This window comes from Stegostoma tigrinum, chromosome 9 (genome assembly GCF_030684315.1).
Source record: "Stegostoma tigrinum isolate sSteTig4 chromosome 9, sSteTig4.hap1, whole genome shotgun sequence".
In the NCBI taxonomy this organism is placed as follows: domain Eukaryota; kingdom Metazoa; phylum Chordata; class Chondrichthyes; order Orectolobiformes; family Stegostomatidae; genus Stegostoma; species Stegostoma tigrinum.
Window position 1 is genome coordinate 53,707,581 of NC_081362.1, and position 72,089 is coordinate 53,779,669.

Consider the following 72,089-nt stretch of genomic DNA (forward strand, 5'->3'; position numbering starts at 1 on the left):
GAGCAGTCAGTTAAATGTTGCAGCTGTTGCAGTACCAGTAACATTGACGATACTAGTTGAATATTTGATTTTGACATTCTTGGCTTTGTAGAAACTCTTATTCTCTTCAGCAGTGGCTGACTGCCAGCACTTAGAGTAGGAGAAAGTCCTTCATAATACATAGCAGATAGGAATAGGAGGAGGATATTCAGTCCTTCGAGCCTGCTCTGCTATTCTTCACAATCATGGCTGATCGTCCAACTCAATAGCCTAATCCTGCTTCCTCCCCATAGCATTTGATCCCATTCATACCAAGTGCTATATCTTGTTGCCTCTTGAATACATTCAGTACTCCTCCTTTGCTTCACCCGTCATGCTGACATTAAGGTCTAGCTTCAACATTTAGGAAGAGCCTTATCTCGGCAACTACATTAATTTGGGATAACACCAACATCAATTACCAGGTTAAATGTGTTGTGAGTAAATATTTGAGTAAGCCTGTTTAGTACTGGCCTTGTGTTGATCAGGTGTTGCATTAGTGAGTATCATGTTTGCTGTGTTCTACCTTTGTTGTGTAAGCTCTCAGAGCTGGAAATTTTGACTTTGGCTTTTTTTTAATGTTAAAGTTATTGCAATAAGTGTAGGTAAGTACTGTTGTTGCATGTAAAATGACAAGCCCATTCACAGTAGCTAAATATGCTGGCCTATTTTGATTCTGAACAAATGAGTGGCCACTAAAAATAATGTATTATCTGTATTTATTATTGTAAAATTTAAAAGCAAATTGATGCCAGTATTGTTTGATGGTATCAAATTAATTTAGCATAATTCAATTAATCAAATGAAACTCTGCAAACAATTCATCTTAATTTGTGGTCTTTTTAACATCAACCTTCCCTTAAGCTGTTATCTCTCCCTATATTTCCCAGGTTTTCAAATGGTTTTTAGCTAATAGTAAAATCTATTTCATTGTTAACTGGCATCCCAGATAAAGCAAGCACATCATCAAATGTAACCCTGAATGCATTGCTAATTGGAACCATGCTGAAATTATATGGGACTTCAAACTTGACATTAAGGTCTAGCAGCAAGTGAAAAATTGTCAATTTTTGCAAACGAGCTGGTATCCAAATGAGAGTAAAGCATTACCTAATCTGTGCTTTTTACTGGTGGAAAAACAAACCAACGGGTCCAATAACTTTATAGCATTGAAATTAACCTTGGTACCATTGGTTGGCATTATATTTATCCAAATAAAGAGAAAGTAGTTCGAAATAACAAGAAGAGACAAATGGACAATCATCTCAGACAAACCTAGACATTTTTGAGCCGAGAACAGACTAACAGGAAATAATGGTTGTAGAGCACATAACACCACTAGAGAGCATTCAGCTATACTTATTGCAGGATAACAAATCAAATTTCTAATCAGTTCAAATTTAGATATTAGTTAAAAAAAAACTGAAGATTTTTCCTCAACAGAACTAGAAATCAAGAAACGGGATACCAATTGATACAGCATGAATGGAAGGTCTTGGTTGATTAGGCCATCACTGGCATGAACTTAGAGCTGGAACAACTAATCCTCAACGTTAGTTCTGAAATCAGGCAGGAAAACACTAACTGGTCATACTATTGTCATCGGAATGTAGCTGAGATTTTCAAACCCATGACCTCTTTTATCAATGAAAACAGTAGAATGTACATATAAATTATTTTTATAATGATTTTTATAATATATTTTTTATAATGTAATTAGAAGCTTCTAGCATATGCTGTGAACTCAACTGATGATCTTAAATTAGTTTTCAGTGTAATTTTTAGCATGGTGTGAAATATTTCATAAAACATTCTATAGCAAAATCACATCTAATAGTGACACCTGCACTGAAAATCATATATAACAACACTCGTTATGTTCTGGGCAGAACATTTTTTTTGCTTAATGATAGCATTCTGTTAATGAAGAAAGAAACTCATAAGTTTATGGCAAATCAGCAGTTTGAAACAGCCAGCATCACAAATTGTTCAAGTATTTGACAAACTTTCCTCTTCCACAGTTATCTGAAGTCGACTGGCAAGATTTCAGGGCCAAAAGTGCTGAACATAGGCCTTTCGTGACATTTTGCTGTAAACAGTAGTGATGATTTGATACATCAGAAAGGAGAAGGCATCGAATAGGAGTTAAGAACAGTCTTAGCGAGCAGTTGTGAATGAATAGTAGTGTCTCATAGATTCAGTTCTGAGGTCAGTTCTGTTCCCTGTATTCATCAGTTCTTCAAATATATACACTGATGGAATTATGTTAAAGTTTTATGAAATAGTGATAACAACATTCGAGTCACAGATAATTCAGTGGAAGGTGAAAGGAAGTTGCAGAAGGATATTGATTGAATTGAGAATAGGCTAAAAGGCAGATAGAGTTCAGTATCAATGCACATGAAGTGATTTATTTTGCTGAAATAAAACAGCAGCAATTGTGTTCGGAGATAATGGGAACTGCAGATGCTGAAGAATCCGAGATAACAAAGTGTGAAACTGGATGAACACAGCAGGCCAAACAGCAGCTGAGGAGTGGAAGTGGATGCTGTAGGACAAAGGAAGGTTTTGGGTACAGTTCCAGACACCATTATGAATAGTGAGCAGAATTTAGTTGAGATGATGGAGGTCCCAAAATGAGAACTAGTGGGAGCCCAGTGTCACCTTTGCATAGAAGGCCCAGTGGTATGTCCGTGCAACCAGAAATTAACATGGACAGCATTATGTCTCCTGTTGATTTAATGCTCACTTTTTAGCCTGTTCATATGCCTTAACATCAATGTCATCAAAAGAGTTGGAGGCTATCAACAACCTCTTAGAGAAAGACTTGTCCAAAAGCAAACAACTTTCCAAACATTGGGAAAAATCATTATGGTCTGCAATCAAGGATCAACCAGTAGAAGACTTCACTGGGCTTCTGAGATATATTAGCAGAAACAAAACAGAAGGAATAATCCAGTAACATCACTTTTTTGTTCATTCATTGTGAGATGTAGAATCATAGAGTCTCAACAGTGTAGCAGCAGGCCATTCAGTCCATTGAGTCCACACCAACCCTCCAAAGAGTATCCCACTCAGACCCACTTCACTGCCCTATCCCTGTAATTCTGCACTTCCCATGGCTAATCCACCTAACCTGCACATCCCTGGATAGTGGGAGGAAACCGGAGTACCCAGCCAAAACCCATGCAGTGGAAACCCACGCAAACTCCACACAGACACATCGCCCAAGGCTGGAATTAAACCCCGGTCCCTGGTGTTGAGAGGCAGCAGTGCTAACTGTTGTTCTACTGAATTTAAGTTGGCTATAGATGGGTATTTTGCATTGTCAATGTACAGATTGTGTAGGATTGGTAGAACTCCTCTGTCTCTTAAAACTAAACATTCAATGCCACTGACTGACAGAGCCTGAATGAGCAACAAACTTTCATTACTATGACAGAGTCTAAAAAATGTTCTTCACCAGTCAAACAAACCTCAATTGAATGACTGACACATCCAACCTGATCGACATCTCAAGGGAGATAAACAGCATATGACTCCATGGGAAACTGATCAATGCCACAAGATCCAAAACATAGTCAAAAAGAAGAAACTTCATGATTCAAAGGAGCCCAGTATCCTGCAAGAAAGATGCTATTTCTTCCAGTTAGAAAATATTTGCAAAATTTCAGGATACTACAAAGAAGAAAGCTTTAATTCAAGAGAATAGCTACAGAATCAAAGTCAACAGTCCTCAAACAAGAGAATTAGCATTTTCCCAAGTCCGAAGAGAGGGCATTTTAAGAAAAGTATAAAGCATCCAGACCACCAGCATTTGTGAAGCCAGAGATTTGGCAGAGGTTTGAGGTGAGATACTGGTAAATTTAATGGGGAAGCACACATGGTTGTATAATAGGTTACATATGGTGAAAAATATTGGAAAGAGATGTTGCATCAAATAATGATTCTGAGCGGGTTTATTTTCATGTTGCATTGGCTCTACCCATTCTAAAATTGCCCCCTCATTGGCGCAGGTATTAGAGACGATGAGCTAAAAGGAAGGGAATGTTGCTCGAAAGCACTTGTGAAACATCCAGGGGTGCTGTGGGGCGACGGGAACAATACTTTATTGTTTGTTAATATAAGTATGATGATGAACTCTTACTGACTACAATGAAACCAATGATTGCTGTGGGTTTGAGGAGGTTTGGAGCAAACCCTCCTTTTTGATATGATATATTGTTCACTCAGCCATTATGGCACCTTCACCAGGATGGTGGATGTGCTGAAACCCCAGGCCATGGTGAGGCAGATGACAGAGGTACTGATGATGTGGTACCACTGCCTGGGCCAGAAACAGGGCTCCAGTATAGTCTGGACAGAATATGCTGCATCATCCTGGAGTGCTGTGCCCTGAACATTTGCGTAAAGCAATGAAGCAGTGAGATTGGGGCTGAGGAACCTGGGGAATGAAAGCATTTGTCTGAGGAAGAGGAAACTGTCCTTGTGGATAACAGAGCTCGGTTTCATTAGGCACTACAGACTACAGACAGGACCTGAGTGACAGCTGATTCTGGTAGGAGAGAGTTCATTGCAGCAGGGGAAAAATGGATTGTGAACTAGTTGTTGGTCATGATGCCAGCAGTTGGTTTTTATTGTGGGAGTGAACTGCAACCTCACATCATTTTGTTTGGAATGACATTTGTTGAGTGAATTAAAGCTCATGTTTGGAATTGACCAATTGGCTTGCCTATGCGTGATGATCTCCACATGTGCAATGACAGGCTGGAGGTCTCCAATGGGCACTGGGGCAGAGTGCCAGTGAATTAGAGATAATGTCTAGATGCGGTGTAACTAAGGGTAGGTAAACAGTATGGTCTAGCATTTAAACAAGGGCTAGGGTGACAGGATAGGATTGTATGTGTGATGGGGTGTCAGCCATATTGGCTCTGTGCCATGATCTGCTATGCCAATATGTTGTCACCGAGGGGTGATGCTGATTATCAACACTTGTCCGGGTTTTTGGTGACCTCTGAAAGATTATTCCGTGACATGCTTTATGATTCTGACATTTAGATCACTCTTCTCCTTATAATATCCTTGTTCATTTTAATATGATCTGCCTCTCAATACATGGGCCAAGGATTTTCAACATCCCTTTCCTCCTGATGTGCTTTGGATATGAGGTTAGCAAGCATAAATATTAGCACCAATGGTGGGCATGACTGTTTGCCAGCAACATCTGCTCCCTGTCCATTGAGGATCAGTGGGGATCAACACTTCCAACCACTTACAAGCAGCAGGTAGTATGAGGAATTATCCTAGGCTAAGGGCATAGCCATCAATGATCAAAAGATTGCTATTCTCACAAAAGACTGGAGACAGAGAAAATTACATCAAATGATTAGCGGAGGAAAAAGTTCAACTTGAGCAAAGATGTTTCATTTCTGCTGCACAAAGTTCAATTTGCTCTATGTTGGTTTAACAGATGTTTAACATTGATGAATTAAGAACACTAAATGAGAGGAGCCACTTCTAATTTACTTAAGTAGCATAATTTTCATCAGAACATCATTATAAATGCCAGAATGCTACATGATATTTTTATCCCTGGCAACGAATATAATGCTGTGAGAAGTGTTACATGATAAAGTCTGGCGTGAAGAAGAAAGAAAATGGCTTGATTCCAGGAAAGGACTGTTTTGGGTCTTCTAGGGCTTATATGAAATACCAAACCTTATTGATTAAGTAGGGTATACAAATGTTCAGACTTATGTGGCCAATGAGAACTTTCACCAACGAATGGTATTACGATAATGCAAATTAGATGAAATGACATTCACACTTAAATACTAAGTGATGCAGTACAATTATAGAACTGATGCACTACAATTATAGAACTGTATAAAGCTCTTTACCTCCAAAACATCCAAGAATTTCTTCTGACCTGATGAACATCATTGTCTCATATCTGCACGGATTAGCTTAGGTCTACACTTAAACTAAGTTGTGCGGCACAGTTTTCCACAATAAAGAGACATATCAACTTGGGTCAAAGATCAAAGGGTCAGCTTGATAAAGAGCTTTGAAAATTCTTCTGCCATTGACTCACTCTTAGTTTTCAGTCCTAGAAAAGCACCCATACTGTAACAATGTGTCTAAGTGACTTGCCAGACTATTTTGGGTCTGTCCTTCTGCAATATTGTAACTTAACACTTTCCCTCACTCCTCATATTATGGTATGTTTAAATGGAATTGCTGAATAACTGCCAGCGGTGATTAATTGAAGTGAAATGAAGCGTGCCAAACCTTTCTTTTTAAATTCAGAAATATTAACAGCCTTTGAGAAAGAAGCATGCTGTGACAGTCCCTACGGACTGGATTAGTATCCAGATGTAAGAGGTGAAAGAACAGAGTTCCAATCCATTAACTCCTGAATTCTGAAAGAAATTCATGATTAGTTTGATGTTAACATCCCTGGCAATAATCCTCCAAATTTCAGATCATTTAAATCTATTTAATGCACTTAAGAAATATATTATTTTGGGATGAATAAAGAAGTGTTAAGTAATTTATAATGAATGGAATTATTCTGACTAGCGCAAATTTTCAACTGCATTTTTGCAACATCTAAAGTCTATTGTGGCCTACCCAATACAATTTACTTGTTCTTCCTGCATATTTTAATATCTTTGAATACATTCTAGCTGTTTCATTCAGCATCTATTACGAGAAAAAGCCCTTTGCTGCCAATGGTCAGGGTATGATATCATAGCACACAGAATTTCACCATGTTAGTACAGCACACAAGGAGACTATTCAACCCATCATGTCACACTGGCTTTCTGAATGAACATTTCAGTTAATGCTAACTGATTTTCCCCAAAAAAACTGTGCGGTGGCCCTTCTTAAATAAAGGGCCAACTTTCTTTCAGTGCATTGATTGAATATGCGAGTACCAGACTCAGCAGTAATTCTAACAACAATCCTGTCTCATATGAATTCTGATATTAAAGCTTCACAGGCTCAGGTTTCTACAGAGATCATTAATGGCATTATTGGATTCCCTGGATGCTGAATTCTTGAATGTTAAATCTTGCTTTTTCAAGGAAATCAATTGCTCTCTGATTAAAATAATTGTCAAAATCATGTCAAATTTTAAAAAAAGCTTCTGTGCCTCCCTTAATACCTTGATGAGTTATAATCATCAGCTGTAGATGCTAATGAACATGATAGTGTACTTACTTGTTCAATGAGTGATTTTGTGTCAAGGTTAGAATATCTCGCAATTCTGTATCTTAATATGACCTCAAGAATTCTAATCCTAGATTTTATGTTTCTTCTTCTGGTACAGTCTGCTTATTGATGTTTTTAAGTTACCCATTCATTGCTTTAGTTCTGATACGTGATGTCCCTAGCTCTATGGCCTCAGTTTAAATTACTTCTATGCACTTGATTTGTTAACTATGGCCATGCAATGTGATGTCTACTCACACTGGAGACAACAATGTAAGTACTTCTGTTTTTAATGTCTAATCTTCTCAGCCCACTCTGTTCCAATAACCCCAAGTTCTCCATCTGCCCAACGGGGATTTTTGACTTTACTGATAGAATTCCAATGCCTGTTCCCTTTCTAACTGAACACCTAATCAAGATTGTTCCTACAAATTCTTGCTTCTTGTTGGAAGTAACTATCAGGTGTGACTAGCTTCTAGAACAAACTTGCATCAGTGCTTTACATGTGCTTTAAGCAAATTTACCACTAAGTACTGCTTCTCCCTTATTAATATTTCCATGCATTTGTTTGCAGGCTGTTCAACTATTCAGCTGCTATAGACGCTGACTCCTGAGATGAGTATTTTTTAAAGTTGCAAAGTCTTTAAAGCTGGAACTGTCTAGCACTGCATCTGGGTCCCCTGCATTTCCCTGCACTTGGGTCCCAATGTTGGACCAGGCTCGAGAAGCTGAGTGGCCTACTTATATTCCCAATTTCTAAGTCTGTATGCACTGACATACTCACATAACATACTCACTGTTATTACTTGTGATATTTAGCGCTGATGTGAACACCTCACCACATTAGGGACTTATATGGCAAGCTATCATACTGAAGGGCATGCAGGCTCCACCAGTCACTCTTCTTGAAAGAATATTCAGAAGGTACCCATTTGAAAATGACAAAGTAAGCAATATAGATCCTTGCCAACTATATATGATTAATAGTGTCAACAACTTTACATTATGGGACCTGGTCAGAATGCAATGAACTTACATGACTGTAAATTCCCATCTAATCAAACTGTGCCAGTCATGTCCCTTGTATAACTTGATGCTGCACTCCAGCTTGGTGATACATTGGTCATTGTCACACTACATCTGCCAGCAGTGAACCTGAATTCCCTCCACTGCAGTTGCATGCTACCTTGGCCGACAGCCTCCCCCGTCATTTGACAGGTTGCCCATGCTGAAAAATTGTCAGAAGTACTACACCTACTTTGCACAGCATTGCAGCTCTGTCAGCTCCCTCTAGTGCTTTCACATTTTTTTCACGTGAAGAAATTAACATACTATTTTAAATAAACAAGTCTTGAGTGAATTTACATGTATGACAACAGCAACTAACGTATAGTTGCTTTGAAGTAATAAATTCCCAAGCATTTTCATAGAAAATTTATCAAATATCCTTTCAGGCTTTGTAAGAGCCAATGGCATTATTTTGAAGAGAAATAGAGGTGTAATCTCCAGTGTTTTAACAAATATTAATGCCTCAATCAATATCACTTATTATCATATTGCTACATTGTTGGATCTTGCTATATGAGAGTTAATTAACGTGTTTCTCACATTACAATGGTAAGTATGCTTCAAAAGTACTTCACTGGCTTTAAAACACTTAAGGCTGTCCTAAAAGATACACAGCTATATAAACGAATGTGTTTATTTTAGAATTTGACACCAAAGCACATTAGGACAGATGACAAAACATTTGTCATTGGGAGGTTTTATGGAACATTGTAAAGGAGAAAAAGAGCTAGAGAAGTGGAAATATTTTAGGGGATGTAATTATGGCTGAAAGTAAGTGGCTGAAAGCATGACCACCAATAAAATCAGAAATGGGCAGGGGGCCAAAATTAAATAAGCACAGATTTCTTGGAGAGTTGAGGTTGTAGGGGCTAGTGGTGAAGGCATGGTCAGACTTGAGATCAGGCCAGTGAAGACCCAATAGGATGGGTGAATGTGACTTGATGCAGAAATAGTAGGGTTTAATTTATAAAGTGTGAAAAACGGCAAGCTCATCGGGAAAGCATTGGAATTACCATGTGTAGAGGGATCTATAGTATTCGTGGCTAGAAGAATTCAGCTATCAATCCTTTCTCTTTTGATTGGTTCCAAATCCATAATTTTGTTTACAGTCCACAAGAATGGAAATCACTTCCTCCTCCCCCTTATAGTGGCAGATTTCGTTTCTGTTGACCAAATTAAAAATTTTCCGACATCAACACAGGTTAAAAAAGAAAGTAAAGTTGCCATTGTCTGACTTGCCATGAGACTGGTCTCTCATTAGACAGAGATAACTCATGGTGGTTTAACCTGAGGGTCACCACACCTCAGGCAAAGGTAGAGGTTAAGAAGGAATTCTCTTATTGATAACCTCAGATGATGTGAGAACTGAAGCCACATTGGTTTGAATTGCTAACTAGTTTTCCAGTCAACCCCCCAACATAGGTACTGCCAATAGATTATTTCATTTTTGGGTTACATTCTGAGCCTTGGAAGATCACTGAATTCTTCTACCGGATCCGTTTGTTTAATTAGTCAACCACAGTTTGTTTCTGGACTGGTTGTTCTCTGACTGGATTCTCTTTGGATCAACTTGGCAAAACTTGGCTTCTCCTAACCTGTTCTTGGAATTGTTGAGCACCTTCTACTATATTAAAAATGATGAGCTCAAGCATGTGCCCGCTCACAAATGAGAACTGTTGACTCTGTAGCATGTATATATACTCAAATCCTCTATGCTGTCTGTATTGCTGAGTGATTTTTGGCATACCTTTGAGATTTACACCACTTGCTCTTTGTATTTTCACCTCTACGGATGGTGACTTCTGGGCTTTTTTTCAGCTATGGCACTTAATCTGATTAGACAGTGACACTCACTTCTGTATCCAATTTAAAATTAATAAAATGTCCATTGACATAAAGGCTTTCTCAAGCCTCAGTCAGCTGGATCTTCAACTGCTGCTTACATTGGGTGTATTTTCTATTGCTGGTGGTCTATTACATTAATATCCTTGTATGAGCAGACTTTTGAGCTTTTGTTACTCTGAAACTGTGTTCTACTTCTGCACAACATATTAATAATTTAATTATTTAAGTAGTCCCCTGGATACTGAAATCCTCCATTAATTCTTATTCTTACAAGAACACTATTTATTCTTAGTTTAAAGTTATTATCAAAATCTTATAGATCTTCTTCAAAAATGCTTGTGATTCCTTTTCTGGTTTGGCAATCTACAGCATCATTTGCTTAGGTTCTATTAGATATGATAATGTATTTACTTATTCAACTCTTTAAAGTTTGACAAAATTGGCATCTTAAGAACTGTTTTCTCCAAGATATCCATTCTTTGTGACTCACCTCTGAAATTATATCTATCAGGCACTGCTACTTCTCCTGCATTATTTTTCTAAATTATTAGATAATATCTTATACAGGCATCCCCCAATAACATTGCTCCTGCAAGAGCTCATCTGAAGTTGAAACTCTCATTCATGATATTGTTCCTGTTGCATAAAATAATGGTTCAGAAATAATTAATATTCTGAAGGCTGCATTAAGCTCCAGCCACTCTGATTGCCAAATACAGATTTCGGTAAGCATCAACTGAGGGTTGTTGCTAATACCCCAAGGAGTAACAGTGAAAAAATCTATTGGACCAAGGAGAAGAAATTTCCAGAAGATCAACTTTGTTTACAGCGTTAAGATCTTTTCCACTTGAAGATCTACTCATAGAGTCAGTCAGCAATTGCAAGTATTTCAACAAACAAGTAATCAATGGGAACTCATAAAAAGGCAACAAGGGAGAAATGACACTCTAGTCTAATATCTTTAATGAAGGGAAATTCAGAATAAGAAACATGTTAACGACTAGTTCCACCTGATGGTAACACATGCCATCAGAACATGAAGAGTTGTAGGACCATGCCTGGCCAGGTATTTGACTGGAAAGAAAAGGTATCAGAGTTCTGTGAATAATGCTACAAATTTCTGTCAGCCCAGAAGAGAATATTAAAAAGAATGGCATGGAAATCAGGCTGAGAAGACTGTAAAGATCATAAGTGAATTGGCAAATTAGTTTAAAGTAATAATATGCAGTCAGAGTGAGATTGACTTCACCTGAGTAAAGCAGAGGCCAATTGAATATAAGATAACAAAGTGTGAAGCTGGATTCCAGAACCCTCTCCCCATCCCCCTCTCTGATGAAGGGTCTAGGCCCGAAACGTCAGCTTTTGTGCTCCTGAGATGCTGCTTGGCCTGCTGTGTTCATCCAGCCCCACACTTTGTCATCTTGGATTCTCCAGCATCTGCAGTTCCCATTATCTCTGATCCAATTGAATATACCTGGAAATTTGGGCTGAAGGGGGAATTTGGTGCAGTTAAACAATAAGTAAAGGTTACTACAAGAAGCAGAGAGTGGTGAGTGGGAAATTTGATGAAGGGTGGGGAGGAGGAAAAGAGTGCCCTTTTCTTCCACTTCTTTCAGTAGGTTCATTGATTAGCTTGAAACTACTATTCAGGATTCACTTTAAATTGCTGTAAATCAGAAAAATGTATTAATTTTAAAGAAGTAGAAATATTTGGATTTAACTGAGAAATGCCACTAATTAGGGAAATTCAGATCCAGTAAATGAAGCAATATAAATAACCCAAAGCAGAATAAAGTTAATGGAAGGGAAATACAGTTAACTCATAGCAGAACAGCTCAGTTGAGTGGAATGTATAGTCTACGATATATGGGAATTCATGGACCTGAATGATGTTCCAGAAGACCACATGTGCAACAAGTGCTACCAGCTGCAGAAGCTTGATCTCTGGGTATTGAAACTCAAGCAGCAGCTGGATTCACTGTGGCATATCCTCGAGGCTTAGAGTTGGATGGATAATCAGTTCAGCGAGATCATCACACAGCAGGTTAAGGACCTGGAGATAGAAAACAAATGAATAGCAACCAGGAGAAACAACCAAGGGAAACAGGCAGATAGTGCAGGAGCCTCCTGCTGTGGTGAGGATGTTGGTTCCCAAAGGCAGAGTAGTCAGAACCTTCTTTGTGAAACAGTGAGGTAATTAGCTAGCAGTATTATCAGTGGACTGTTAATCCAGAGACTGAGGTGATATTCTGGGTTTGACTCCCGCCACAGCAGATGGTCGATTTCCAATAAAATTCTAGAATTAAGAGTCTAATGATGACTATGAATCCACCATTCATTGCTGAAAAACCCATCTAGTTCAATAATGCCCTTTAAGGAAAGGAACTGCCACCCTTACCTGGCAAGGATACCTACGAGATGTGATTCCAGACCCACAAATGCCAGTATTAAGGATGTCAGAGATTCTTCTGATGGAGGGTGAACAACAAACACTCATGGTCTATGTTGTTACAAATGATTTGAGAGATTAATTAAAAGATTAATGTAAGAAAAGAAAGCAGTGAAAGAAAAAAAAGTCAAAGTGAATGGAGCAGATGAGCACCAGGTAGGAGCTTTCACACTGCGGTGCTACTCTGCTGACATCTTGGTCTTTTAGGGCAGAGGTACATAGATTCTTGATAAGCAGATGGATGAAGGGTTATTGGAATGTGGCTGGGACTGCTCAGTAATCAGGTCAGCTCTGATCTTATCGAATGGTGCAGCAGGCTTGAGGGGCTGAATGGCCTGCTTACCTTCCTAATTCATATGTTTGCATATTTGTATTTGTTATAGAATGTCAGCTCTCCTGTTGATGCAATCCACAGTGCAATAACGTTCCTTGAGACTTCTTCACTGTGTTGGATTGTTGCTCGAAAGGATTCATAAACTCACTTAAAGGCTACCTTGAGAAAAATGTCTTGATTATTGTAGCAGCATTTCTTCCTCAGGATTACTCATTTGTTTAGGATTACTCCCAAAGCTCCTCATACAGTAACAGGTGCAATGGGCAAATAATATGTAAATTGATCTTACAACTAGTTCACATAATGCTATTTTTCTATTTTAGCACCATTGGTAAACATTGTTTAAAATAATGTATTTATAACTTATTAGAGGTATGACTTCTACACCTTAGCACTTAGCATTCCTGTGCTTTTTGTGGTTATTGACTCATTTGATAATGGCAAGAAAAGTCTGGACAACTGGGTAAGTGACTAATCATTAATATATTGTCAACAGTATACCTCCCATCTCACCATCAACTACAGCAATAAATTATTGCCTCCCTATAAGATGTGTTGCAATCTCCTCTAATGACATGGGGTGTTTTATGCTTGGGGTGTTCTTCATGGTTCACTGCATTGTGCACCAATTACACCTGCAACAACATAGTTTTATGAAGAGAAGACTGGCATTCGACTGTGTGTCAAGTGACTTGGGAAAGCTGAAGCAGGAGAGTTTAGGGTATTCAGAGATAATGGGAACTGCAGATGCTGGAGAATCCAAGATAACAAAGTGTGAAGCTGGATGAACACAGCAGGCCAAGAAGCATCTCAGGAGCACAAAAGCTGACGTTTCAGGCCTAGACCCTTCATCAGAGGGTCTAGACCCGAAACGTCAGCTTTTGTGCTCCTGGGATGCTGCGTGGCCTGCCGTGTTCATCCAGCTTCACATTTTGTCATCTTGACTTTACGGTATTAGCTTGTTAAAGGGTAGGAAGCAGTTTTGTTCATAAATAATTGCTGTGAAGAAAGCTGTGTAGCTCCATCACAAAATGTCATTTAGTTAGTAGACCCTGGCCAGACCCCACTGTGATGTATTATTTATAAAAGACCTGCTTCTTAAGATTGCTGTACCTATAGCAGGCTCAGAAATAAAGGGAAAGCGTGTGTTGTGATAATATATTTGGCCTTGGGAAGGCTATTAAATTGACTGCAGAATTGAACTATAAGCCTGGCATTGAGAGAAACAGATTTCACTCATTGAGTGCCACATCTCCATGGGAGACAATGCCCATTTGATTTCATTTCTTCAACAGAGATTTGGAATCATGGAATATTGGAGATGTACAGCACAGAAAAGGATCTTTCAGTCCATCTTGTCCGTGCCAACCAGATGTTCTAAATTAATCAGTCCTATTAGATTATTTATTAAATTACATTAGTCCCATTTGCCAGCATTTGGCCCATATCCCTCTAAACCCTTCCTATTCATATGCCCGTCCAGATGCCTTTTAAATGTTCTCATTATACCAGCCTCCACCACTTCCTCTGGCAGCTGGTTCCGTACATATCCCACCCTCTGTGTGAAAGCATTGCCTCTTAGGTCTCTTCTAAATCTTTCCCCTCTCATCCACCCTCAGGAAAGACCTTGACTATTGACCCTATCCATGCCCCTCATTCTTTTATGAACCTCTATAAGGTCATCTCTCAACCTCAGACGCTCCAGGGAAATAGCCCCAGCCTATTCAGCCTCTAAACCCTCCAACTCTGGCAAGACCCTTGTAAATCTTTTCTGAACCCTTTCAGGTTTCACAACATCCTTCATGTAGTGGGGAGACCAGAAATGTGATCTGTGTTAGAACATTTCTGCACCCTACTGTAGCTGGATACCATACCCTGCCTTGTTCCTTAACTGCCTGGATAAAATGTCATGATGTTCTTGAAAAGTAGCATCAAAGATTGATCAACAATACAGTGAATTTGTTCGCAAATTGAATGAATAATACAGGCATTGCTCTTTCATTATCTGGTTATCCCTCTGTTGAACTGACTGCTTAAAAGCTGCTCTCCAGTTTCCCCGGCAGCTCACACCTGTTTCACACAGAATTTCTGTCAATCACCGCTATAACAAACATTACAACTGAGTTGGCTCGAGACATCCTTGTGTAAGTACCTCTCATGACCACTGGTGGGTGCCAATTTTTATTCATGCGTTTAATAGTATAAAAGTAGCTCAACATCTCATGGAATTTTTCCTCTTCTCATGAACCATTCAGCCAAACGGCATATTAATATCACTCTGATGATGCATGCCAAAAGTTCATTTTAATCCAGACTGCTGAATGAGAATGACATGTGTAAAGGGTTAATATTTCCTCTGAGAGAGATTTTTTACTATAATGTTAACTCACCAGTTCCTGGATACAGTTCAGGTGTCTGCGCAAAGGAATTGGGGGGTAAATTGAAAGACCTAAAGTAACACAACATCATAGTTGACCTCATTGCATTTCAACACCAAGTGTTAGATACACATCCTATTCTGGGCAATCCAATGAAACCTAATTTACAATGTGTAGTAGTGACTTGTATAATGGGAGTGAACGTCTGACCATCAAATTTGCAGATCACGGAAAAATAGATCGGAAGGCAATTGATAAGGATGACACATTAAGTCTAAAGATGCACACAGACTGGTTTAATGAATGGGTAAAAATGTGGCAAATTAGACATAATGTGGGGAAATGTGAGATTACCCACTTTGGCAGGAAGTATAGAAGAGCTGAATGTCACATAAATGAAGGAAGACTGTAGAAAGCTACTGCACTAAGGGATTTGGAGATATAAGGGTAAAGTCACCAGAGACTTGGCAGATTATAGGACTCTCTTCTTATGACAGAGAGACAACTGCAAGTGGTTTAACCTGAGTGAGAAGGTTGAGAAGTGGAATCCTTCATGGTAAGCTCAGCCAGTGCTGGAATTAAAGATAACAAGGCATTATCATTCTGAAGAAGGGTCTAGGCCTGAAACGTTAGCTTTCCTGCTCCTCTGATGCTGTTTGGCCTGCTGTGTTCATCCACCTCTATACCTTGTTATCTCAGATTCTCCAGCATCTCTACTATTTCTGGAAGTAAACTCATACTGTTGATAGCAATCAGCATCAGTAAACCATGCATCCAGCAACTGAGGTAAACCAACTCACTGACCTTACCTTTGGTGAACATACACATGAAGCACAAAAGTCTAAAGTATAGGTTAAGTGGGTAACAGGGAAGAGAGATGAACTGGTGTCTTTTACTTAAATGGATATGAAGTATGAAAATGAGGAGGCCTTGTTAAAAGTATGCAAGGCATTAGTCAGACCACACCTGAATAGTTTTGCTCCCCCTATCTAAGGAAATATATATTCATAATGGAGGCTGTCTGAAGAAGATTCACTAGGTTGATTCCAGTGAGCAAGTTGGACTTGTATTCATTGGAGCTGAGAAGAATAGGAGAAGACCTCATTGAATTACGTAATATTCTTAGAGGACTTAAGACATTAGATACAGAGGTGTTGTTTCCACTTGTTGGAGAGATTAGGACCAAGGGCATAATCTGATAAAAGCAGTCACTTATTTAAGAGAAAAGGAGCAATTTTTTTGCACTCAGAGGGTAACCACCTGTAAGATTCTTTACCGCAGAGGGCGATCAAGTTTAGGTTGTTAAGTATATTTAAGGCTGAAATAGACAATTTTTAAATAGAGAATCAAGTGTTTTGGGGAAAAGGCAGTAAAGTGGGCTTGAAGATTATCAGATCAGCCATGAACTCATTGAATAGCAGACCAGACTCGCTGGGCTGAATGGCCTGCTTCAGCTCCTACATCTGAGATTCTTATGGGCTATTAGAATTTATGTCAATAAGTGCCTTAAATAATATAAATGGGGTTGTCATTTTTCAGCTTCCTATTTGCAATTTTGTAGCGTTCAGCCTATACCATATCTTTGTGTACTTACTTTGAGAGGAATGCTTGCTTCTTTGTCTTAGATAGAGCAAATTGTTTTGGAGGAAGTGTAGCAGCAGCCATAATACCAACTACCACAAGCTCATGGACATCTGGGAAAGCAAGTGAGGGAGACACAGGCAGGAGTCCATACCCAACATATAAATTAGTGCAGGCCCCTTCTGAGGAGACATGCGGAAAGAAGCAGGACTTGTTGATGCAGACTGTCAGAGAAGTTTGTAAATGTACACAACAGGACAGGGTACCACTTGGACTAGTCAGAATGTTATGCCTACTGGCTGTCAGAATTTTAGGCTATGGCATATTTCAGCCTGTAAGTAGAGCATCAGTTAGATCGCCCAATCTGCAGTTTGTGGAAGTATGAAGTAAGTTCTCAACATTTTCTTTGCCACTGGACTCTTCTCATTTTATATCAAACGATGTGGTAATTTTAGCTTTCTCTTCTACCTGCACCCTCCAAGCCCTACGCTCTTCAAACCCTGTCCATTCACCATTGCTAAGCTGCTGGTAGGTCTGCAACACTGTCAAGAACCAGCTCTGTCTCTGTTTTCCTTCTCTTTCTCAATGATAGTGCCTTCCTTTGTACTCATACAGGGAGCCATATGTTACCACATGGAACATTTCAGACAAAGCCCATTGTTCTGGCTTTGGCTCATTCAGTGGGTTTTCCATTCCCAATATAGGCGTTCACTTTATAAGCAAGCTTTATCCCCCCAAGAAAATGTGCCTTTGTAATGAGACAATCTGGGATAATGGTCTGTAGGAGTGAAAGTTGTTACTGATAAGATTTCAAAAAGAAGAATTGAAACATAAAATGTGAATAATTCTTTCAGAGAGCTGGCACTGATGGGAAAGTGGTCTCTTTCTGTCGACTTCTTTGTTACTAACAAAGGAGATGGTCACCAGGAGCTCTCACCTTATTTATAAGATTCTCTTTTTGATCCAGGCTGGAACTAAAGAACAATAGTGAAAATATCTTCACAATTAATCAAAACTCTCAATGTAAAAATAAAATTTAAAGGCACAAAACATAAACTTCACAAGTGGACAATAGAATGTCTGAACTTTTAAAAAAGCCTTCATGCCAGGGTGACTTTTAAACTTCCAACATTTGAGTAGCAATACAAATAATTTGGTCTAAAACTACCTGTGTTTATTTCAAGCAGGATACTTAAAGGAAAGAACGTTAACCCTTTAGTCTCTCTATTGGCACAGATCTGTTAGTTGAGTAAATTTGAAAGTAATGACTATCTGTTGTAATCAGTTCTTTTCTCATACTTTTCCCCCAATGGAGGGCACTGTCCACTTCTTTGCCACAGGGTTATGGCATTTTGAAACACGCTTTGTTTTAACAACCCGGCTTAAAATGACCTTTGGGTCACAGAATAAGAATGTTACAATCACAGGTTTTGGCTGAACACTTAATTAATAAGGGAATCAGAAAGAGAGTGGGAGAAACATTTCACAATTTATTGATGAAAGTGGGTTTGTGATGAAAATTATCTGGTTGAATCAAATTCAGTAAGGATATCAGTCAAGTGTAGCCATCTTTTTAAGAGTGCAGAAAGTACAAAAGGCTAAGTTTGTTTGGTTGAATTGTGTTTCTCACGGTTAGAAACTTCTGTTGTAAATGAAAAGATGAAGGTGATTTTTGTAATTTGAATGAAGTTGTTACAACATACTTTACAAATTCAAACACGTGGAATAAGTTCACTAATTACGAGCCTTAAAAACATTTCAAAGAGTAATTCAAGAACAACATATTTGTCAACTGACCCCCTCTTTGAAGCTTGAGCACACTTATCTTGGTTATGCATACAAAGAACTGCAGATGCTGGAAATCTGTAACAAAAATGGAAAGTGCTGGAGAAACACAGCAAGTCTGGCAGCACCTGTTCAGACAAAAGGCGCTAGACTCAAAGCTTAACTCTGATTTGTCTCTACAGATACTGCTAGACCTGCTGTGTTTCTCCGCGATCTGTGATTTTGATCCACTTGTCCTGTTGTCCTTTTTGCCTTTGAGCTCTAAACAAACAAATCTAATCAAATCTAATCTAATCAAATAATGGTCAAATGAATCTGATTGGCTGTGCGATTCTGAGTGGCCGTGTTGGTTCAGTGCTTCATAGACAAACATCATTATCCCAGAATATTCTGGTTTTGGATAAGAAACTAGAATGAAAAACTGCCTTACTAAGGGAGACTGTCATCCTTAGTATTGTTGCAACAAATTTCCAGCCAATGATCAGTTGATTGGATTTTGAAAACCCAGCTTATTTTTGCTTGGGCTAGCCATTTAAAGATTATCAAGACGGCCTTCCAGTGCCTAAAATGAAACAAAATCTTTAGCTTTATTCATTTTTTAACTCCTTGCAAGTCCTTTTCCTTCCCTTTCCTCATTTTCTCCTACAATCCCACAACCACCATACCTGACTCCAACTCTATCTGTCTTCCATTTAGCTGCTTATGCTCTCTTCTCCAAATTCAGATACTAAAATTCTCATCTCTGTCCTCTTACCCTTTTAACCTAAAACCTCCTTTAAGTCTGTCGGAAGGTTCACCACATTGAGCAGCTTTTGCCCCCTTCTTCTAATTGCTTGACTTGGTTTCTTCATGCATCCTTAAAGAACTTCAGGATGTTTCTCTTTGCAAAATACTATATAAGTAGAAGTCATAGTTGATGTTGTTTTAGCTCCTCTTGCAGAACCATTGCTAAATTCATTGGCATTACACAAGCCTGAAATGTTTGCCCAACCATTTCATACTTGATGAGGGACCAACAAGGTAAACAAGTGGCAGATTGGCACTGCCCCACGCCCTATGCAGTTCAACTTCAAGCACTTTAACTGGTGTATCCTTGACATTTCTCAGAGTGTGGCAATAATATTAGCAAAACCTAAATTGTTATACAGAGAAAGAGATTTAGAACTTTATAATCTGAAGTACCATGAAGTCTCAATGTGTCCATCAAAGCTACATTCTACTTATTGTATCACAGTATATTAAAGCAACAGTGTATGTCACTGTCAGCTTGCTCTCTTATCATTTTACCATTAACTCAGTAATACAATTTTCTTTTATTAAAAAATCTATAATCCTTATAATTCACTCTCTAAGTATTCAAGAAAAAATACACTGGAATGTTAGGTGCATATAGAAACAACACTAATTAATAAGGAGAAAGCATAACTTATATTAGGTGCATAGGTTAGTAGAGAAACATACAGAAAGGTGATAGCAAAATGCGAAAACAAGCTGATGTGGCATCAACCGGGTTCACGCAGAGAATGCAGCATGAGAAACATGACAATAAATATTTGCTGTTTTCATTTTGACTTCAGAGCAACACATGGAAGGAAATGTAATGTGTTTTCTAAAGGAAATGTGCTTTTCTCCACTTGATCCATTTTAAACCTCAGTGCTTCCACTGTGCTGAAGCAGAAAATGTCGAGAGATAAATTAAACGTTCCTTAACTTTTCCTTGTGAATGCTGCCTTGGAGCACCACTAAGTATTCAGTCAGGTCAGAAAGGAAAACCATTTACAGTACTTGGCAACATCCATCTTATAAGGGTTCAGATGGAGCTACAATGCATTCTCATGGTCCGCTATGCTAGTTACATTCCTCAATATTTGCTCATTCGTCTTCCCTCCCTATGGAGCTACTGCCTGAGTTTCCCAAAGCTGGTATTAATATCGCAGACCATTGTGATACAGTTATTTTCATGGAACCCTTTACGGAAGTCATGTGGCCTTAATTGGTCCCTTGTGCCCTGAAGGTCTCCGTTTAGCTCGTTGTTTTTACTCACATAATCATCAATGAACTGGAAAGCTGAGGAAGTGGTGGTCATTGTCTGCATTCAATTGGTAACAAGGCTGTTTTGTTAACAGATCTATCCCCAATCCTTTTAGAGGCTGCATATGTGTGAATGTGCAGAGACACAGCTAATTCCTCAGACAGTGCTTCAGCAAGCTATCCCCAAGCCAACCTTTCTACTAATATCTAAAATCTGTTTTAAATGAATTCCATCCGATTCATTAAAAGACTGAAGGATTGCATTTTTAACTTTCTTCTTGCCTTTTGCTAAGATTACAACAAAGTAACAGGTGAACAGCTTTTTTGCTTTATCCAGGCTGCAGAGATCCATTAACCACATATTTGAATGCAGGATGGACGCAGGCTCCCCCATGAGTGAACTGAGAAGGGACACGATCGACAACTGGCCATCAGGGACTGTAAATCAACAGCCTAAAAGGGGGTGAATGTATTAACTGGACTCATGAGCTCAGCCTAAACTCGAAGCCTCTGTCAGTCAGGGCCTTTACTAATGTCAAAGCCATCTGTAGCTAGAAAGCAGCAGCTGAGGAAATGATTGAGTTATATCTGTCAATTACCAACAGTCCACTAGAGGCCATTGTACTGTCATTCAATTCAACTCTGGAGCAGCACCACTTAAAATACAGCCTCTACTAATATACAAATCCATTTAAACAGGATCCGTTTCCTATTAGAATTCTGGAATGACATTTAACATTTCTGTTTGTAATATTCGTATCATATTAATAGAGATTAGTTATGGTATATGTAAAGGAGATCTTGTGATAAAAGTGACATTCTCTGTTACGCTTTATTTGGAAAAGAAAATTAATATCAATGTTAACAAGTATCATGCATTAGATATGGAAGTTAAACGCTTTAGATTGAACATAGAACATAGAACATTACAGCACAGTACAGGCCCTTCGGCCCTCGATGTTGTGCCGACCTGTCATACCGATCTCAAGCCCATCTAACCTACACTATTCCATGTACGTCCATATGCTTATCCAATGATGACTTAAATGTACTTAAAGTTGGCAAATCTACTACTGTTGTAGCCAAAGCGTTCCATTCCCTTACTACTCTCTGAGTAAAGAAATTACCTCTGACATCTGTCCTATATCTTTCACCCCTCAATTTAAAGCTATGCCCCCTCGTGCTCGCCGTCACCATCCTAGGAAAAAGGCTCTCCCTATCCACCCTATCTAACCCTCTGATTATTTTATATGTTTCAATTAAGTCACCTCTCAACCTTCTTCTCTCTAATGAAAACAGCCTCAAGGCCCTCAGCCTTTCCTCACAAGACCTTCCCTCCATACCAGGCCAGTAAATCTCTTCTGCACCCTTTCCAAAGCTTCCACATCCTTCTGATAATGCGGTGACCAGAACTGTATGCAATACTCCAAGTGCGGCCGCACCAGAGTTTTGTACAGCTTCACCATAACCTCTTGGTTCCGGAACTCGATCCCGCTATTAATAAAAGCTAAAAAAATGTATGCCTTCTTAACAGCCCTGTCAACCTGGGTGGCAACTTTCAAGGATCTGTGTACATGGACACCGAGATCTCTCTGCTCATCTATACTGCTAAGAATCTTACCATTAGCCCTGTACTTTGCCTTCCGCTTACTCCTACCAAAGTGCATTACCTCACAATTGTCTGCATTAAACTCCATTTGCCACCTCTCAACCCAGCTCTGCAGCTTATCTATGTCTCTCTGCAACCTACAGCATCCTTTGTCACTATCCACAACTCCACCGACCTTAGTGTCGTCTGCAAATTTACTAACCCATCCTTCTACGCACTCATCCAGGTCATTTATAAAAATGACAAACAGCAGTGGACCCAACACCGACCCTTGCGGTACACCACTAGTAACTGGTCTCCAGGATGAACATTTCCCATCAACTACCACCCTCTGTCTTCTTTCAGCAAGCCAATTTCCGATCCAAACTGCTATATCTCCCACAATTCCATTCCTCCACATTTTGTACAATAGCCTATTGTGGGGAACCTTACCGAATGCCTTGCTGAAATCCATATACACCACATCAACTGGTTTACTCTCATCTACCTGTTTGGTCACCTTCTCAAAGAACTCAATAAGGTTTGTGAGGCACGACCTTCCCTTCACAAAACCGCGCTGACTATCCCTAATCAATTTATTCTTTTCTAGATGATCATAAATCGTATCCCTTATAACCTTTTCCAACACTTTACCAATAACTGAGATAAGGCTCACTGGTCTATAATTACCAGGGTTGTCTCTACTCCCCTTCTTGAACAGGGGAACCACATTTGTTATCCTCCAGTCATCTGGCACTATTCCTGTAGGCAATGACGAGTTAAAGATCAATGCCAAAGTCTCGGCAATCTCCTCCCTGGCTTCCCAGAGGATCCGAGGATAAATCCCATCCGGCCCAGGCGGCTTATCTATCTTCACCTTCTGAAGGATTCCTAATACCTCTTCCATGTGAACCTCAATCCCACCTAGTCTAGTAGCCTGTATCTCAGTATTCTCCTCGACAACATTGTCGTTTTCTAGAGTGAATACTGTTGAAAAATATTCATTTAGCGCTTCCCCTGTCTCATCTGACTCCACACACAACTTACCACTACTATCCTTGATTGGGCATAATCTTACTTCCGTCATTCTTTTATTCCTTAAATACCTATAGCAAGCCTTAGGGCTTACCCTGATCCTATCCACCAACAACTTCTCATGTCTCCTCCTGGCTCTTCTGAGCTCTCTCTTTAGGTCTTTCCTGGCTACCTCGTAGCCCTCAAGTGCCCTAACTGCGTCATCCTAACATAAGCCTTCTTCTTCCTCTTGACCAGAGATTCCACCTCCTTTGTAAACCACGGCTCCCGCGCTCTACAGCTTCCTCCCTGCCTGACAGGTACATATTTATCTAGGACACACAGGAGCTTTTCCTTGAATAAACTCCACATTTCTAATGTGCCGATCCCCTGCAGTTTCCTTCCCCAATCTATGCTCCCTAAATCTTGCCTAATCTCATCGTAATTGCCTTTCCCCCAGCTATAACTCTTGCCCAGTGGTATACACCTATCCCTTTCCATCACTAAAGTAAACACAACAGAATTGTGATCACTATCACCAAAGTGCTCACCTACTTCCAAATCTAACACCTGGCTGGGCTCATTACCCAGTACCAAATCTAATGTGGCTTCACCCCTTGTTGGCCTATCTACATACTATGTCAGGAAGCCCTCCTGCACACTCTGGACAAAAACTGACCCATCTATAGTACTCGAACTATAGTGTTCCCAGTCAATATCTGGAAAGTTGAAGGCCCCCATGACTACTACCCTGTCTCTCTCACTCCTATTGAGAATCATCTTTGCTATCCTTTCTTCTACATCTCTGGAACTATTCGGAGCCCTGTAGAAAACCCCCAACAGTGTGACCTCTCCTTTCCTGTTTCTAACCTCAGTCCACACAACCTCAGTTGACGAGTCCCCAAACATCCTTTCTGCAACTGTAATACTGTCCTTGACCAACAATGCCACACCTCCGCCCCTTTTACCATCTTCTCTGTTCTTACTGAAACATCTAAATCCCGGAATCTGCAACAACCATTCCTATCCTTGCTCTATCCATGTCTCCGAAATGGCCACAACATCGAAGTCCCAGGTACTAACCCATGCTGCAAGTTCACCCACCTTATTCCGGATGCTCCTGGCATTGAAGTAGACACACTTCAAACCAACTTCTTGCTTGCCAGTGCCATCTTGCTTCCCTGAAACTTTATTTCGGACCACCCTACTCTCAACCTTTTCTATAGTCGAACTACAATTTTGGTGTCCATCCCCCTGCTGAATTAGTTTAAACCCATCCGAACAGCCTTAGCAAATTTCCCCCCCAGGATATCGGTACCCCTCTGGTTCAGCTGAAGACCATCTTGCTTGTAGAGGTCCCACCTACCCCAGAAAGAGCCCCAATTATCCAAGAATCCAAAACCCTCCCTCCTGCACCATCCCTGTAGCCACGTGTTCAACTCCTCTCTCTCCCTATTCCTCGCCTCACTAGCACGTGGCACGAGCAACAAACCAGAGACAACTCTGTTCGTCCTAGCTCTCAGCTTCCATCCTAGCTCCCTGAATTTCTGCCTTAAATCCCCGTCTCTCTTCCTACCTATGTCGTTGGTGCCAATGTGGACCACGACTTGGGACAGCTCCCCCTCCCCCTTAAGGATCCCAAAAACACGATCAGAGACATCACACACTCTGGCACCTGGGAGGAAACATACCAACCGTGAGTCTCTCTCGTCCCCACAGAATCTCCTATCTGTCCCCCTAACTATGGAGTCCCCAATGACTAATGCTCTGCTCCTCTTCCCCCTTCCCTTCTGAGCAGCAGGGACAGACTCTGTGCCAGAGACCTGTGCCTCACTGCTTTCCCCTGGTAAGTCGCCCCCACCCCAACAGTATCCAGATGTTAAGAATTGACCTTTCATGACTTGTGTTACTCATGAAAAGTAAACATGGCTTAATATCAGCAAAAGCAGCAATGTGTTTAGTGAAAGATTCCCCTGGTGGTAAACGTATTGGAGGAAAATACTGCACAGGGTACACACGGTCATTCTTACCCTCTAAAATCTACATGGGCTGCTGTGTTACGTCAATTTTACTAATTATGAATGTCACACCTCACAGGTATTTTCTGATGTTTAACATACTCCACACTTTCTGTAAGTATTTTCTACTCGAGGACATTGGCAGCAAACAATCACAATGGAATTTAGAGGAAAAAGGTAGAAGCTCACAGCCAGCCAATATAATTAGAATATCCCTCAGGAATGATCTCCCTAATTTGGTTGAACAATGGGCAGCACAGCGGCTAGCACTGCTGCCTCTCAGCACTAAGGCCCTGGGTTTGATTCCACTCTTGGGTCACTGTTTGTGTGGAGTTTGCACATTCACCTTTTGTCTGCGTGGGTTTCCTTTGAGTGCTCAGGTTTCCTCCCATAGTCCAAAGATGCACAGGCGAGGTGGATTGACCATGGGAACTGCAGGATTACAGGTTTGGGGTAGGGGAATAAGTCTGGTGGGTTGCTCTTCAGAAGGGTGGTGTGGATTTGATGGGCCAAATGGCCTGCTTCCATATTGTAGGGATACCATTTGGGTCCACCCTACAAGGCATTGATTAATGCTCAGTTTAAAATCTTGGAAATACATTTGGGATAACTGCCATTGACAGATTCGGTCAATTGATAGAAAGATCATGGTATCTGTCTGCAGAGGTCAGCGACTAATTTGGGGATTTGACCTGGAATGGCAGCATCCATGTTGAAAATGGGAGAAGGCTGTCAAACCTCTGCCAGTCTTCTTTTCTATTACACATCTGTGGCCAAATGGAAGGAGATAACAAAGTATACAAGGACTATGTCCCCATCTCTTCCAGTTAGCACAGACAGGCTGTTCCCATTAAATAAAAATAATAATTTGGATTGACGTAAATATGGTTAAAAGACAAGTGAAAACACAAGTAGGACATTTTGTGTAAAAGAGATAGCGCTAGAAATAATCAAAACCCACACTTGGGATGGAACCTTACCAGGCTCTGAATAGCAGAACGACAAACTGGATAGGAGATTCAGGATGATGGTCATCTCGATGCGGAGAACATCATACTGCAAATACCACACTTTGCTTATGCAGCTTGGTAAAATTCTCACCATCGGTAAGTTCCAAATTGATGTTCTTTATTGCTTGTTAACAGTCCAACACAACATGACTGGTGAACTTGCCAAAATCTCACCATTCAGACCAGCTGTCAAGGAAACTTGACATGGAAACCAGAGAGGGTTCTTGGTATTTTCAACTTGGCACTTGCTCTAGCAGATCTACGTTGGCCACAGACAAACCGGAGAGCAGAATATGATCCATCCGAACCAGCCACACATCCCTTTCCACCCTAGGCATTGGCACTCCACTTTCTTGCCATCCTTGAATCCTGGCACTGGTCTCAGAGAGCACATAGGCAATTAACAACATATCGCTGCATCGGGTATAGGTACCGCACGGGTTTTTACAAAACTGCCAGGTCTGCTCATTTTCTCTTTCATCAGTACCCACCAGCATGTCTTCAGTAGGTGTGCCTTGACCTGCCCTGCCTTGGTTCACCTGAATTAGGAAATGACACTGTCAGACTGGCAGATGGCACACAAGGATGCATACATCTTGTCATACATTAGTGTGCCATCTCACGCTAGCACCAAAACCACCAGGCCTCAGTGCTCACACCAAACACCTGACATGTAGTAAGCAGTGGGACATGTTTGAAAAACTTAGGAGAGTAATCAAAGTGAGATCCAAAGGAACACTAGTTAGGCAGGGAGATGCTAGAGTGATTCTACACAAGGTCTGAAACTAATATAATATCATTATCAAGTATGCTTCTGAAGTTAATCCTATTATATTTTTCACTGAGCAAAACTACTTCTAATGTTACCACTTTATGTTTCTAAACTTTCTCTAGATTTTCTCTGATCTATTCTCATGTCTTCTCGCATTGTCAATAAGACCTACGTCCTGTCCGTTCAATCACATTTCCTCTTAATTGCTGGCCTTTCAATGCTGTTTCTCCTGTTAGCTTATCTTGTTTACAATTCCCTATACTTGAGTGCTGATCCTGTCTTCTTCAAAATTATTGTAATTGCCCTATTCTATAAGAAAAGGCCCTTCCATACTTTCATAGGAGCACTTAGCTTTCAACCTATTCTATCTTCTCCAATTTCCTTGATTTGTTTGTTGCCATGTCCAAAATCTTTCTTGGAAATCTACTGTTGAATATCACGAATCAGGATTTCACTTCTGCCACACAACCTTAACAGTTCTTATCAAAGTCTTCCTTACAAAAAGAGTAGAACGTCATTAGGTTATGAAAAAACAAACTACCTTTCTTCATCCAATTTGATCTGTCTACAGCCTTTGACACAGTTGAACAAACCATTCTCTTCTAACGCTGCTCCATTGTTGCCTAGCTAGTCGAGACTGCTCTCGTGTTCTATTCCTCATTACATAGTCAAGCCAGAGAGTCACCTACACCTTCCCAATCTGCTACCTCCGAAGACACAAGGATCTATCTTTGATATTGCCCTATTTCTCATCTACACCTTGTGCCTCAGTGCTTTTTCATACGTACACTGACAACATCCAACTCTACCTCATCATCTTTTGACTCCTCCCACTTCCTACAGACCAAGGGGGTGGCCATGGGCACCCGCATGGGCCCCAGCTATGCCTGCCTCTTTGTAGGTTACGTGGAACAGTCCCTCTTCCGTACCTACACAGGCCCCAAACCCCACCTCTTCCTCCGGTACATTGATGACTGTATCGGCGCCGCCTCTTGCTCCCCAGAGGAGCTCGAACAGTTCATCCACTTCACCAACACCTTCCACCCCAACCTTCAGTTCACCTGAGCCATCTCCATCAATACCAGTCACGGTCGGACATAGAGCAGTTTTTCCGCCGTCTTCGCCTCCATGCCTACTTCTTCAACCGGGAACCCAACCCTCCTTCCACTGACCCCTTCACCCGCTTCCAACACAAGTCCTCCTCCTGGACACCACCCCCAGGCCTCCTACCCTCCCTCGACCTCTTCATCTCCAACTGCCGTCGAGACATTAACCACCTCAACCTCTCCACCCCTCTCACCCACTCCAACCTCTCCCCCGCAGAACGGGCAGCCCTCCGCTCCCTCCGCTCCAACCCCAACCTCACCATCAAACCCGCAGACAAGGGTGGCGCAGTGGTAGTATGGCGCACTGACCTCTACATCGCCGAGGCCAGACGCCAACTCTCCAACACCACCTCCTACCGCCTCCTCGATCATGACCCCACACCCGAGCACCAAACCATCATCTCCAACGCCATTCACGACCTCATCACCTCAGGGGACCTCCCACCCACAGCCTCCAACCTCATTGTTCCCCAACCCCGCATGGCCCGTTTCTATCTCCTTCCCAAAATCCACAAACCTGCCTGCCCTGGTCGACCCATCGTCTCAGCCTGCTCCTGCCCCACCGAACTCATCTCCACCTATCTGGACTCCATTTTCTCCCCTTTGGTCCAGGAACTCCCCACCTACGTCCATGACACCACCCACGCCCTCCACCTCCTCCAGGACTTCCAATTCCCTGGCCCCCAACACCTCATATTCACCATGGACGTCCAGTCCCTGTACACCTGCATTCCGCATGGAGATGGCCTCAAGGCCCTCCGCTTCTTCCTGTCCCGCAGGCCCGACCAGGCCCCCTCCACCGACACTCTCATCCGCCTAGCTGAACTCGTCCTCACACTCAACAACTTCTCTTTTGACTCCTCCCACTTCCTACAGACCAAGGGGGTGGCCATGGGCACCCGCATGGGCCCCAGCTATGCCTGCCTCTTTGTAGGTTACGTGGAACAGTCCCTCTTCCGCACCTACACAGGCCCCAAACCCCACCTCTTCCTCCGGTACATTGATGACTGTATCGGCGCCGCCTCTTGCTCCCCAGAGGAGCTCGAACAGTTCATCCACTTCACCAACACCTTCCACACCAACCTTCAGTTCACCTGGGCCATCTCCAGCACATCCCTCACCTTCCTGGACCTCTCAGTCTCCATCTCAGGCAACCAGCTTGTAACTGATGTCCATTTCAAGCCCACCGAATCCCACAGCTACCTAGAATACACCTCCTCCCACCCACCCTCCTGCAAAAATTCCATCCCCTATTCCCAATTCCTCCGCCTCCGCCGCATCTGCTCCCACGATAAGACATTCCACTCCCGCACATCCCAGATGTACAAGTTCTTTAAGGACCGCAACTTTCCCCCCACGGTGATCGAGAACGCCCTTGACCGCGTCTCCCGCATTTCCCGCGACACATCCCTCACACCCCGCCCCCGCCACAACCGCCCCAAGAGCAACCCCTCGTTCTCACACACCACCCCACCAACCTCCGGATACAACGCATTATCCTCCGACACTTCCGCCATTTACAATCCGACCCCACCACCCAAGACATTTTTCCATCCCCTCCCCTGTCTGCTTTCCGGAGAGACCACTCTCTCCGTGACTCCCTTGTTCGCTCCACACTGCCCTCCAACCCCACCACACCCGGCACCTTCCCCTGCAACTGCAGGAAATGCTACACTTGTCCCCACACCTCCTCCCTCACCCCCATCCCAGGCCCCAAGATGACATTCCACATCAAGCAGAGGTTCACCTGCACATCTGCCAATGTGGTATACTGCATCCACTGTACCCGGTGCGGCTTCCTCTACATTGGGGAAACCAAGCGGAGGCTTGGGGACCGCTTTGCAGAACACCTCCGCTCAGTTCGCAACAAACAACTGCACCTCCCAGTCGCAAACCATTTCCACTCCCCCTCCCATTCTCTTGATGACATGTCCATCATGGGCCTCTTGCACTGCCACAATGATGCCACCCGAAGGTTGCAGGAACAGCAACTCATATTCCGCCTGGGAACCCTGCAGCCATATGGTATCAATGTGGACTTCACCAGTTTCAAAATCTCCCCTTCCCCTACTGCATCCCTAAACCAGCCCAGTTCATCCCCTCCCCCCACTGCACTACACAACCAGCCCAGGTCTTCCCCCCCACCCACTGCGTCCCAAAACCAGTCCAACCTGTCTCTGCCTCCCTAACCGGTTCTTCCTCTCACCCATCCCTTCCTCCCACCCCAAGCCGCACCCCCAGCTACCTACTAACCTCATCCCACCTCCTTGACCTGTCCGTCTTCCCTGGACTGACCTATCCCCTCCCTACCTCCCCACCTACACTCTCTCCACCTATCTTCTTTACTCTCCATCTTCGGTCCGCCTCCCCCTCTCTCCCTATTTATTCCAGTTCCCTCCCCCCATCCCCCTCTCTGATGAAGGGTCTAGGCCCGAAACGTCAGCTTTTGTGCTCCTGAGATGCTGCTTGGCCTGCTGTGTTCATCCAGCCTCACATTTTATTATCTTGGAATCTCCAGCATCTGCAGTTCCCATTATCTCTCTACCTCATCATCACTTGATTTGACCCCTCTACTGTCTCTGAGTTATCAAACTGCTTCTTTGATATCCACTGCGGGTGAGAAGATATTTCCTTCCAAATAATTGTTTGGAAGACTGAAGCCACTGCCTTTGGTCCCCACTGGAAACACCCTTTCCTAGCTATCACTCTATCCCTCTCCCTAGCAACCATGTGAATGTTACCTTCGTGTCAAATTTAACCAGAAAATGAGCTTCCAAATGTAAATCCATAGGATCACTCAGACTGCCAATTTCCAACTCGCAACATCACCCAATTCTGCCCCATTTCACTTCATCCGCCGCAAAAACCCTAGGCCATACTTTTTTTCTCCCCCACTGGATTTGACAATAACAATGTAATCCTAATTAGCCTCCCATAGTCTATTTTCCAAAAAAAAATAATCATCCAAAACTCTATTCTCCGTGACCTAACTTTCAGCAAGTCTTATTCCATTTGTACTTTCAGGCCTGCCATGGCACCTATTTAAGCAGAAACTCAATTCTAAAATTCTCTTACTTGTTTTCAAACATCTTCAAAGCCTTACCCCCTTTGGACCCACAGTCCTCTGACATACCTGTGCTATTCTAATTTTGGCCTGGTGAGGATCCCCAGTTTTAATCAAATCACTATCAATGACTATGCCTTCAATTACCAAAGCTCAACTCCAATTATCTCATGTCTACCGCTCTTCCCTCCTTTAAGATGGTGCTTAAAACCTTTGTCTTTGACCCTGCTTCTGGTCACATGTCCCAAAGCTTATTTATTTGGTTTATTATTAAATTTTGCTTTATGTTAGTTCTGTAGGGTAATGTGATGCATCTTATTCCGTTAAGGTGCTAAATTAATAGAACTTTATTGGTATCCACATTCGGTGAAACTTCACATTTTAAAAATGAACAGTTCCCAAAAATATTTTTTTAATACAGTGACCTGACAAAATCTATGATTTACATTTGGTTTCTGTTATAGTTTATTTGTGTCTGTCTGAGTGCAACTGAGAGATCCATTAGAGCTCCTGGCAATCTGGCTTGATGAGAGAGGGAGTTACAAACATGCACTAACTTTCAACATCAAAAATAAATGAGGTCAAAACAATGGCCATAAAACTTTTTACTGTACTTATCCAGTAATCAGAACAAGTTTGTTATCATCTGATCCTGTTGCGTTTAAAATCTCTTTAATGGCAAAACTCCAATATGCAAAACTAAATGGGTTTGTTCAAGTTTCATTTTGACAGATGAAAAAATTTGCTGTAAATATATCCACAGCAGGAAATGGTGGGACCAATCTTCATAATTTCTTTCCACTCATTTTTCATCCCTGTGGGAAGAATTATGTTCTCTAAATGATTTTAGCAGCCCAAAAGACATACGTATATGCTATAGAGGGACTGTAATGAGGAGATTTGGGAAAACATTTTACAAATTTAGCCAAGAAACCATCACAATTTTCTAAATTTCTGTGGCAAAGAACAAGAATGTGTCTGTGAATCCATTCATAACAATTTAATCTCTTCATTTCTTCTGGTGCAATAATAAATGCATTCTAATGCATTATAAAGTAGCAAATGGAAGAAATCGTCAGGAATAGGTTTTTGATGTTGCTAGATATGAATGCTCATTCCATGGTGGTGGTGTTCCATTGCCAGGAATGTGTGTGGCCAAGGATTTGGGCAAATGGGTCTCTGTGCATTAAGCCCTGAACATCTAAATACACAGGAGCAAAAGGACATTTTTGTTCATCTGTGAACAAGAACTGATCTCATTAGCTTCCTCAGAAGTTATGCAAATAGTCACTAAGTTGTGCCACATTGAATCATAGAAACCCTACAATCTGAATGCAGGCCATTTGGCCCATTTCATCCACACTGACTCTCCTAACAACACCCCCCACCCAGACCCTGACCTATCCCTCTAGCCCTGCATTTCCCATAACCCACCTAGCCTGCACATCCCTAAATGCTATGGACAATTTAGCATGGAAAATCCACCTAACCTGCATACCTTTGGACTGTAGGAGAAAACCAGAGCACTCAGAGGAAATCCACGCAGAGAACATGCAAACTCCACAAAGAATGTCACGCAAGCGTGGAATCAGACCCCAGGCTCCTGGTACTGTGAGGCAGTAATGCTAACCATTGGCCCACCGTGCCATCCTGCATGCTGTCACAGATTTCATAGCTCACCAACACAAAACTGCTATCTGCTCATTGAAGAATTTCATCATTTACAGTGACTTTCCAAAAACTGTGAGGGTTGTGCTCTGAATGTTACATTTGTCTTGGTCGATTTAACTTTGAAAAGTGCTGCATTTTAGGTCTTTTATTGGGCATATCATATGATTGCAATGGTAGAGGAATCATACACTAGAATGGTTACTAGGAGTCTGCACAGCCCATATCCACTTTCTGAGAAAGCAACTGTCCCCTTTTGCTTAAAGCAGATGGACTGCCTGTGGTAGCACCAAAACCACACAGTCACACCAAGAGCATGACACTCATCTATAGGCGGCACAATTATTTGAACATGTTGCACTGCAAGAAGGAACAAAAGCAGAAATTTCTGGAAAATCTCAGCAGACCTGGCAGCACCTATGGGGAGAAATCAGAGTTAGCCATTCGGGTTGAGTGACCCTTCCTCAGTTCCAGCAATTTCTGTTTTTACTTCTGATTTACAACATCTGCAGTTCTTTTGATTTTTATTTAGTGTTAGAAGGAAGATTGAATTGGGGATATTTCTTTAAAACGTTATCACAATCAGTTATTAGAATGTTAAATTCACTGGGAGATCACTTTCAAAAGTACATCTGAGAGTCAGGAGGGGGAATGGAGTCACCTCCAGTGGTGCAACAATACCTGGCAGCAAAGTAGGAAGCAGGATAGTCTGCCAGGACATCACAGAAAGAGACTTCCAATTAAAAAATGCAGTGATTTATATCCCTCACATATCCAAGCTATTGAGGCAGGCAGCAGTAGTTACATGACAAAAGCAAGTGTCTCCAAGTATAAGGAAACACAGCCTCAAGGGAGACAATGCAATAAGAAGGACATCTATCACCCTGAGTATGGGGTATCATGTCTGGCACAACCATCTTGACATATCGGAATGCCAGTTTAGATGAGGTCCAAGAATGTACAAATAGACAGTCACACATATGTGTGCCATTTCATCAGGTGATTGGTGCTTCAACAGAGGGGTGCCTGTAGCTATCAGTGTCACAGCAGCCCTGAAAGGTTTTGCACGCAGCTCATTGCAAAGCTCAATGGGAGACCTGTGCTGCACTTCACAAGCAGCAGTTCCCACTTCATGACCAGAATTATGCATGCCCTGTTTGAATGCACATGAGGCTTCACCGCCTTTCCCACAGACACACTGCAATGTGCAGAGGGCATAAGTAGTGGGGATCAGTAAAACAACTGACTGGAGAAGGAGGCTGCACTGGTAAACCCATCCTCAATGAGGGAGCACTGCACAATAGTGCAAAAGACAAAGCTGAAGCATTTGCGACAATCTTCAGCCAGAAGTGCCGAGTGAATGATTCACCTCAACCTCCTCCTAAGATCCCCAGCACCACAGAGTCTTCAGCCAATTTTATCCACTCCACATTACATGAAGAGATGACTGAAGGTATTGGGTGCTCCATAGGTTGCGAGGGCCTGACAACATTCCAGAAATATTATTGAAGGCTTGTTCACCAAAACTTGTTGCAATCCTAGCCAAGATGTTCCAGTACACCTGCAACACTGGCATCTACCCAACAATGTTGGAAAACAGCCCAGATATATCCTGTCTGCAGAAAACAGAACAACTTACTCCGTGCTATTCTGCCCCATTAGTGGGTTCCCAATCACCAGTAAAGGAAAAAAATAAAGCAGATAAAAATGTCATAAACTCACCAAAATAACCAAGTTTCCAACTTTTGTGAATGCTCTCTTTCAGCCTTTTTTAATATATGAAACTGAATTGTGGATTAATTCAGTTACTGTTTTGCTAAAGTAAATGATGGATGAGAATATTTCAAGGTGGCATATTCAATAATATAAAATATATCAGCTGCTGGCCTAAAAAAGCCTGAATTCCTGTACATTTTTAACCATGAGAGTCTTGAAGGTTGGTACATATAGCAAAAGGAAGGCTTGTGTTTACGAAGTGCTTTTTATGATCTCAAATTGTTTCAAAATGCTTGACAGCCAGTCAAGTAGTTTTGAAGCACAGACACCGTTGCAATGTGAATAAAAAAAGTGGGTAATTTGCGCAAAGCAATTTCTTAAAAAAAAGGCAATGTGAACCAAAATGGATGTTATTTGACAGCTAAGAATTGACCATAGCACCACAGAGAGCATACACTATATTCTTTGAATGAGTGCCAAGGAATCTTCATCACCCAACTGAAAGAACACAATGGTGCATGGCTTAACTTATATCCAAAAGACTGCATTTCCAACAAAGCAGAAATTTTTCATCATTTTTGTAGGATCCTGGATTTCATTATGAAGCTGCAACTTTCTGAGTCAAGAGCTCAATGAACTGAGTCATGGCTGAGTCACAGTAATTTACTCCAGTTGCTGATTGCTGGTCCAATCTTTTTAAATTGTTCCATTTGCTGCAATGAACATAGATCATTACTCATGAGTGACAAAAAATCTCAGAGCTTCTCTGCACAGCAGAGACTGTGGTGAAGATGTAACAGAAACCCCATTTATGCTCACAAAAGAAAGTATGTGCCAAATTTAAAGCTACCGCAGTAGAAGGAGAAAACCAAAGGAAATTAGCACCCATAGCTCAAATCTTTATTAATTGCTATTAATGACCACATAGGGTAGTTTTAAATTCGTTCAAAGTGGATATGAATTGTCACATGCTTGGCAGAGGCAGGTGCAGGGAGACCAAGACTCATTTGAATTGAAAGCAGCCAGAAAGTTGTGATGTCAGTTGGATAATCCACTGCAGTTCATCGGTATAACCAGAGAGGAACACAGCTGACACTCACACATGGAGCCATGGGAAGGAGAGTCGATTCTGGAGGGTCAAGCACGTCAGGGCCCTCAGCAGGCTGCAGTATTCTTATAGCGTCCATCTTGTTCATCCTGAAAGCATATAAAGAAAAGAAGTAAACACTTTGGACCCTCTGCTGTGGAGTTACCATTAAGGAGCACTTAAAGGGAGGAGTCCATGCAGCAGAGGTCTAAAAGTCAAGGTTTATAACCAACATTGGAGGCTAACATAGTGATAGTATTACTAGATTCGTAATCGAGAGTACAAGCTAATGATCTAGGGATGAGGTCTCAAATCCCATCATGGTAGATGGTGGAATACGTATTTAATTTATAATTCTTAAAATATAATGTTGCTACCAATAATGATGACAATAACTGCTCTCACTTACTGTTATAACAATCTATAAGGTTCACTAATGTCCCTTTGTAGAAGAAAACTCTTTGACCCCCAGCCTCAGGACCCACAGCAACATGGTTAGCCCTTAAATGCACCCCCGAAATGGCCAAGCAAACCAATACAAACAAGGGCAATTAGGGATAGCCAACAACTGCTTGCCTTGCTTTTGACCACCACATTCCAAAAAAGAATGAAGAGAAATTAATAGACTCATGTCTATTTCAGGTTCTTACCTGTTTACAGGCTTACATTGATCTGAATATTTCATTTTGTGAATGGTATACATTGGTATCACTGTCCCCATCTGCACACATGCCCCTCCATTCCAACAGTAGCGTATCATTCATAATGTAGGTAGGTAGCATTGAAAATATATTCCCACATTTGGAAAAGAAAAACATGATTTTCTTCTTTCCTTAGCTATGAATATAATTGGCAAAGCTAACTTTTATTGTCTGTCCCTAAATGCCCATAAACCGGGAGGCTTGTTATGTACCTAGAGTCGCATGTTAGATGTATACTGGCAAATCTCTTTCCCTGAAGGGTGTCAGCAAGTTTGATGGATTTTTACAACAAATGTTGTTACACATGGTGGCAAATACTGAGACTAGCTTTACATTCCAGATTCAAGGGCTGAACCAAAACTCCTCCAGCTGCCATTGTAGGGTTTGAACTCATGTCCCCTGGGCATTTGGATGCTTAGTTCGGTGAGATTACCATAACACCATTAACCCCAGGTCAAGAAATGCTTGGAAGGTGAGTAAGTGCCTTATCATGAAAACAACATAAACACTACACTTTTAAAACAATGTACGATTTGCAACATCCTCAGTTTTTGCTAAATTTGTATTTGGACAGTTGTCTAAAGTATTTTATTTTGACAACATTTGTACAATGCGCACTCAATTATTTGATGCTGTTGTGCTGAAAAAAATTAAACAGACAGATTTCAAAGAAACTTTTCAAATGTAATTGTCGGGTCCTGAGATTTGACACAGAAAGTTCTAGTGACATTAAGATCATACACTTAAAATGCTTCACTTTATAAAGTTCATTATTTATAGCTCTGGCACATGGAGGAGTTTTCTTGAAAAATGTATTTTTGCTGGTTTTAGTGCAGTATAAGCGATTATGTGGAAATTTTGAACTATATATACACATTCATAAATTTCATACAGATTTGTCATACTGAATATGTATTTATTTAGAAACCATAGCAACATATTCCAACACGCATATTAGTACTTGTGTTCCCATAGACTAAACCCTAGCACACAGTCCTCATTTTCTTTTCTTAATATTCTTGTTGGAGTTAGCTCAGTACACCCTTAATGATCATTTCTTTCATACTATATTTGATTTTATTTTGTACCCTTTTTTTATGTTAGTGTCACTGGCACTTTCTAATATCATACATCTAGTTGCCATGTGATTTCTTTCTAGTCCAGTGTCATGAAGTACCTAATCTGATCCAAGATAACTTGAAGGCAATAATAATTTGCATTTTTAACTATGTGCCTCGTGTAAAAGTGCATTTGAGTGTTGCGTTGGACACTAATTGTATTCTTTGTATAAAACTGAAATACAGAATTCCAAGCCAAAGTTTTTATAAATGATTCCCTACGATTAACATTTTTTTAAAATGCACTTTTCTTTTACCTTGTATATAGCTTTTTGAGCAACTAAGCCTTCCCAGGAAATCCCCAGGGTGATGGTAACGGATGATGTTACCTCTGTGGGCAGCGAGAATAGCTTTGTGCCTTCACACCGTAGCCCATACAGGACAGCTACAAGCATAATTTCCAACAGTAAGTGAACATAAATGCCTGTGTGAATGGAAACTGCTATTGCAGATCCTGCATCCGTACTGATCCGCTGTTTTCATTAAGACTGATGAAGTGACTCTGAGAGATTAACACTGTGCAACAATTTGTGACACTCCTGGAGGATGACACCTGAGAGTCAATAAAGGAAAACTTTTTACACTATAGTATGCCATTGAAATAAAAAGAAAACAAAGACTTACAAAATATGCATTCACATCTGGGCCTGCATGTCGTCACTTCTTATGACCTCTATAAGCAAAGTTTACATTACTATAAGCAAATGTGATCAGTCATTTTTGAAATATGTGACCTTTGCTTCTCACTGATTTGAATAGGAAGCCGAATTTTATAATGATGTTAATTCTTATGACCAATATGTTTTGACTGGGAAGTTCCTGCTATTGTCTTGCTGAAACTGCTTTGGTGAGTGCATTTTTTTCTTGTAAATCAGCATTTATTTTAATTACTGAAATATCACAATTTATTAGACCACTAAATGATGAGCAAGGACATATCTTGTTGGAATAACAGAAAATTACAGAATAAACATTTGCCGTTCTGCAAGTCTAATAAAGTTAGAGAAAGAACTATTTGTCTCATAAAAACGTAAGGCTGTAGTCATTTTCCAGTGCTTGCCTGGCATCGGTCTGACCAATCTGAACTGTGGAAAATCTTGATATTATTCTGGAACATAAATAGTATGTATTATTAGGCCAAACTAATCAGGCAAACGTTAAATCTTACCACTGCTGAATACCCATTTGCTAAAATTCTGCAATAAATGTTCATAATGTTGCCCATCATCAAAGCTGTTTCTATGATTTGTGTGCATTAACCTACAATACCACACACCACTTTATCTTTCGCACATGTGATGACAGGCTGGCTTGATCTGTACTAAGATAATAACTACTTCCCCAATTTTTATTGGCTTTGAGTGCCAAATTCTTTGGCCATTCTAGCAGTTACCAAAGGATCTTGTAGTTAAAGCATCATTTCAAAACTAAGCACAATCAGTAGTGTTTAACCCTTTACAAAGGCCGCCTCCTGCTTAAGCAAAAATGACAAGGATCCCAATGCTTTATTTTTAGCTGGGATGTAAGTACCTATATGTGAAACTTTGCATTTCGAAAGCTGCCTGAGCTCAGCAGAGTTTCTGAGAACAAGTAGGGATCTGAGTGCAAATGCAAAAAAACCACAGTGATATTTGTGACTTAAATGTGATTCAAGTAACTGCATTAATACCACAAGACATTTTTGCCTTCCTTTTTTTGCTGATTGCACATTGTCACCACTTCCTAAATATCCACTGTTATTGAAACACTATGAACTTCACATTTGTGCATAACACTCTGCTGATATCATATTAAAAGAAAACTATTTCCATCCTGTTCCAAAAAAGTAATGAAAGCTAACTATGTTAACTCCATTATACTCATGCTGCAGTTCCTACTTGTTCTTCTGGAAGCAGCTGCAGTAGCAATCTCCCCTTAGACACATAAATTTGATTTGTAGATTTTGTGAGATTTTTAAGTAAAAGAAACAGTTCCAGGAGATGGAAAACCAGAGTCTGTATACATAACTCCAGACAAACATGGCACTTAAAAATATTAGCTGCTCATTTTAATTGTCATAAATGTGTTCATTTCTAAAATGATTGAGAAATAGGCTGCCATTTTAAAATTAAGATCCCCAAATAGGAAAATACCTATTATTTTGTATTTTGGCACAGATTGCAATAACACTAGCAAGTACTAAAATGAATCTGAAGGTGTCAAAGTGAACAGTAATATATCATATCATGTTGCCCACAGCCACAGACTGCACTTAAAGACTGACTTGTTTGTAACATGTAATAAAGTGGGCTGTTAAACTCAGGTCAAAAGACGGTTGACTACACAGTTCAAGAATTCAGACATGCAGAGAATTGGGTGTAAATTCGTGGACACCAATTTTCCATGCCAAGTCAGTGAAAGGATGTATTCTATATCTGAAAAGGGATCAAAAATTGGACATCTGAATTTATCTATGTAGTTTGGATTTGCTGCTCATCATTAAATCTAATAAGGCCTTATTCCTCATTAATTCACATTTATAAGGAAAATTGTCTGGACGCATTCTAGAAATTAATTGCCTTTTCTGCTTAAAGTATTCTTCCTCTCAAAGTCTTGGCCCGGATTGTCCAGTGGTTAGAATTCAACACTTTCACCACCGCAGCCCAGGTTCAATTCCTGGTCAGGGAGAATAAATTTCAGGAGTGGCATGGTGGCTTGGTGGTTAGTGCTGCTGCCTCAGGGAGCGCGGGACCCAGGTTCAAATCTAGTCTTGGGTAACTGTCTGTGTGGGGCTTGCATTTTTCCCCATGTCTATGTGGGATTTCTCTGGGTACTTTGGTTTCCTCCCAAGCATATGCATCTATTTAAGAAAGGTGGTAAGGTAAAGCCAGGGAGCCTGACATCAGCTGTGAAAAAGTTGCTGGAGGGGATTCAGATGGATATGATTTTCATGTATTTGGAAAGGCATGGACTGATTAGGGAGAGTCAACGTGGTTTTGTGCGTGGTAAATCATGTCCCACTAACTCAATTGAATTTTTTTGAAGAGGATGGACGAAAGCAGAGCAGTGGATATCAGTAAGTCATTCCACAAGGTTCCACATGGTAGATTGGTTAGCAAGGTTAGATCACATGGAATACAGAGAGAACTAGCCAATTGCTTACAGAACCAGCTCAAAGGTGGGAGACAGATGGTGTTGGTGGAGGGTTGCTTTTCAGACTGAAGGCTTGAGCCTAGCAGTGTGCCACACCGGACGCCTGGGACCAGTGAAGGTATATATATAAATGATTTGGATGTGAACATAGGAGGCAGCGTTAGTTTGCAGATGACACCAAATTTGGTGATGTAGTCGACAGCCAAGAATGTTAGTTCAGAATACAATGGGACCTTGATCAGATGGGCCGGTGGGCTGAGGAGTAGCAGATGGATTTTAATTTAGATAAATGTTAGGTGCTGCATTTTGAAAAGCAAATCAGGGCAGCATTAGACACATAATGGTAAGGTCCTGGGCTGTTGTTGAACAAAAAGGCCTTGAGGTGTAAGTTCATAGAACTTTGAGAGTAGAGTCACAGGTAGATAGGATAATGAACAAGATGTTTGGTATGCATGCCTTTATTGGTCAGTGCATTGCAGACAGGAGTTTGGAGGTCATGTTGTGGCTGTATAGGACATTGGTTAGGCTACTTTTAGAATACAATGTGCAGTTCTGCTCTCCCTGCTATAGGAAGAATGCTGTGAAACTTAAAAGTGTTCAGAAAAGATTTACAAGGATGTTGCCAGGATTGGAGGATTTGAGCTATCGGGAGAGGCAGAATAGGCTGGGCTATTTAACGTTGAGTATCAGAGACTGAGGGGTAACCCAATAGAGGTAAATAAAATCAGGAGGACATAGGTAGGGTGAATAGCCAATTTTTTCTCACAGGGTCAGCAAGTGCAAAACTAGACAGCATAGGTTTAAGGTGAGAGGGGAAAGATTTAAAACGGACCTAAGGGCAACATTTTCACGCAGCAATCGCTATGTGTTTGGAATGAGCTACCAGAAGAAGTGGTGGAGGCTGGTACAATTACAACTTTTAAAAGGCATCTGGATGGGTACATCCATAGGAAGGGTTTAGAGGGATATGGGCCAAATGCTGGCAAATGGGACTGGGTTTAATTAGAATAACTGGTCAGCATGGGCAAGTTGAAACAACAAGTCTGTTTCCATGCTGTACAGCTCTACGATTCTATGACTGTACGTGAAGATGAGGTGGATTGGCCATAAGAAACGGAGGGACGGGGGGTGACTAGATCTGGGTGGGATGCTCTTTGGAGGGTGACTCGACAGGCCAAATGACCTGCTTCCTCACTGTAGAGATCCTATGTTAAGTCCTATGTGCAAATTAATTCTGTCTTTAAAACCACTTTGTTTTTGCAACATTGAATCATAGAAGTCCAAATTGATCAAAAAGAAGGAAACTATTCAACCTGTCATCTCAATGCCAGCTCTCCGCAGGACTAACCAAGTTAGATCAACTCCACAGTTCTGATGAAAGATCGAAGCCCTGAAACATTGGGCTAAATTATCTGCTGAAGCTGAACTCAGTGCACCTAGGATGCTGGGAGTGAGCCAATGTCTGATTCAACACCTAGCTCTCCTTTAATTTTTCTGCCAACAGCCTGCTCAATTTTATGAGCTGAAAACACAGCAGTGAAAGGGAGGCAGGAGGTGAGTCATTAGCAGTATGAGTGACTTCCCCTAGCTCTGCAAAGCAATCATTGGCTTCCTCGACCTTAATCATTGCCATTTCTTCCTGAAAACCCCTCCTGTTGGCTAATTTATCTCCCAAATGTTGGCCCCAGCTTTTTCCTCTTGTATTAAAATTATAAGTAAGTTCTGGATGACTTAGACAGACAAGAATTGCAAACCATAATATTGCAAGCTGATTAGTACTTATGAACTATTTCTACTTGATACATGGATATACTGGGAAGATCTTCTTTGCTCCAGGACCAGGTTCATTTGATCTGATATCACTGATGCTGCAATCTAGATATTAGCAAATGGCTCTTAAGCTTACATGCTACTGCTCCTCCCAGATTCATATGACTCCAAAGAAGATTTACTTCATGAGCCATTTGTATTTTTACTCAACTCCCCACCCCTCCCTCAAGACACTTTTGCAAAGCCTACAGTATTCAACAGTATGTGGGTAGTAATAATTACAATGACTTGCATGCATCTGCACAAACACTCTTATTGAAATAGCTTCTGCTCAATGGAAGACAATTTGGAGAAATTCAGGTTTCAACTACCTCAGAGAATGGATGTGCCAACTCTTGTATACAAATTAAAAATAATTTTCTTGCCATTTACCATGTTCTTTAAAAACTAAGATTCATCTTGCCGGTCCCACTTCTCCAGGAAGGGACGCAAGCTCAACTCCAACCTTGGGTAACTATGTGGAATATGTAAGTTCTCCCCCGGTCTGTGTAGCAGATGCTCTGGTTTCCTCCTACAGTCAAAAGATATATGTAGATTAGGTGGATTGGACATGCTACATTGTCCATAGTGTCCTGGGATGCAGGCTAGGATGATAAGCCATCAGGGTTACAGCAATAGGTAGGGGACTGGGTGGGATATTTTTTGGAAGGTTGGTGCAGACTAAATGAGCTGAATGGCCTCTTTATGCACTGTAAGGATTCTATGATTCAATGATTCTATAAAGATTGTATTTTGCTATTACACACCTTGAGTTCTTATAACTTGAAGAGATCTGATTTATCCTGCTAATCAGAGTCTACCATTGTTAATTCAATTTACAGTGAGCTGTGCATGTTTAATCTTTTAATGATGCTCTGGAAACACTTAGATTGTTGAATTGAATTGTGTCAGTAATGATGGCCTGGGTTCAGGTAGCATCATGTCTCCTCATACATAACTCATGTTTTGGAAAGTTCTATCAGTCTGACAAACTGTTCTGATATTGCCAAAGCAAGGTTGTCTTTGACCTGCCAAAATTCCAATAAGCTCATTCCTCAATGTTCCATGTTGGCTTTTATCAGTGAAGCAGTTCACGTCATTTAACAAGGATTCTAATGGCCTCCCTTGGCTTCTGGCCATGTCAATTGAATCTATTTCCCTCTGATCTATTATAGAACTTGACCATAAACTAAATTAAGAATCAAAAGCCTTGATGATGTCTTCATATTTAATGGTTTCCTTCTTCAATCCCAATTAAAACAAATAAAATTGCCATAGTACTACTAGATTATAGGGCTGCTGTCTCATTTGAGAGACAATGTCCACATTGTCTAAGGGTTTGGAAAGGGATAAGGCTTTTTCCACTGCTCTGTCCATTTCTTCTAATCGGTTATCATCGGGGTCTGGTAACAGTGAGTTGATGCAAATTCCAATGGGGGTATTTTTCTAGAGTATATTCTGTCAGGGCAAAGGCTAGTCATTGTCACCTGGGATCCCTCATAAATGGCTTGCAGACTGCACCCTGCAGCAGCTACTATGTATTATGAGCAGCCTATCAGGCTGCTGAAGGCACATTTCTAGTGATAGGACTGGTCATGTCATGACCCAGCATCTGCCCCTGCAAAAGATTTGCACATTGTAATGACCTGCTGCATATTCCTAGGCCCTCCAGGGAGACGCGGACTTTGAGGAGAGTGAAGCCGGGAAGGAGACAGCTCCTCGGGGATGAACAATAGCAGGAAGTTTGAGAGGACAAGTGATTGGAGGTGGTTGGAGAAGATGTTGAACAGTGAGTGATCCTGTTGCAGGACAATGGACGGCCTCTTGAAAAAGAACATCAATCCCTCCCTCATAACCTCCAGCATGAATTCAGGTTGATGTTAATGAAGTGAGGAACAGCTCCGCCCCAATATCAGGCCTGTGGTTCTCCTTTGATATCTCACGTCTCTCCTGTGCTGGGGAAGGCTTTGACACACTCAACAGATTTCTTCCATAGAACACCCAGCAGCCTCTGTGATGGCTACTATGGTGATAATAAATCAGTCTTACTCATCCTTTAACCCACCTCTGTTTCGAACTACATCAGTTTTGAAAGAACAGAAAAACATTCCTGTTTCAATTCAGAGCTTACACCATGAAAATCCCATTTTTGATGAGTTTCTCACAAAAGAAGGGCTTTGGATCCAAAAGCCAACACAGACTCCGTTTCTCGGCACTGTCAGGAATATTCAAGTCTCATTCTTCTTACCAGTCCTTGCAATTCTGCCGGTGCTACAATATGACATGTATATTTCTCAAGTAAAATGCATTGAAACAGATAATGATTAGAAAATGCCAAGGAATATTTCCAGGTGATGAATTTCTGCTTAGATATAAATGTATTTGCAAAAATGGTTGTATCACAAATAGGTTTATTCTCCCATTTATGCTATTTTTAGACTACACAGAAAATAATCTGCTGCTCATCGTTGATGCAAGGGTTAATTCTTCTACCTGGAGATCGAGTGGTGACAAAGACTATTTCACCACATATTTCCAATAATTTACTGGAAAGAGCAACATTAGTATCACTGTCACCCCTCTAATATGGAAACCATCTCCTTCATCAGAAATAAAGATTAGATTTCTCCACTTTGTGTCAGTATTCTAGCATGGCTCGAGTTACAATCCATGTTCTTAACATTCATGCCATTTCCAGTGCACAGTGGGATCTCAGTGTGACTGCTGCTCACCAGTACAAAGGATAAGATCCTGAATTGGAGGGAAATCCACTCGCCAGTGAGCTTAATGGGAGCAGTGTACGCCAACATGCGTCCCGGCAGGAGAAAGGGAAGGAAAGCCAGATAGGGCAATGAGGCAGCAGTGGATCGCATCGACCCAATTTTTCTTATTCTTTATCGGAAGTGTACAGAGAAGAATCCAGACTCTGAAGTCATGTCCAGAGTAAAGCTTCCTGACCAACATTAAAAAATATTCCAGTCAGTGTAATTCAAAATGAGAAATAAAACATTTTAATTATCCAAAATGTCCCTGAAAGTCTGTTGTAGAATCATAGAATTTCACCCGAGTCGACACCAACCCTCCAAAGACCACCCAGACCCACTCCCTTCCCTATCTCTGTAATCTTACATTTCCCATGGCTAATCCACCTAGTCTGCATATCCTTGGACACTATTGGCTATTGAGCATGGCTAATCCACCCAATCTGCACATCTTTGGACTGCGACAACACCCAAAGGAAACCCACACCGACATGGGGAGAATGTGCAAACTTCACATAGACAGTCACCTGAGGGTGTAATCGATCCTGGGTCCTGCTGCTCTGCAGCAGCAACGCTACCCATTCAGCGACTGCACCACCCAGAAATGTAGCTTTTACAAAACGACGAAGCAACAAAGACCCATTTGGCAAACCCAGAGGTTCAGTGGAAATGGCATTTAATGATGTCAGGGACCTGTTTATAACAACCATTTTTAAACACAAAGCCTCAGGATCATGTGAACATTTCAATCTGTTTTCACATAACTAATGTCCTACTGTATTCTGGCCCTAATTAAAAATCACAAGGGTAATGTGTTTATGGATACAAATACACTATTTATTTGATTAAAAAGGGGCTTTGTAGGAATACACTTCAGGCATTCAATTATTTTTAGTAAATGACAAAGCTTCCTATTATGTCCAATTCAAAATTGACTTGTATCTCTTATTCTGTACATACCAATCGACCTCACAGAGAGTCAAGGTTAGGTCAAGAATTTGAAAGATAGAAAAAACATGTTGACAGTCAATATAAATAGTTTAAAGTATGATTGAATATTGGGTTGATTTTCTGCTTCATGCAATAGTCTTTAATTTCTCTTGTCCAATACTATCAATTACAGTCCTAAGGAGTGAATTAAGCATAAGCACACTGATGTCTCCTTAAGTTGCACCTGATTCAGTCATTCAGTCCCCATGTTCTGGGGTTTCCTACCTCAACTCTTCACCTTCAATACTTCCCATTGTCTCTTTCAGTGCAGTGCAGTGAAAATTGCATTGTACCAATCCTCCACTTGAGAGTATTATACACTGTTACAACTAGGTGAGGAGAGGTAATTAGCTCCCCATTTTTAACTTCCTCTCAATTGGTTACAGCAACTACATTTATTCTTTTTAGCCCACATTATCACACTTCAATTTAAACATAGTGCTGGTCAAAAATAAGCAGCTAAGTAGGAGGTCTACTTGAGTGAAAGGAAGAGGATTTCTTATGAATGCCAAAGCTCAGGAAAAATAATTAGGCTTAACATTGAACATTCATATATCGAGGCATTTTTTTTGAGAAAAAGGAGAGTGTCTGATATAGACAGGAAAAATAATGCTACAGGGTTTGAAGTGAATTCTTGATGTATTCAATGTTTAACTGAGGCCTGAGTTGCTTAATTGCTTGTTCATATCTTCAGTACTGGCAGAGATTATAGGCATCTTTAAATTCTCAGAGAATGGTTGTCTTTCCCAACTTGCATCTTGATTTTTTTAAGATGCTGAGAGAAACACGATGAGAAAAAGATTTCAGCTGTTGTTACAAGATTCATTTGTCCTTCTCTCCGTTCTGCTGCTCAGAAGAAGGTACTAAAATATGGCCAATTTGTCTTATGGGTCTAGGCCCGAAATGTCAGCTTTTGTGCTCCTAGGATGCTGCTTGGCCTGCTGTATTCATCCAGCTACACACTTTGTTATCTTGTCTTTTCCCAAGCCTGGCTCATTGTCATTCCCAGTTGAACAGTCAGAGGAAACCTTTATTGACTCTATTAGCTAGTTTCAATGCCTTTAGGTAAACTTGGAATTTCAGTGCAATTGGTTTCATTCATTCCACATTGTTTTTTTGGATGTACCTTCATTTGTAATCAAGAAATCACAGCTGTAATTTCTTGTTGACATTTAATCTTTCTTTAAAAACAATTCTAGTCTATGAAAGGTTTTGCTGTTAACATCAGATGATAGAAGCCAAAAATTCATTGCCAATAGTTATAATTATTTTAACAAAACATGTAACAGCAGAGTGAATCTCAAAAGAGAATGCAAGAGTGCATGTTTTAACAGCACATGTAATTCTGATTCTGACAGTTCTTACTGAATCTTCTAGTTTCTTCCCAGGAATTTCACGACGGTGATGGAGATTGTGAAAAATAAGAAATATTGTTGTCAGGTATGCAACTCTGTATATTTCCTTCAGACAGCATTTCAAATTGGAAATATAAGGAACACATTGAGGCTACAGTTAGGCATTTTACAATGGGAATGATAAGAGAAAGGCTTCCACAGTATATACACAAGCACACATCCTGTAAAAACATTGATCATGCAAAAATAGCTGTGCGATTAAAAAACAAACTGAGATCTTTACAGAGATAACAAAGTGTGGAGCTGGATGAACACAGCAGGCTAAGCAGCTTCTGAGGAGCACAAGATACTGCTTGGCCTGCTGTGTTCATCCAGCTCCACACTTTGTTGTCTCGGATTCTCCAGCATCTGCAGTTCCCATTAACTCTGAGATCTTTACAGATGTGTTCTTCATTTGGAAGGAGTGGGATTCAGGATCCTTGGTCACATACCATCACTACATTGATAGTCAATGCTCAATCCATCACCATTTAAATGTGTATTTGGAGCCAACATTCACAACAGTGGCCACAAAGATATGATGGCACAATCATAGATGACAAAAGGAAAACAGCCTTTATTGTGAAAGTGAGAAATTGGAAGTTATTTTAGAGGCACACATATTTAGTCAAGATAAAATGAATATAACTCAACAAAAAATGTACTAACAAATTCAGAAAAATACAACAATCGAAATAATTGATTTTAGATGTACTTAGTAAGAAGCAAACCAAACGATTGGACAATATCGCATGTAATTGAGGCAATTGGCAATCAACAGTGACTTCAGTGATATTGAATATGTTGAATGGGAAATCAAATCAGAAATAATTAAACATTGTCTCTTTTATCATGAGAGGCATTTGAGAAAGACAAAAGGCAGTCAGAGCTGTTGGAGTTAAATACGGATGACCCAGAATATACATTTGTGTTACCTTTCAGATGCGGCAAACAACCACGTAGATGCTCTGATAGACACAGAAGCATTTGCTATTGGAGACAAAATGTTCAACAGATTTCAAAGTTGATTCATTCTCTGCAAGGATTAAATTTTCTTTACTATAGTGACAAGCCACTGAAAGTTGTCAAGGCTTTTAAAATGCCAGCCTCCTTTTCAAGATACAAGTATGAATACTGGTTTCCATGCCACTCTTAGAGAATATGGCATGTATATGCCCACTCACTTAACTTGTCCCACTCACACTGAATCATCTCTATATCCTCTCCTTGTTTTACCTTCCCATCCAGTTTTGTGTTGTCATATTTGTTTTCCTCAGTAAGTTATTAATTTATGCTGTGAAAATCTGGATTTCTCACACTAAGCTACACAGTATCTCAATTGTCATTGCCTGCAGCTAAGGAAAAGACCCATCTATTCCTATTGTTTTCATTCTGTCTGTCATGTAATTATATTACCTCCAATCTCATGATCTTTAATTGCAGTTTCTTCTGTGGGACCTTTTTGAAAACCTTCTAAAAGTCCAAGTAAACCACATCAACTGCCCCCCCCCCGCCATCAACTCTACTTGTTATATCCTGAAAATTCTAGTAGATTTGTAAAATATGATTTCCTTTTCACAAATTCATGCTGACTCTGTTCAATCCTATCACTGTTTTCTAAATGCTCAGCTATTCATTCTTTTAAAATGGACTCGGGCATTTTCTCCACTATCAATGTCAGGCTATCAAGCCTATAATTCCATATTTCTCTCTACTTCCTTTTTTAAATTGTGAATTAAAATTAGTTACCCCCAATCCATAGGAACTATTCCCCTGTCTATAGAATATTAGGAGATGACCATGAATGCATCCATATTTCCAGGGCAACTTCCTATATACTCTAGGATGTAAATTACAGGGCACTGGGGACTTACCAGCCACTAATCCTGTCAATTTCCTCAACATTATTTCTATCCTAATATTGATTTCCTTCAGTTCCTCCTTTTGACTAAGCTTCGGATTCCCCTACATTTTAGGGATGTTATTTGCATCCTCCTTTGTGAACACAGAACCAAACTATGTATTTAACTGGTCGGCCATTTCTTTGATAGCAAAGTGTGGAGCTGGATGAACACAGTAGGCCAAGCATCATCTTAGGAGCGCAAAAGCTGACGTTTCGGGCCTAGACTGTTGAAGGGTCAGCAACGTCAGCTTTTGTGCTCCTAAGGTGCTGCTTGGCCTGCTGTGTTTATCCAGCTCCACACTTCGCTATCTCGGATTCTCCAGCATCTGCAGTTCCCATTATCTCTGGCCATTTCCTTGTTTCCCATTATTATTTGACCTGTTTCTAATCTTTTCTCTTCACATATCTATACAAGCTTTTAAAGTCCATTTGTATGTTCCCCACAAGCTTACACCCATACTTTATTTTACCCCTATTATTCAATCCCTTTGTCCTCCTTTGCTCAGATCTAAACAGTTTCCAACCCTCAGGTCTGCTGCTTGTTTTTGGCCGATTTGTATGCCACTTCCTTGGTTCTGAGTTAGCAATTAATAAGGTGAGTTTGTTAAAATACAGTGAAAGAACCCATTAGGTCTCGCAGCAGAAACCCCTCCAAAAAACACGATGCAACTCTCATTCGGCCAAAAAATATAAGATTCAGCCTGCTGTCTTTTCTCAACAGATATGTATTGCAGCAATGCAGCTAGCAGCAAATCCTTTGGCTTGTATTTTGGTATGCCACTTACTTTATTAAATAGGCAAAACACTTTGACATTGAAATGCTAAAGTACAAACTTTTTTTTAAAATCCAATTATTGCTGAGTCTGAGGTTGTTGTACAATTTTATTTAACTTGTTATCTCATTGTGAAACTAGCAGTCTTTATTCGCTCAAGTTCTCAGTTGCTGACACAAACCATATCAGGCTTTTTATGTAACAGCTGCAGAAGGTCGGAGGTTTTTGGCTTAAAAGGAAAGGCCATTTTGCCCATTTCTCACTTTTCAGAACCTTACTCTGGCATTTGGAAAATATCTGATACCACTGAGCTGCAGCTGTCTTGTAAAACATGCATAAGGTGCTTTGCCTTTGCTAAAGAGAGGCAGGAGGGCTGTTTAAAGACCAGTCAAGGAAAATGGCTGCCTTAAAACAGCAAGACTATGGGGTTTGCTGCAGTAAATGCAGCTGCTACTGAAAAAGTAAAAAAAAGACATTAGTTTCCTATTTTAATGTGAAGGCAGAAGGAGCATGAGAGCCAGGAAAGCAATCCAAAATTCAAAATGAAAACTGACTTCAGGGCCAATAATGGGTCAAACATATTCTATCCGAGCCATTTAGTGAAAAGGAAGGAGGTGTTTTTGCATATGCCTTTGAGAAATGGCCACTGTTAGGGAGGCAAATTTTATCTTGAGTTGGGTACCTTTCTGAGCAGGAACAGGTTAGTAGTCTCCAAGAACCAACCAGTTCCATACTTAACCTAAGCCTGATCTGAAGGAACTCAGACCTCAGATGAGGATCATCAGCAGCAGGAGTGGTAGCTCTAGGACTTGCAACTGGCTTCTCCTTACCCAGCTGCCACACCACAGGACAGCAGGGCCAGGAACAGATCTCTAACCTATTTAAGACAGCACCCCCAAATATGTGATACACAGCCAAAATGATAACTGATGTTGACCCCACTGAGTCTCCCAAGGTACTGGTGCCTTAAAATTTCTTGATAAGTATCTGCACACATGCAGCTTCTGGAACAAGACCAGCTGTATAGGGTGGGCACAGGTTTCTGTTGGTAGACAGAGTCAACATGTTCGTTTTATTTGCCTTGTCCTTCTGGGTTCTTCTGGTGACATTTGTATCATCACACTGTCTGCTGCCCACAAGTGTGTCTCCCAGGTGGTGGATTCCATGTTTACCAAGGGTTGTGTGCACTTCACAATGGATGATACGAGATAGAAAGATCAGATCTGCTGCCCTGGCTGGCTGTCTAGGTTTCCTGGAAGTCATCAATTGTGCAGATGTGAAAATCAAGGTGTTTCCAGTGCATCCATCAACAGAAAGGGAATTCCCTCCATCTATGTTCATTCAGTCTACAACCACCAGAAGATGCTTCATGTATGACTGACCAACACACCCAGAGTGCTACCATAACAGGAATCACAGTACGAACACTCATTGCATTCTTGCCAGAGTTCGTAGATATTTTCTAATTTCAGGGAAACCTGAGCTGCGGGCTCCTGGTTCAGAGGTAGGGACACTAGCACTACATCTCAAGAGTCACCTCAAAGGTTTGGGTATCCTTCCTTAGGGAAGGAAAATGAAACTGTACTCAGTGGTCATTCTTATCATTATCCAAATCAATTGACATTTTCAATGGAGCAAAGTTCATTTTAATTTTCATTTCATTTTGATTGACTCAGGCAATTTCAGGTGAACACCTACTCAAGGTTTTAGTAAGGGGAGGTCGTGCCTGACAAACCTGTTAGAATTCTTTGAAGAGGTAAAAAGTATGTTAGACCAGGGAAACCCAGTAGATGTTATCTATCTAGACTTCCAAAAGGCCTTTGATACAGTGCCTCACGGGAGGCTGCTGAGCAAGGTGAGGGCCCATGGTGTTCGAGGTGAGCTACTGGCTTGGATTGAGGATTGGCTGTCTGACAGAAGGCAGAGAGTTGGGATAAAAGACTCTTTATCGGAATGGCAATTGGTGACAAGTGGTCTCACACAGGGTTCAGTGTTGGGGCCATAGCTATTTACCTTATATATTAATGATCTGGATGAAGGGACTGGGGGCATTCTGGCGAAGTTTGCCGATGATACGAAGATAGGTGGACGGGCAGGTAGTACTGAGGAGGTGGGGACGCTGCAGAAAAATTTAGACAGTTTGGGAGAGTGGGCCAGGAAATGGCTGATGAAATTCAATGTGAGTAAATGTGAGGTTTTGCACTTTGGAAAAAAGAATACAGGCATGGACTATTTTTTAAACGGTGAGAAAATTCGCATATCAGAAGTGCAAAGGGATCTGGGAGTGTTGGTCCAGGATTCTCTAAATGTTAACTTGCAGGTAGTGTCTGTAATTAAGAAAGCGAATGTAATGTTGTCGTTTATCTCAAGAGGGTTGGAATATAAAAGCAACGATGTGCTTCTGAGGCTTTATAAGGCTCTAGTTAGGCCCCATTTAGAATACTGTGTCCAATTTTGGACCCCACACCTCACGAAGGACATACTAGCCCTGGAGCGTGCCCAGCGGAGATTCACACGGATGATCCCTGGAATGGTAGGTTTAACGTATGATGAATGGCTAAGAGTCCTGGGATTGTACTCATTAGAGTTTAGAAGGTTGAGGAGAAATCTAATAGAAACTTGCAAGATAATGTATGGTTTAGAAGCGGTGGACGCTAGGAAGTTGTTTCTGTTAGGCAGGGAGACTAGGACCCGTGGGCACAGCCTTAAAATTAGAGGGGGTAAATTTAAAACTGAAATGAGACGACATTTCTTCAGCCAGAGAGTGTTGGGCTTGTGGAATTCATTGCCATGGAGTGCAGTGGAGGCTGGGACGTTGGATGCCTTCAAGGCAGAGATCGACAAATTCTTGATCTCAAAAGGAATCAAGGGCTACGGGGGGGAGTGCAGGGAAGTGGTGTTGAAATGCCCATCAGCCATGATTTAAATGGCAGAGTGGACTTGATGGGCTGAATGGCCTTACTTCCACTCCTATGTCTTATGGTCTTATGGTCTTATGGATATCCAGAGCCTTCTGAATACCGAATTTCCCAGTGCCTCAGGATTTCAAAAATGTTGCTTTTTTATTTGTTTCCTTCCTAAGTAGATAACTTCATATTTTGCATGTTATGTTCCATCTGCTGTGTTCTTGCCCAGTCAGTTAACTTGATGTATATCATGTTGTAACCTCTGCATTCCGCCCACAACTTACCAGCTGCCCCCAGCTTTCTGCACCTCAATGATATGTTCTTGTTCTCTTCAACAAGCCTGATACCACTCACAAGAGTAAGCTACGCAACAAGTCAATGGACATATTCCTGGTCCTTTACCAATGGAATTCTAGATTCCAGCAGTTTATGAGAGCAGTGGAGCTGGATGAACGCTGCAGGCCAGGCAGCATCAGAGGACCAGGAAAACTGACATTTTGGGTCGGGACGCAAGTTTTTTGAAGAAGGGTCCAGACCCTGAATATCATCTTTCCTCCTCCTCTTGTTATCCCGGACTCCGGCATCGGCAGTTCCTCCTATCTCTTGTGAGAGCAGCATTAGCTTCTAATTTTCAGGTTGTCAAAGTCAACCTCCCAGAACAATGAAGTGATCAAATTACTCGTAAATCTGCTGTGCAGGTACAGGAATTGTACACCATCGAGGACCAAGATTGAGATAGGTTTTGCTTGTGTGAAGATACTGACAGTGTAGCACATCTTTGTCAATAACATTTCAGAATCTGTCTTTCATTCGCATCTGCATGTGTCTGATTGTGTTCTGATGCTGGACATAAATACTGACAAGTGCTGTCAGCCTTCCTGTTATCTTGATAACAAACATGCTATGATCAATAAATATACTTACTTGCAATTAGAGGCATCAGACACCAGTGTTGAACTGACCAAAGAAAAAGTCCATTTTCAGCAATTCTGACTCAAAACTATGTGACGTAATGATGAGTAAGTCTGTATTTATTGCTACAGCCATAGTTCAGAATTCATTAATTCTATTGATGGAAAGATGTTGAATAGAATCCTACAAGGATCTGAACAAGGGTAAGATATGTGGCAAAATCAGAATACAATGCTGTAAGGCTCATTTCAACAGTGAAAGCAGCTCATCATTTTTTGTGAGTTTACAGCTCATGTGGCAAGATTTATGGTTGCACACTGGCTCAGCGGTTAGCACTGCTGCCTCACACCGCCAAGGACCGAGGTTTGATTCCACCCTCAGGCAACCCTCTGTGTGGAGTTTGCACATTCTCCCCATAGCTGTGTGGGTTTCCTCCAGGTGCTCCAGTTTCTTCCCACAGTCCAAAGATGTGCCAGTTAGGTGGATTGGCCATGCTAAATTGCCTGTAGTGTTCAGTGGTGTGTGGGTTGGGAAGGTTGTTGGGGGGGGATGGGTTTGGGTGTTAGTGTGGACTTGTTGGGCCAAAGGGCCTGTTTCCACACTGTAGGGATTCTATGATCTGTGATTCACACTAGGCAGCCCTGAGGTGCCAACTGATAGTGATGTTTGCTTCTGTAGAAGGATCCTGATCCAAAACGTCAAATTTCCTGCTCTTCTGATGCTGCCTGGCCGGCTGTGCTCCTCCAGCTCCACACTGTGTTACCTATAGGCTGCATCTATGGGCTATTCAGATCCTATTCACCCTGAGCCTACCTACAAGCTCACAGTAGCCCTGCTTTGCAATCGAAACATCAGCTTTTGTGCTCCTGAGATGCTGCTTGGCCTGCTGTGTTCATCCAGCTTCACACTTTGTTAACCTGCTTTGCAATGCCTTGTCTTTCCTTTTTGTGCTTTGTCCCCTCAGCCAGAGATACCAGAACTGTATTACCGTAGTTCTCAGTCTATTCAAGGATGGTAACCTTTGCTCAGGGGTTCACGGTGCATTGCTTCATGTGCAGATTCCAATATCAGTCCAGGCCCAGTTCAGGGTGTATAGAGACAGGATCTTCACTGCATAACCAATGAGGAGCAAAATGAAAGGCCACTCACTACCAGCCTTGACTCTTTTAGTCCTATTATAGTCTGTTTCCTTCATGAACTCAGAGGGATTGAGGCATTATGGGAGATGAAAAATAGTACTTTTGATGCTGATGGAGAAGCGGGCAAGATGTGGGGTATAAGCAGGGGGCAGGTATTGGGGTGGTTGACGGTGATTGAGAGAAGATGCTGCAGGCAATAAGTGAGCGTGGTAGAGCATGAGACTAGGTGGGAGGTGGGTGCAGTAACAGAGACAGGGTGAGTGCGAATTACAGGGGAGAAGCTGGTGGAGCTGACATTGGCAGTGCAGAAGGACCTTAGCTTTCTACATACGGTGCTGGGCAGACAGCTAAGAGAACTTTAACCCAGCTGGTAACCTCAGATCGAGCTGGCGTAGTCTGGTGTTGTGGCCTGCATTGATGGTTCTGGTGAAGGGGGACAGATCACAGGACCATCTGGCAGGAGCTTCAGTTCACTACATTAAAAGTGGAGGACGATTTCTCCCTGTATGCTACATCCAGAGCAAATGTCAGAAACCATGTAGGGTAGCTCCGGACTGATATTGCCTGACGCAGTGCCTATCGTCTTTTAAAGAAGGCAGGGAATCTGCTGAAATCCATAAATTCTACCGTTATTCTGGGAATGTTTAGTAGTAAGGTCAGGTGGAAATCAGATGTGATTGGCATCATAGGGGCATAGTAGATAATTCATGAAGTGAGTTTATTAAGATACTATGAGAGATCACCCGACCTTGCCACAACAAGCCTTCCAAAAAAACTTGATGCATCTCAGACTTAGCCAAAAAAAAATCAGTCTAATGTGTTCAACAAAGTCAAATAGAAGTAAGAAATAAATCAAAATCATTTGTAGTGACTGAGGGTTTTACCCCTGAGTTCATTCATTTTTATTAATTTGTATATTTTTAAGCACTCACTGTATAACTGCAACAAAGGTTTAAATCTATTGGACAGACGTTTAAGCTATTCAATGATTCCAGACTAAGATATATAACCTATTAATTCTCCAACATAGATCTTCGGAAAAGCAAGACCATGTTTTCCCAAGAGCTCTATAAAATTAAAATATGAACATTATGTCATGATCCATCACGACTGTCTTCTCCTTTATAAATGCTAATAACAGAAGCAGGAACACGTCATCATATCCTTTGACTGATGCTCCAGCAGTTCATACTAACCACATGAATCCTGCTGATCTAATAACCTATCCTTGCTTCATGCATCTGCTCTTAAACCTCCTACTCATCCATATTTAGTGATGACTGTTTTTCAAGTTTCCCATTTTTACCCTTCCCACCTGCTTTGGGCATTCAGCTTTGCACATGAACATATCTGACAGCAAAAATTTGCTGCGTATCCAGTCATTTCAGGAATATAAGTCATGCCCTGATTCAATGCCTATTGCACCAACATAACTAAGAATTTATTTACATTAAAGTTTTGCCCCAGAAAGCTTAATATTATATGTTATTTACTACAAGCATATTAGTTTGCTACTAACTCGAAAGATGTTTTGAAGGCTTCCAGTGTTCAAAGCCACTGTAAATTTAAGAACAAAAACAAAGTTGCCAGAAAAGCTCAGCAAGTCCGGCAGCATCTGTGGAGGAGAAAACAGACCCTTCCTCAGCACTGATGGTGGCTGGGAAAACGTCAGTTTATATGCAGAAAATAGGGAGGTGGGAGGGGTAGGGAGTAAACGATAGGATAGAGGCCAAAGAGAGGAAGACAGTTGGACAGACAAAGGAGTTGCTAACGATCCAGCTGAGAGGGTGAGTAGCTGTTAATGGGGGCTGTTAGTGACCAACAACAGCGGGTGTGTAGTGGCAGACCATGTGGTAACATGGCCTGGTGTGTGGGGTGGGGGGCTGGGACATGAGCGAGCTTAGGCCCTAAAATTATTGAACTCAATATTGAATCCAGAGGGCAGTAGGGTCCCCAAGAGGAAAATGAAGTGTTGTTCCTCCAGCTTGCGCTGGGCTTCACTGGAACACCATAGCGAGCCAGAGACAGAGATGTTGGCCAGGGAGCAATGCGATGCATTGAAGTGGCAGGCAACAGATAGTTCAGGGTCTTTTTTGCAAGCAGAACGTAGATGTTCTGTGAAATGGTCACCAAGTCTATGTTTGTTTCCTCAATGTAGAGGCGACCACATTGTGAGCAGCAAATGCAGTAGACTAGATTCTGGGAAGTACAGGTGAAGTGTTGCTTCTCCTGGAAGGTATGTTTGGGGCCTTGGATACTGGGGAGGGAGGAGGTAAATGGGCAGGTGTTGCACCTTCACCGGTTACAGGGGAAGGTGCTATAGGGCTGTGAGGTGGTGTTGGGAGTGAAAGAAGTATGGACCAGGGGGTCCTGGTGTAAATTTAAGGTTGGCTTTCAGTTTAGCTGAAGGGAGATACTGTCCTCAAGGCCAGAAGTACATTCATTCAAATTCAAGTTCATTGTACATCTACAGGGGACCATTAATCCTTACTGATTTATCATTAGCCTTGCTTAATCCAGTTAATTCCCTGCTAAAGATTTCAAAACAACCAAGTCAAAATTACTCAGCTAGGTTTTGAATCCACCCATGACTATGAGAGAATCAAACAGGGCAATTTAAATATGAGTCAGCGTATGAATGGCTAGAAATGAGTGTTAAAATATACAAAAATCCAAATATGCGCTAAACAGGCCTCCAACCTATCTATTTCCAGGTTAACAGCTGTGAAAATGTATAGGAGGGGGAAGGGTATTGTGTTATTACACAGATTCCAGACCACATAGGCAGTAAATCTTTAAAACAGTGAGCCAAAACTGCAGCATGAGACTTTCTGGTATAAATGTGCCCACCTCATCTTCAGTCCTCGATCTGTGCAACAAAGTCAGTGGAGGTCAGTCATTTATGTGCATGTTACATACAACAATAGTTGGGAAGCAAAGAACTCCAATGATGTTTCTGTCTGAGATATTACTGAAATGTAAATAGTGCCGTTAATAAACTTTAAAGACATCTGTCTCATCAAAAACTGAATCTCTACACATTATGCTACATGAGTTCACACACAGAGCATCACTCAGATGATGGCATAGTCGCAGTAGTGTTTGACTCAAGAAATTACATCATGGTGGCAAGTCAGGAACGACCACAAATTGATCCAGGAGGCTTCCAACGCTGAGATTTGTTTTCTGGCTCAGAAGATTTTACAGTGGGCAGATCACCCAAGAAATCCAGTAACTGATATGAGATAAAATAAGCTGTGAACAAACCAGGTGCCTTCATACCAATGCTTGTAGGTCAGGAGGTGCAGGAGTACTTGTCCCAAATTTCAAGCTCCACATCCACAGTAGAAACCACCATGTTAAGGTTCTCGGAATTAAATTCTATCCTGGGTCTGGGTGGATTGAATACTCACCCCTGCTCCAGGATTGAATGGCTGCCGTGCACCATACTTCATATCCACATGGTCCTGCAATATACACTGATGTTCGGTTTGACAGGAAACCAATCCTGTCAACCAGGCTGACATTCCAATGTAGAATGAGTAAAGCACAAAAGATATTGTCTGCATTGTGCAGAGAAATTTCTGGCTTTTTGAGTCAAAGCTCCAGTGCATTCCAATTAACCCATTCATTATCCAGGCCAAACTAATGGCCTCATGTTCCTTTGCTAATGCCCAGGAATTTCAAATGAAAGTCAAATGCTTCTGTCTGTTGTTTGGTTCAGCCAATGAGCTAAAAATATGCAATACTTGTGTAATGATCTTAAATTGACATCAAGGACCAGAAATTTGCCTTAAACATTAACACTAGTAATCAAACATAGTCTGAAGATTTGGAGCACTGTCTCATCCAGTATCACAGACTTACTACAGTGCAGGAGGCCATTTGGACATCATGCCTGAACTGGCCCTTTGAATGTTTTAACTTAATGTTAATTTCCTGCCCTTTCCCATAACCCTGTGCATTGTTTCTGTTCAAATAATCACCCAAAGCCCTCTTGAATTTCTCAATTGAATCTGCCTCCACCATACTTCCAGGAGTGCATTCCAAATCCTAATTACTCACCATGTGAAAATGTTCTCTTCACCTCACATTTGCCTCTTTTGCATAACATTTTAAATCTGTACTCTCTGGTTTTCAGTCCATTTACTTTCAGAAAGAGTTTCTCATTTTTTTCCTAGCCAAAACCCTTCTGGCTTTGGAAAATTGTATCAAATCTACTCTTCGCCTTCTCATCCCCAAGGAAACCAGTTCCAATATCTCCAATCATTCCTCATAACTGAAGTCTCTTATCGCTGAAACCAGTCTAATAAACCTGTTTCGTACCATTTCTAATGTATTCACATCTTAGTCATAGTGTAGCACCAAGAACTGCTGACAATACTTCAGCTGAGGTCTAACCAGTGTCTTATAAAAATTCATCGCAACCTCTCTGCTCTTATACTCTGTGCCCCTGTTAATGAAGCCTAGGATGCAGTCTGCTTTACTAACAGCTCTCTATCTGTCCTGTCACCTTTAATGATATATAGATGCACACACAAGTCTCTTTGTTTTTGCAAAATACTTGAGAGCCCTTCATTTTATATTTTCTCTCCATGTTTTTTGTACCAAAGTGCATCATCTCACATTTCTCCAGATTGAATTTTATCTGCCACCCTTCCTTCCACATCACCAATGTGTCAGTGTCTTTTAGAAATTTTACACTATCCTCCTCACAGTTTGCATGTGCCATGTGCAAGTTTTGAAATTGTTCCCTTCACCAAGATCTTGATCATTTATATATACTAGGAAAAGCGAGGGATCCAATACTGACCCCTGGGAAACTGCAAACTGCAAACATCCAACCAAACCAAAATAATACATCATTGCTCTCTGCTTCTTATCCATAATCCAATTTGGTATTCGTGTTGTTACAGTTCCTTTTATTCCATGATTTACAAATCTACTCTGTTGTGCCACAGTGGCTGTTGTTTGAATCTCTGAATTGTGTTAATGCCAACAGCTGTTCATAGAGATAGTCTTACCACTTTTGGACCATTGCAACCTACAGTACGATGATCATGGGAAGCCAAGATAAGTTTATGCACTACCACTGCATACTGCTTCTGCCAATGCATGGAATCTGTTATATGCTAACTGAAATGTTTAACCCCAAGCTCTTCAATCCTCACAAAAATGGAATTTTAATCTGACAAATCAAGTAGGAGACAATGCTGAGGAGATTGTAAAACTTTGGGGTCCGTTTCCTGATTTGGATATCAGACAATGTAAATCGTAAGTATGGTCTGTTCAAAGGAATTGAGGGCCCTACGTTCCCAAACATAAACCCTTGTTTATACATTCCATCTTTCCATTCATTTAGAGGTGCACTTATGTCATTTCAACTAATTGATCTTGACACCCAACATTGCCACACCATCGCCACACCCCACCACCGCCCCCAGCACCTACATCAATATCTCAATGTACTGCATGAGGACCTTACAGTCGAGATGGTCATTAGGTCCAATTTCTGTACCTCATGTTACAGACAGGAGAGAGATGATAAGGAGGGTTCTTTTGTCCCCCATCCTTCAACCGACGAAAGGCATATGTGTTTTAAGAGCAAGTGTAATGTAATGTAACCATCAAGAACAATTGACAGATTTTTCAATACGTTTTAAAAAGAAACAAAACTGTTAATTATTCAATACCAAAGCATAGCCCCAACCACATCCAATGCCATACAGAGATGCACAAACAGGCAAGAAAAGATTGTACACAAAAAGGCACATGCATTTAGGTTTTAAAAACTTGAAAGCTCTCTGTTATACTTCATCCCAAGATCAAATCCTAAAACATTGAAGGCCTAATCTTTTCTGGCTGACTGAAGCTGGGGGGTCAGGAAGATGAATTAGCTGTGGATTATTGCATACAGAAACAGGTTTGCTTTGCTCCAGCCCAATCAAATTTCAGTCAAAGCCCTGTCATAAAACCCTGTGTCGATTCCAAAAATAAGACATAGGTGAAGGTCAATTCAATTTGCTTGCTGAAGCTCGTGGTTCTCAGATGGGGTCTTTTTTGCTTCTTTCCTCCTTTGCTTCTCCGCAAACATGCTTTACTCCATGTCTTTTTCTGACACTTAATTTATGTCATGTTACTGGAGTGTTTCTAGAGACAGCATGGTGTGTGCTGGTGTAGTCCAGAGCGGGACTCTGGTGGGCAGCATTTTGTGGGCTGGTGAAGTCTGGAGCAGGACTGGAGCAGCAGAGAAGGAAATGTTGAACTGTCTTTAAGTTATCATTATTTTTTATTTTGTTTTAAGATAGCGAGAATGCCACAGATGCATGGCGATGGTACACACTTTTCACTGTAATTTCAATTGAGTACATGTGACAATAAATTATTCAATTCAATTTTCTGCATTGTGTTCACAAACAGTTAATAACAATTAGGTCATTGTCAATCAATGGGTACAAGTTTCACCAATTCATGCAGCACTGCAATTGATTCAATTTTTTTTTAAAATCCATCCTCTGGATTTCAACTCAGAAACTGAATAGCATACAAGAAACATTGTGGAAAATGTTTTTTTCAATATCCAGAGAAGGGCACCTATTAACCATCACAAAGGTCGATTGCACTTTAATGAAGTGGAGGAATGGAATTGTGGGAGATATAGCAATTTGGATCGGAAATTGGCTTGCTGAAAGAAGACAGGGGCTGGTAGTTGATGGGAAATGTTCATCCTGGAGACCAGTTACTAGTGGTGTACCGCAAGGGTCGGTGTTGGGTCCAGTGCTGTTTGTCATTTTTATAAATGACCTGACTGAGGGCGTAGAAGGATGGATTAGTAAATTTGCAGACGACACTAAGGTCGGTGGAGTTGTGGATAGTGACGAAGGATGCTGTAGGTTACAGAGAGACATAGATAAGCTGCAGAGCTGGGCTGAGAGGTGGCAAATGGAGTTTAATGCAGACAAGTGTGAGGTGATGCACTTTGGTAGGAGTAAGCGGAAGGCAAAGTACTGGGCTAATGGTAAGATTCCTAGCAGTGTAGATGAGCAGAGAGATCTCGGTGTCCATGCACACAGATCCTTGAAAGTTGCCACCCAGGTTGACAGGGCTGTTAAGAAGGCATACAGTGTTTTAGCTTTTATTAATAGAGGGATCAAGTTCCGGAACCAAGAGGTTATGGTGAAGCTGTACAAAACTCTGGTGCGGCCGCACTTGGAGTATTGCGTGCAGCTCTGGTCACCGCATTATAAGGATGTGGAAGCTTTGGTAAGGGTGCAGAGGAGATTTACTAGGATGTTGCCTGGTATGGAGGGAAGGTCTTGTGAGGAAAGGCTGAGGGCCTTGAGGCTGTTTTCATTAGAGAGAAGAAGATTGAGAGGTGACTTAATTGAAACATATAAAATAATCAGAGGGTTAGATAGGGTGGATAGGGAGAGCCTTTTCACTAGGATGGTGATGGCGAGCACGAGGAGGCATAGCTTTAAATTGAGGGGTGAAAGATATAGGACAGATGTCAGAGGTAGTTTCTTTACTCAGAGGGTAGTAAGGGAATGGAACGCTTTGCCTGCAACGGTAGTAAATTTGCCAACTTTAGGTACATTTAAGTCGCCATTGGATAAGCATATGGACGTACATGGAATAGTGTAGATTAGATGGGCTTCAGATTGGTATGACAGATCGGCACAACATCGAGGGCCGAAGGGCCTGTACTGTGCTGTAATGTTCTATGTTGTATGTTCTATGTTCTAAATGTAACTTGATTTATAGAAGTCAATGCCATGAATCTCTAATATCCATGAATTAAAATATCACTTTAAAAAGACACATTTTGTTGAGCTTTTCATCTTGCACACACCAGGACAATTCACAAGAATATTAATTCCAAAGGGAAGAAAATTTATACTGCATGGGAGAAGAATGCTGACTGGTTGACAAGTGGACTATGATTGAGAATACACCAGTTAATGCTGATTGGCAGTTAACTGTCAGACTAAGGTTGAATTTTAAATCAGGCAGGTTCACTCTGATTGATCATGGCCTTGCTCTAAGAAATAAACTAACACAAATGTCACCTATTTTTTGAGTTTAAACAAGGATAGTGTGTGACATGATCTTTCTGGGTGCAATAAAATGGCCCTGTGCATAAATATATATAACTTTCCATGTATATAATTGCATGTCAATGCAAGACTGACTGACAATCCCAAATTGGTTGACAGATTAATTCCTTACAAGATTATCTAGAAAGATTTATCCAATTGTGAACTCACACTTAATGTTGGACACTGTGGGCAAATCTTACCAGAAATTGGCTGTGTCATTTTCATTAGGTTTTATGAACAGTTTCTCTTTGTGAAGGGTAACAAGTTTTCTTGCATTATCATCCCAAACCTGCCTCATTCATTGTGTATCAAATTCATCTAGCATCCCCCCTCCCTTTGAATGTTAGCCCAATTCTCCCACTTGCTGAGGCGAGAAGTATTTGTCACTGCGAAGATATTGCACAATCCTTGACACCAGTGCTATATTAAAAATACCTTCGAGCACTTAGTCACGTGCTGGTGGTCCAAAGCTACTCTGGATATATCAAAATATGTGCCTGAACTTGGCAGAGGTCATGGCCTGCAAAAAGTCAATGATCTTCTGTGTTCTATTTATGTAAATGTTCTCTCGGCTACCTCACAATCTTCTCCTCTCTGTAACTGCACCTATCTTCCACCAAGGTTCATGCTCTACCACTCTCGTTATTGTATGCAAATCCAGCTCACTCTCTCCCTCATCCACAGCCTCCTGAACTTACTCATTGAGCCAGAACACCTTTCCTCCCACTTACATCAGTATCAACATTTGTGCCACCCACTTTCATCTCACTCAGTCCCTCCTTTTGTCTTATTACAGTAGAAAACAGCCTATTTTGAGGCTGAAAGAGCCAGGATGGGTGTAAGCACCCAAAATTGTGCTTGTCAGTTGGACCAATCCTATGGAGGAGCAAATACATCCTTGTATCAGCAACTGAGTAAGAGGGAGGTGCCACACAACATCCTGTCTGGACCCTCTGAACAACAGGGTATGGGTCCCTCAGAGGACACATTAGCAAGGCAGCTCAGAGACTGATACTTTGAATGTAGGTTAGCTACAATCAGGAGCATCCAGCAGTCAGTATATTATTGCCACACCCTCCGCAGTTGGTCGAGGAAGAAATGCCCCAAACCATTGGCACTTGATCCCAGAGACTAGGCATCTGCTCAGACCAAGTTTGGAGAAGGCACCCTGGTTTACAGCACAATGGAAGGAAACTGTGTGTCAAGCTGAGTATCTTATTAGTGTTGAATACCCAAAAAGACACATTGCCTTCTTGATAGCCCTCCCTGTCAAGCCCACAGGTTTTGAGTTTCCCCACCCATCCTGTCTATCTGAGTTTGCCCCTATATACTTTGGCACATGGAGTAGATACAACTCACACATGGAGTAGTTTTGAGATTGATGTAGCATGGTGCTGTGCAGCAACATGTCCACTATTTTGACAGATGACTGCTTACAGAATATCAACATCCTCAAGTCTGAATACTGTTTAAAGTATGTAGAATTAAACAAATTATTCCTACTTTTGTTACACCCAATCTAAATTAAACTAATCAGTACTCTGTATTTAAAATGCTAATGATGTGGAAAGAACAAGTTTGTCCAATTGCAGAATCTATTTTAAATATTATTTTATCCCCTGACCATTCAATACGAAAAGAAACATACTTCATTTGCTTCTCTTAGTATAATGGGGTTTGATTTGATTTCATCAGATAGTGTAAAACAAGTGATAACAACTGAGAAAGATGATTAACATCTATGCAAAATGGAGTAGCCTTTGACTTCAAAGTAAATGGAAAATGAATGAGATATAAAATTCACTGCTGACTCACTATTAACACATCATATACTATCAGCAAATACTAAAATCTAACACAACAGCTTCTTTCAGATCGTTACAGTGTATAACACCAGTAGGCTCCTCTGTGGTAAACCAGATGTATCTTCAGAGTTCCACATGAGAACATCATTGTGAGGCTGAGAAACCTAAAAGAAGGAGGTTCCTGAAAGCCCTGCAGTTTTTAACTGTGAGATCCTTGTAATTATTTGGCAGGTCCCTGACTACAGGCAACCTCATTGACAGGATGAATGTCATTCAGAAGGAAATCCTGCTGCTTCACAAGTGGTGGACTGACCAAGATTGTGAGGTCCCGAAGAATAGTTGATGATTGTGGAGGTTTTTTGATTGTGGCTGGCAAGTGGAAGATAACGGTTCGAGTTCTGGGGTAACCTGATAGTGGTTGGCAGGCGAACAGATGGTATTGCATTTGTTGGACCTGATATAAACACCCATACACCTTAAGGGCCTGTGGGGTTCAACCCTCCTTGCACTTTGCAGCTATTGGGTTTTGCAAAGCCTGGCAAAGCTGAGCTAAATGCACAATAACTATAAAAATATAGATAGGTAGGCTTATTATAATATTTAAAAGACTAATCCTCACGTCAATTTAAACCAGAGATGAACGGGATCTAGGAACTATAACTTCCTTTTGCAGTTTTTTTTTGGAATTTTGACCTTCAGCATTAGCCCCATTTCAAATGATCGCGAGCTAAGATTCAGCCCTTTGTTTTGGAATCCATTGATATTAGTGGTAAATTGAACCAAATATGATGACAGATGTTCAAACACTAAAGCAATTAAAAATGTTGACAACTGCATCAGAAAAATCGTTGAAAACTATATTGGTTTACAACACAAAAATGTGCAGGAAATCATCTCTTTAAAGTAGGACGTTATAAGTAAAACCATACCTTTATGGACAAATTAAGTAGCTAGGCTATTCAGTAAAACAAATTTATTGTTGTCTCTGCTACTAGTCAGTTAAACAATAATATATTTTCTACCCTTCTCTAAATTCATAATTGATCAGGCTAAGTTCACATCCAAACATCATGAGCATGTCCCGAGGGGTTTCAATTAATTGCTGTTATCTTCAAACCATTAGAGTGTTAATTCTAACTTCCATTTGATTGCATGTTTTCTTCATGTGTCTGTTTGCTGCTATCACAACTGCAAGTGGGACGCTCACTGCACATAAAGTTGCAATGCCAGTGGGGCAACACAGCACACAGAACCCTGTATAGAGTAACAGGACCATCTGCAGCATTGAGTAATTCTAGGATATTCCAAACTTGTAGCACAAAAATAGTGACTCTTTTCAATGTTTCTCCTTTTTCCAGGCTATTAAAGTTATGAGGTGGAATTCTACCAGCTATGATTGAACAGTTTGCAGTTTCCATAAAATATTGAACCCCAAAACTTCAGCTAGCAATGTTGGGTTTACAATGTTTTGGCTATTTTCAATCCTCGGCCACCGCCCCCTCACAGTTTCTCATACCCTGTGACTGCAAGTTTAGGGTAGTAAGTGGGAGGGAGGATGTGATCAGTGCAGAGAGAAATGGACAGCTAGAGTGAGAATAAACCAGTCAAGTGGCCAGTGAGGTAACTTGTGGAATGGAGAAGGAGGTGAAGAGCAGAGTGCGCACATGGGTCTGAGCATACATCAGGCACACAATGAATGACTTAGGCAGCAATGGCACATGAGCCCACAGGCGGAATGATGTTGCCATCACGTTCAGGAGGTTCAACAATGTTATTAGTGGCACTTATTTCCTGTTCCAATCAAGTACACAATCAGCCAGATTTTCAGGGGATTGACAGTCTCAAACAGATTCCCACCCAGTATTTCTTCTTCACAAAAGAAGGGAATTTGCGTTTCTCAGGGGAGATTTCACACAGTGCTCTCTCAGCAGTGTGGAGATGTATCTCTATTCCAATGATTCTTTCACAGCATGAAAGGAAAACCACACCCTCTTTTCACAACAGTCAGCTGCTGGATTCTGAACTGTCAAGTTGCTGAGATCCACCTTTACAGCTCCTGTCAAACTGTAAGTATATAAGGTAAAAGTGGTGTTAAGGTGCTGGAAAGTACAACATCAGTTGTGGAGGGGGTAGGGTGCCAGAGGTAGGTTGTCAAATCCTTAGGAGATAGAGTGCCAAGCAAGGCGGTTCAGGTGCCAGTTGGGAAGGGTTTATGATGACTGAGGTAGGATACGAGATGGGTATGGGGTTGAATGCCAAGGGGGTAGAATGCCTGGGTGCCGGGAAAGCATGAGAGAGTGCCAGGGTGCAAAGTGGAACGATAAGTGAAGCAGAGTTTAGGGAAGATCAGGATGGGTGGGAGGAACCCAGTCTGGTTTTGGGACAGTGGGGTTGTTGAATCAGATTTCCTCAGGTCGGATGTGGTCACCATGGACTGGGTTTGAGCCTGTCGTGAGGTGGTCCTGGAACTGAGTCAGGTCTGGCAAGGGGGTGAAGGGAGATTGAGTCAGTACGACAGGAAATATCAATTCAGTTCAAGTCCAGTTTAGCCAGGAGGGAAGGGAGGGTCCAGTCCTGGGGGAGGGGTGTCCAGTCCCTACAGGGTGTCAATGTGGGGGAAATTGAATTTCCCAGGCAACTCCTTTGGACTCTGTCACAATGGGCATTTCGCAGGGCCCCGATATGCAACTTCTATTTCTGTTTGAATAATGTCTGTCAGGCCTGCAGGAAAATCTAGGTCAATGAATTTTTCGAGCCTGAGCATTAGATGGCATGATGAATTGTTCCTAGAAATGTATTTACATTACTGGACTCAACATTGTATTTCATTTACAAAACTCTTCATGCATACAGCTTTGACAATGTTTTCATATAAAGTACTCTATAAATTTTCATTAGTCAACTAGCAAAATTACAAAATTGCATAATTCTTTACTTTTTTTTATTAAAAACAACTTGAACATATTCTGGAAATGTTGAAAGATGTCTTTAAAGGCTTATGTTATAACAGCAATTAACAAGCCATGCGTTGTGTAGCTAAATGGAAAAATATTATAGAGAAAAGACGTTTTGTTTATAACCAAACAAACAAGTTGTAGTCATAAGAGATCATCTGGGCAGCAAAACTAATTGAGTAATAATAAATGAAATGCGTAACATCTCCTTGACGAAAAACCAGAATCAGCAAAGAGATTGGACTCTGCAAAGTCAACATGAGTGAAAAGAAAAGGAAATCATTGGTATTATTAGTTTCCATCAGTGACTCAACAACAATAAAGCAATTGTGAACATTGAGCAATGAGGTTGATTACCCTCCTGAAAATAAAGGTCCCAGCAGTTCAACTCCTCAAATTAAAAGGGAGCTGATGACACAGTGATATTGTCAATGAACTACTAATCCCTGAAATCGAGGTTGATGTCTGTGGGGCATGGATTCGTATCTCATCACAGCATTGGGAGAATTTCAGTTCAGTTAATTAATATATCTGAAATATATTGTTAGTCTTAATGATGATGAATATGAGCTTATTATTAATACCTGTTAAAAATTTATCTTGTTCACTAATATTGCTCAGACAAGAAAATCTGCCATCTTTATTCTGAACCATAGCAATATGGTTGATTCATAACTTCTGTCCAAAATGGCTGCAAGATGCAAAGCAGCGACATAAGATTTCATTCAGCCCTTCGAGTCCACTCCACCGTTCACTGAGATCATAACCGATCTCATAATCCTCAACTCCACTTTCCTCCCTGATTGCCATTACCCTTGATTCCCATACCACCTAGAAATCTGTCCATCCCAGTTTTGAACATACTTAATGACAGAACCTCAATAGCCCTCTGTAGTAAAGAACTCTGCACATTTACTGCACTCTAAGAGAAAAACTTTCTCCTCATCCCTGTTTTAAATGGGTGACTGCTTTCACTGAGATTAGGCCCACTGGTCCCAGACTCTCCCACAAGGGGAATGTCTCTAATAATCAAGTCTCTAATAATCTTATATTTTTCAGTAAGGTTGCCTCTCATTCTTCAGAACTCAGTGAGCACAAGCCCAACATATTCAACTTCTCCTCATGAGAAAATCCTTCTAAACGCATGATCAATCCAGCGAACCTTCCCTGAGCTGCCTCCATTGCCAGCATATCTTTTTTTAACTCAGAGGACCAAAACTGTTCACAATATTCCAATTGTGGTCTGAGTAATGCCTTATATTAACAAGACCTCTGTATTTTTATACTCAACTCCATTTGCCTTTCTTGTTACATCTGAACTTGTCTGCTAGCTTTTAGGAATTCATACACAAGGGCCTTTCAATCCCTTTGTGGTACAGCTTTCTGCAACATTAATATGATATTGAACTTCTCTATCCTTCTAGATCAGTGGAGTTTCTCCAGTAGTTTCTATTTTTTATTGCAAAAATATACTCTGTTCAGAGAAGGAAACCTTTATATACGTACACAGTTAATGAAGCTGTTCACATCTATATTTACTTACAGAGAATAAAATAAACATTGGCTTTCACCTGTCTCTATATTTACCACTAACCTCTTGGCTTTTAGCTGAGGCACCAACAAGGTCTGATTAGGTTTTATTTCATTACCGTATGTTGAAGTATTTTGCTTCAAGATGGCCCTGAGCCAGATCTATTCTAGTCAAAAACTTGCAGATGAGATGCTTTTAACTAACTGAGTTTAGATTGAACTTATAAAAACATCATTGGGTTTTTAAAGAGTGGGGAAGCCTGTTTATGGTGAGGTTGGGATTGGAGCGGAGGGAGCGGAGGGCTGCACATTCTGTGGGGGAGAGGTTGGCTTGGGTGAGTGGGGTGGAGAGGTTGAGGTAACTGATGTCACAACGGCAGTTGGAGATGAAGAGGTTGAGTGCACTGAGTTGTTTAGTGCAAACCAAGTGTAGGTGTTCTGCAAAGCGGTCCCCAAGCTTCCGAGATAATAGGAACTGCAGATGCTGGAGAATCCAAGATAATAAAATGTGAGGCTGGATGAACACAGCAGGCCAAGCAGCATCTCAGGAGCACAAAAGCTGACATTTCGGGCCTAGACCCTTCATCAGAGATGCTTTTGTGCTCCTGAGATGCTGCTTGGCCTGCTGTGTTCATCCAGCCTCACATTTTATTATCCTGGGGTCCCCAAGCCTCCGCTTGGTTTCCCCAATGTAGACGAGACCACAACAGGAACAGCTTTGTAGTATACCACATTAGCGGACATGCAGGTCAACATCTGCTTGATGTGGAAAGTTCTCTTGGGCCAGGGATGGGGATGAGGTGGGAGGTAGTTCATCTGGAATACAGATGAACTATCCTGAATCCTGGCCACAGATAGGCAGTACGCTTTTGGGGGACCCTAGATCCTCGCTTCAGAGGGCAGTATCTCTGCACCTAACTGTTACTATCCCTGATTATGACAACATTTTTCCCACTTGAATGTCTCCCTGTACCATGATGCTCTGGCCAGTTTGCTCATCCTTCCTACAGTCCCTGGCTCTTGTTCAAATAGGGAGCAACAATTGCAAATCTGTTAGACAAGGATAAGGGCTGATATTCCTACAGCATTACCTCTGAGATTCCTCTATCTGCCTCACTCGTAGTCACATTGTCCTATCCCTGACTACTTACCAAATTCAAACCATTTAATCTCAGAGGTGTGGCTGCCTCCTAAAACACAAGCTCCTTGTAAACACACCCTCCCCTCCACCACCGCATCATAGTGTTCAAAGTTCAGACTCCAGCTCATCAAATTTGAGCTGGAGTTCCTTGAGCAACCAATACTTACTGAAGACATGGTCATTATGAACCTCTCTGATGAAGGGTCTAGGCCCGAAACGTCAGCTTTTGTGCTCCTGAGATGCTGCTTGGCCTGCTGTGTTCATCCAGCTTCACACTTTATTATCTGTCATTATGAACCAGTTGGGAGTCACAAGCTCCCACATGTTGCAGCTACAACGCATCACCTGACCTTGCATGTTTATTTTAAACTTAATTAGATTTTCAATCGCTTTAATTTACTACAGATCTTTAGTTTTCAATAATGAATATTTATCCTATGTAGCCTTTAATTTGAAAGCAAGTTGCCGTAGGTAGAAGAGAGAAATAAAAAGAAAACTAAAGTAGCCATAGTCCCAGAGGACCATAGGGCTGCTCTCTCTTTACTGAAAGACAACTGCTAGTATTTAACCATAGGGTTACCATGCTTCATGAAGGGGGAGAGATTATGAAGGAGGGACCTTCAGAGTGAAAAAAAAAATACTCAGCTACCTATCATGTACCTGAAATGTCACACTGTCATGCTCATTCATTGTTGCAAGACTGCTAGTCATATCTTCCAGCTTTCAGGGCCCGACTGATCTGTGGAAGAAATTTTGAAAACAAGATATGGCAATACCGCCCTTCCCTAAACTCCCACCTCTACCAAACATTCACAGTACACATTTCCAAGTTTGTACCCTGTGCTGATTGCACTCAAAGTTTTGTTTTTATACTTTGCCTCTCCTGTTTCAGGAACAAGTTTGAATAAGTTCTTGTCTTGCATGTTCCTTTGCTTTGTTCCTACACTTTGCTGGTCCATTGGCTGTAACCAGTACAAGTTGATTCCTTTCATTGGGAGACTACAGGTGACGTGCAGGACATCCTCAAATATGTGTGATGGCTGCAGAGATAACAAAGTGTAGAGCTGGATGAACACAGCAGGCCAAGCAGCATCAGAGGAGCAGGAAAGCTGATATTTCGGCTGTAGGTCTGCCTTCAGGCTGCAGCACTTCAAGGAAATGAAGCAGAAGGCTGGGTTGGTCACCAGGAGACATGCACAAGGACACTGCTGGACTGAGTGCTGATAACATGAATACTGCCACCCACTGAGAGCTTGCATGCTGCTCTGAGC